General features: G+C 44.3%; 1 protein-coding gene across 1 annotated transcript; it reads left to right on the top strand.

Moving 5' to 3' along the window:
* Positions 1-39,217: 39,217 nt before the first annotated feature.
* NPW (neuropeptide W) lies at positions 39,218-57,083 on the top strand. Its single transcript, XM_077449372.1, has 2 exons — positions 39,218-40,299; positions 53,962-57,083. Exons 1-2 carry the CDS (start codon positions 39,427-39,429, stop codon positions 54,115-54,117), a joined length of 1,029 nt encoding a protein of 342 aa, XP_077305498.1. The 5' UTR covers positions 39,218-39,426; the 3' UTR covers positions 54,118-57,083.
* The last annotated feature ends 15,006 nt before the right edge of the window (positions 57,084-72,089 follow it).

The raw sequence follows: 72,089 nt of genomic DNA, 5'->3' as shown, positions 1-72,089 counted from the left end.
TAGCTACAAAAAGTGTAGCTGCTGACTTTTAATAAAAAGACACTCACCTGTCCCACGGTCCAGCAACGTGGATACCCAGAGCCTCCATTCTCTCCCTCGCCTGTCCGTGGCGCTGGCAATACTACTGTGGGCATCCGGCTGTGACAGCTTGCAGCTTCACAGCCAGGTGCGCATGTCTCACTGCGCTGTCCTGAATGGCCAGGCAATCCTCTTAACCAAAATCCTGTTAACCATCTTAACATCCTCCTTTTGATTCTTCCATCCTTCAGTCAACTGTTCCTATCCATGGATTCCTCCACCTCTATCCCCAGACTCTTCCATCCTTCTGTTCCTATCCATGGATTCCTCCACCTCTATCCCCAGACTCTTCCATCCTTCTGTTCCTATCCATGGATTCCTCCATCTCTATCCCTAGACTTTTCCATCCTTCTGTTCCTATCCATGCATTCCTCCATTTCCATTCCCAACCTCTTCCATCCTTCACTTCCTGTCCTCAGACTCCTCTTGCCTTCCATTCTCTATCCATGGATTCCTCCATCCCTAGACTCTTTCATCCTTCCTTTCTTATTCATGGACTCTTCCATCCTCCAGTTCCTACCCCTTCCTCATATCCTGGACTCTTCCATGTCCTTTTCCTGCTATATGCAAGGAGTGTCCTCTTTTGTTTAAAAGCAGATAAAATTAAAAAAATGTGGTTCTAAATCCATACATTTTTTTTTTTGATGATAACCATCGGCAGTAATCGCGATGCATCACGGAATCAAATTGAATCGTTGACCATATAATCATAATCGAATCATGAGACCAGTAAAGATGCACACCTCTAGTTTATACAGAGAGCAATATACTATATATCCTCTTCTTTTTTGAGCCCCAAATAAATATTGACCAAAGGATTGCGGATTGAGGAACATCTGGATGCGGGAGAGAAAAGCAACATTTGTGGTATAGGAGACTACACGTAAAGGGGAAAGTGCATGAGATCTAATATACACTATATTACCAAAAGTATTGGGACACCCCTCTTTACACGCATATGAACTTTAATGACATCCTAGTCTTAGTCCGTAGGGTTCAATAATAAATGGACCCACCCTTTTGCACCTATAACAACAATTTCAACTCTTCTGTGAAGGCTGTCCACAAGGTTTAGGAGTGCGTTTATGGGAATGTTTGACCATTCTTCCAGAAGCGCATTTGTAAGGGTTAGGCACTGATGTGGATGAGAAGGCCTGGTTTGCAGTCTCCACTCTAATTCATCCCAAAGGCAGGTGCAGGCAAGTCAAGTTCCTCCACCCCAAACTCACTCATCCAGGTCTTTATGGACCTTGCTTTGCGCACTGGTCCAAATCATTTGGAAGAGGGGGGAATTATGGTGTGGGGATGTTTTTCAGGGGTTGGGCTTGAAGTGAACTCTTAAAGCATCAGCATACCAAGACTATTTGGACAATTTCGTGCTCCCAACTGTGTGGGAACAGTTTTGACATGGCCCCTGTTTCAACATGACTGTGCACCAGTGCACAAACTAAGGTCCATAAAGACATGGATGAGCGAGTTTGGGGTGGAGGAACTTGAATGGCCTGTCCTGACCTCAACCCAATAGAACACCTTTGGGATGAATTAGAGCGGAGCCTGCCAACTTAATATTGAACCCTATGGACTAAGACTGACATGCCATTAAATTTCATGAGCATGTAAAGGCAGGCATTCCAATACTTTTGGTAGTATAGTGTATGTTAGGTGAAAGCATTGAAGTGTTGGTGAAGGGGTAAGCACAAGTGGTGAAAGAACATCCTAGAGCTTTAAGTTATACATTGGAAACTTTGAAAAACACTTACCATCGTTTGGAAATAATATTAATACAAATATTCACGTTTTGAGATCACGTTTAATAAGAATATATGGACACATTGGACGGTTGGTTTAATTTCTAATTTTCAAGTTTTATTGATGAAATATTGTTTCTGTCACGAAAAATCATTTTATTTTTCACAGTATTTTTAAGTACTGCGGGGCACTGGTTTGACACATATGGTTTTTACTGATACACATGGGAACACAGGAGGTGTGGGCAGCAGTACTGACACTTAGGGGGTTATTTACTAAAGAAAAATCCACTTTGCACTGAAAAGCATATACCATAACAAATTTAGTAGTAGACTAAGACCTAGCACCTATTTGGGAGAAAGAATATAGCATTAGGAGGGAGGGGGGTGTAAGGGAATGTGAAGTGAGAGAAAGGGCAGAAGAATAGAGAGGGGGAGGGGATAACTGACACTTTTGACACTTTTTTTGGGGACCAGTGACACTAATACATTGATCGGTACTGAAAAATATGCATTGTCACTGTACTGATGACACTGGCTGGGAGGGTGTTAACATCAGGGGCGATCTAAGGGTTAAATGTGTACTTAGTGAGTAGAACTATAGGGGTCTGATAATTTAGAGTTAGTCTCATATATACAGTATATATATATACTTGTGTATATATATATCACTTTAAGAATTTGTAATGCACTTTCTTGCTTCTTTTTAGACACAGGGTTTTCAGTCCATGATGACCTTCACCGCCAGATAAGAAGCAATAGATTACTCCTTTTTTGCTCCAAGAAGTGGACTGTTTTATCTCGCTGGTCTGATACAGTACCATTATGGTGGTGCCCATGTTTTCTTTCACTTTCTATCTGTCACATGATGTAACCACCTACTTAACTGTTCCCTTGCTGTTAAGAAGATATGAATGCTGATTAGACTAAACTATACGGTCACACCTATAACACGCCTAGAATTTATGCATATTCATATGTATATATTGTTAAACTTGATGTTTGTAAGCCAGAAACACTTTCACTTTTACTTGCTTATGTTGCAGAGAACTGCATTGTGTCTCTCCACTGCAGTGTATGGAATGAACAGCACCGTTTCCTTTTTATCTGATTTGGGCTCACTGTCTCATCTGAATGTCTTACTTGGAGACTCCCTAACCTGATTTAACACTAGCCTGTGTTTTTGTACAGTTTTGGAGGTGCTTTTACTTAAGGGAAGACATGGATCCATCTCCCTGCTTTGCAAGAACACAGGATTCATGTATTCCCTACTGACAGAACGGCAATCTGTCTTGTTTACATAGGCAGACTGCCATTCTGCCTCTGTACGAAATGATCTGCGGGTGCCAGCAGACTTTAAGTCCACAGTACCCGCTGATTGGCTCCCGCTGTTTGTAATCACAGCAGGAGTGAGCTGCTTGCGGCACGCTATCGCTCCCGCTACCCGGAAGTGATTTATCTATATATATATATATATATATATATATATATATATATATATATATATATATATATAATGTGATTATGTGCACAATAGCCGCCCAGTAGCAGTATATCTGCTATAGCATGGTTGGCAACTGGTTAATAGACTGGATGTGTCTCTTTTGCAATCAAAGATGTTCTTTTGCCTGACAGCTACTTTTCTCCAAAATGTACAATAAGCCACTTATGCTTTGCTCAGTGTATACAGTATTCTTGGCATGCCTTAATGGCAGGATGAATTACTTTAACTCCCACGCACATGTGCAGAAGTTACATCACCACTCAGTCAATCAAGATGGCCAAAGCTGTCAATGGAAGCACCCACAAAGAAGCTTGAAGACAGGGCATTGCTGAATGGAAGCTATATCTAGTGTTCTTTTATTCTGCATTACAGCGGTTGTATACCCCGCTTGCACATTTTTTAAATTAATATCTCCTAAACCTGTACGGTTTAGGAGCTATTCACCTTGCATGCAGCCGCTGGCGTCAGCGGCGCATTCACTCTGAAGGTCTGGTGGATGCTGCTGGACCTTGCCAGAATGGGGACTCCCGCGCGCATGCATGGGAGTGACGTCATCAAAGCTCCAGCCACTCACAGCAACATGTCAGCTTCCTTAGCGGTGACCGGGAGGCAGTACGGACGCTTCGTTCTAAGGTAAGTATTATGCCTTTGCCGTACAGTTTTTTTTGCCGTACAGTTTTTTTTTTTCTAGGGCATACAACTGCTTTAAGTGGTGTATTTTATATCTGCCTGCTGCTTAGCATTAATAACACCAGACTTACTGAGTAAAAACCAGACTTTGTTGTATAATACTGATACTCCCTTTAAATTACAAACTCCTTCGTTTCTGTCAAAAGACAAATGTCTTTAGCTCCGTAGAAAGATGGGTCAATTACACAATAATCATATAAATAGTGGAACGATGGCTGTGTCTAATCCCTTCAAGTGGGCGATGTGCCTGAATTCCGCAGATAGCAGGAGTCAAGCTGAGAGAGTGCATTTCGCTGGGTGTACAAAGTAATTTTACCTTTAGCAAGAATAGAACACTAAATAATGCCATTTAATGTGCCTTAACCCTTTCAGACTTCAGTAGCATACTGCGAAACTCTGGGCTCGATGTACGTAACCATCAACACCCTACAACAGTATCCAGGGACACTTGACAGAAGATAATTGCATTATAGCATTAAAATGCAGAATAATGTCTTGAAAGTACACACAGTCCTGTAAATTCAATGTTCAATGAACAGAAGCATTATTTTTAAACTCATTAAATGCTTCTTCTTTTAAATAAATATTACATTTTGAGTTTGGAACATCAATATGACAATATTGAATGTGAAAGCTTTTCAATCAGCTGAATGAGCAGTTGTGAGGTCTGGTACTGATGTTGGGCATGAAGACCCAGCTCGCAATCTGCATTCCAATTCAACATAAAAGTGTTCGATACGGTTGATGTGCGGTGTTCTGACGAGAAGTGTCCCCCCATCGGATAGTGTCCGCCCTATACTGCTCAGTACGGAGGACAAAGGAGACTCCAAAGGCTCCAAAGATGAACGGCGCCTGCGCACTTAATAGTACATTCTGTGACACGCTGACGATGTTGTAAAACAGCACTTTGTAACATGGCCCCTCGCCACGCTTCAGGCGCAGCCTCGCTTTCGCTCACCATATTTTTATTCTATGTCCACTTGGATGGTGGGGCTTGAACCTGGACTAAGTGGCAGAAGGTACTATTAAGTGAGCAGGCACCGTTCATCTTCGGAGACTTTTGGCGTCTTTGTCCTCCATACTGCGCAAGCTCAGTATAGGGCGGATACTATCCGATGGGGGACATTTCTCAACAGGACACCGGGCTCTGTGCCCTATGTGAGTACTTAAAATGGTAGTAAAGCATAGTTTTTTGTTTAAAAAATAAATAAAATAACAAACATGCCTATACTTTCCTGCTCTGTGCAGTGGTTTTGCACAGAGCAGCCCTGATCCTCTCACCGCTTGTGCTCCAGGTCCCTCCTCTTCATCAGGTGCCCCCAAGGAAAGTCACTTTCCATGGGGGCACTTATGCATGCTTGCTGCCGAGTCCTGCTTCTGCATCCATTGACACAGACAGCAGGACTCGGGGCCCACCCTCCGCTCCTGTGTTACTGGATTTGATTGACAACAGCAGAAGCCAATCGCTCCTGCTGCTATCAATCTGTCCAATGAGGAGAGAGACAGTGGCGGGAGCCACTGCGGTGCGCACATTACTGGATCGGATCAGGCTCAGGTAAGGAAATGGGCAGGGGTCTGGGGGGGGGGGGGCAGCTGCAGCACAGAAGATATTTCACTGTAATGCATAACATTACGGTGAAAAACCTTAAGGCTTTAGAACCACTTCAAGCTACCCCAAACTCCAACCATATCTTTATGGGGCTGGCTTTGTACACAGGGGCACAGTCATGCTGGATTAGAAAGCAGTATTCTCCAAACTGTTACCACAAGGCTAGGTGTGCAGGGTTGTCCAAAATTGTATGCTCTAGTATTATTGATACCCTTTACGGGAAACACCTGAGCACAATGATTTGGAGCAGTGTACACATGCATTTGGCCATATAGTAGGTCCATAATAGTGCATGGAGTGTTTTCTCTACTCCTACTACTAGTAGAAGATATAGACAAGTAAAAGAGTAGATGTCTTAATAAAAGTAATCTTAGGTCATTTGTAGAACTTTTCATTGTGGGTCCAAATATCTTTTTGCTCAGAAGTTGAAAATCAGCTTAAAGTGGGATGAAACTCAACACCAAAAATGTAATATATTGCAGCTTACCAGTCATTAGATGCCATGGCTGCATTTATTTTCTTTATTTAGGCTTTTATGCCTCTGTTTTCACCTGGTTATCTGACCAGTAACACTCCTCCTGTATTAGAGTGCTTCCACTCTGGATGAAGGAGCACAGGGGGCACATCAGACTGTAGCATAGTCAGTCTGGGGGAAGGGGATCTTAGATCTACTAAAAAATTTAGATACGCTAACAAATTGAAGCTAAGCTCCACCTGACACTTTATAAGCAGTTACATTAGTTTTTTTCCTTTCCTTCTGGGGTAAAGGATTTACCAAAGTAAATAAAAGCTGATCATTATATGCACCTCTGTCAGTATCGATTGGTTTGTCTCATCTCTGTAGCTGATATGTCTGGAAGAGAGCTTATTCTTTTGAAAAACAACAGACTTACTGGTAAGATCCCCAGATAAAAATAAACAAAATCTAAGAACTGGTATGCTGAAATGTAATAAATGTTTGATTTGGGGTTTAATACCCCTTTAATAGGGTGGTGTTTACCTGTAAGCAATGCAAACACTTCTCCCTAGTGTGATTTTCATTGCTTAAAAGGTTGAAATCAGAAGTGCTATAAAGGGCAAGAAGTACTCCCCCACTCCAAAAATCTACATTTTTCTTAGAATCTATCCTCACATTCTCTTAGTCATCCTGATTGTATACTATGAAGTGCATAAACAATAGTTCACCTACAGAAGCATTGTGTCAGTGAAAAGAAAACATATATCACCTACTAAAGTCTTTTTGGTGTTGTTGTTGTAGGGGGATGTGGACAGGCATCAGGCACCTTTATGTAATCACTCAGCTTTTATAGATATTTTGGAAATACCCGAAAAAACAACTATTTGTGATATTATTGGAAACATGGACATTATGTTACGCAAGGTACACAGCCTTCCCTTCAAGTAAATCTTGCATGAGAAAATACAGATTCTGACATTCCAGTAAATGATACTTGCCTATGTTACACTTACCTGCTAAGTTTGTACTTTTTCAGTCACTGACCCAGAGCAATGTAGATATGGAAAGTTAGGCCTCATTCACATTAGTAGCGATGGGCACTGATACGTGGCACTGATATATAGCATTGTTAGGCATCACTGATGGCAGTGGCAGGCATTGGGGATAGGCACTGATTGGCATTTCCCTGGTGGTCTAGGGTGGCATACCTGGTGGTCCAGTGTGGTGACCATCCCTGGTGGTCCTTCCGGCATTCTGGTGGTCCTGGGTGGGCACGCTAGGGGGGCTACGCTGATAAACATTCAGCACAGAACCCCCCCCCCCCCCCTGCCAGGAGAGCAGCCAACCAGCTCTCTGTTACTAGTGTTTGTAAGGAAAAGCCGATCAACGGCTCTTCCTGTTTACATTGTGCTCAAACGCGTTTGGACGTGGCTGATCACGTGGTAAAGAGCCTCCTTCAGATCGTGTTTGGACGTGGCTGATCACGTGGTAAAGAGCCTCCGTCAGACTGACACACCGCACCAGCGGTTGCTGCGTTGCGCGCCCCCACGGGCACATGAGAGTGGTCATTCTAAGAACCCATCATATGACATCCACCCAGAACGAGAGCCGTGTTGCCCAGCCATCATTTGACAGCCGGCGGGCGGGAAGCTGTTAAAGTGGTTCTAAAGGCAGAAAATAAAATAAAACTTCTGGGTGCAGCAAACCCCCCAATACTTACCCGAGCGATGTTGAAGAACCTTGGCTGTCTGGGACCCCCATTGGCTCCCACTGCTTTTAAAAAAAGTCAGTGAGCCAATGAGGAGATTGCTGTGGGGACACTCGGAAAGAGGGAGGGGATAGAAGCGCTGGTGAGGGATCCAAGAAGAGGAGGATCAGGCTGCTCTATACAAAACCATTGCACAGAGGAGGTAAGTATACCATGTTTGTTATTTTTAAACAAGAAAAACAAGACTTTAATACCACTTCAACAACTAGCCGACCAGCTGACGCAGTTATAACACCACAGGTCGGCTCTTCTGCGCGAATCAATGTGCCTGTACCTGTATCCTCCGTGCAAGGAGGATAGAGGGCACGCACCCTCCAGTCCCGCGGACTCAATGTCCACCGGCGACCCACAATCGCAGTGAAGAGATGCAGAACAGGGCACTGTAATTCCCTGTTTTGCCTAGTGATATGACAGAGATCTACTGTTCCCAGTGATCTCTATCATGTTCCTGGCAGCCCACCCCCCCCCTACAGTTAGAACACACACAGGAAACACACTTAACCCCTTCATCGTCTCCTAGTGTTAACCCCTTCCCTGTCAGTGTCATTTTTACATTGATCAGTGCATTTTTTTTTTAAAAAATTTTAACAAAAATATGTAGAAGAATATATCGGCCTAAAATGATGAATAAATTATTTTTTTTATATGTATTTTTATTATTTATTATTTTTTTGGATATGTATTATAGCAGAAAGTAAAAAAAATTTTTTTTTTTCATTGTCGGCCTTTTTTTGTTTATAACGCAAAAAATAAAAACCCGCAGAGGTGAATAAACACCACCAAAAGAAAGCTCTATTTGTGGGTAAAAAATTAATCTTGTTTGGATACAGCTTTGTATGACTGCGCAATTGTCTGTTAATGTGATGCAGTGCCGTATCGCAAAAAAAATGGCTTGGTCATTAAGGGGACAAATCCTTCCAGGGACGAAATGATTAAGGGCCATTTCTAAATGCATGTAAATGCATGTAATGATTTTAAATGTCATTACTTGTGGTCATGTGCATTTAATATAATTGCATTTAGAAAAAAGTAGTGCATTCTTTCCCTCTTCTTCTTCACCTCAAATAAGGACATGTGCGTTCTGGTGCAATTTTTGGTGCATTTATTTTATACAAGCAAGATGGTGCTATTTCTGTTTGCACGCGCTGAGAAAAAAACAAATGCAACCACCGCATCCAAGGACTGCTCAGCTGAAATATATTCAATTTTTGTTCTTGGGTTTAGATACGTTTTAATATCCTGAACGGGCATACGTATTGCAGCCTGGTTCTTTTAGGCCTCATGCACACTGGCATATTAAATTACTCCAATCTATGCTGGATCATTGCCAGGAAATGGCAGAACTATCAAGATTATAAAATGCTAATTTTGGTGCGTAATTATGCATGTTTATGTGCATTTTACAGGTGTATGGTGTTGAGTGTAAACTCATTCTACTGGCCAGAATATTAATTCACATTTATGTGTGTACATGCAGAAGTTATCCTCATAAACTCCCCTCTGAATGCAGCTTTTGGGGTATTTGTTTATGCCTCTGCTCTTAAAATACTGATCCGAATATGCATGGCCACATAGACTAACATAGAAGTGAGTTTAAAGGCATAAAGAAAAAAAAAATTAAATGCCTGAAAAATTAAGGTTTTTTTTTTTGTTTTGTTTTTTATGCCCGTGTGCATAAGGCCTTACTCGGTTGAGAAACTGTTATGTGTATTAACTTACCATCTGATGCAGCGTACACAAGAGCGGAATGTCAGACAGAAGAAGTCAGACGGAAGCTTTTCATCGTATATTACGATCGTGTGTGTGCCTCATCTGATTTTTTTATTTTTTTACGAAAATTCTGCCGGACCTAGAAATAGAAAATGTGTTTAAATGTTTCAGACGGAACCAGTTCCTATTGGGAAAACCGCTTGTCAGTATGCTGTTCCAATGGATCAAAAACTACGCATGCTCTGAAAAAATATGAGACAGAAGCTATTGGCTACTGGCTATTGAACTTCCTTTTTGTAGTCCCGTCGTACGTGCTGTACATCACCGCGTTCTTAACGATTGGACTTTGGTGTGATCGTGTGTACGCAAGACAGTTTTAGCAGAACTCTGTCGGAAAAACCTTCAGAGTTTATTCCAATGGGAAAACCGGTCGTGTGTACGCGGCATGACAAACACAAAATATCTGAACAAAATGTATTGTTCAGAAAATGTTTCAAAACTGACTTCATGGGAACACCAACTTTTCCTGTTATATATCCATCAGGATACATACCTGGGTTCTTGTACATCTCTGACAAGCAGCTTTTAATATAATAGTTTTTTCCCCTCTGCTGTATTATTCAAGCTGAGCTGTTTGTGATGTGGATACTAAATAAGCCTGTGTTATAATGGGTGACATTTTGCACAATTTACTTCCCATTAAGATGAGTAATTAGAGGAGCTTTATTGCCGATCTTTGGCATCTTTTATCTTGCTTCTAAAGTTTAATGCGCTCACATAATTTCTTTTATTAAAAGCAGCGCATCTCGGGCCTATTTATTTGCTGGATAATGAGATTTTATACATGTGTTCAGATGTTTAACAAGTCCACGAACTGCTCCACAATAGAGAGAATTACAATATCAACAAATCAGGCTAATTGTTGGCTGTTGTTTCCTTTTGGAGTTGGCGGAACAATCAGAAAGCTTTGTGTCCTGTATAGCTACCTTGATATGTGGGCATGTATAGAGATCTCTGCACAGAGGGAGCCGAGGCATATTGAAGCGTCAATTGATAAGAAGGTCGGATATGCTTAACTGATATGGCGGCTCACAGATCACATAGTCTGAAGTGCACTGCAGAAAGTTCTGGATATTTTCTAGAAAGAAACAAAAGTCCACCACATTGTGCTAATTATTTTGATTGTTGTCATATTTGATAAGCATGCAATGTCCAGCCCTGTTCTGAATCATACTATACAGGTGTGGGAAGCCTACAAATACTCATGGGGTTAAAAACACCAAGCAGACCTCTTATGTCCTGTTGTGTACCCCCCTGAGGCATTATGGTCACCCCCAGAGATGGAGAGGGATGACATTTCAAATCAGGGTGCTGGTTGTTAGGCATGGTGGGTGTTTGGTTGCAGAAACGATGGGCACCAGTCCCTTTTAGGCTGAACAAAAGTGAGTTCATTGCTCTCAACAACAAAATGTTGACAGAACCTCCCTCACACCTCCAGGCAGCATGCTCTCTCTGACAGAACCTCCCTCACACCTCCAGGCAACAACAGGTTCTCTCTGACAGAAACTCCCTCAAACCTCCACACAACAACAGGCTCTCTCGACAGAATCTCCCTCACACCTCCAGGCAACAACAGGCTCTCTCCCTGACAGAACCTCCCTCACACCTCCAAGTGACAACAGGCTCTCTCCAACAGGATCTCCCTCACACCCCCAGGCTCTCTCCGACAGAACCTCCCTCACACCTCCAGGCAAGAATAGGCTCTCCAACAGAACCTCCCTCACACCTCCAGGCAGCAAACAGGCTTTCTCCCTGGCAGAGCCCTATGCACATGACCAATCCTCACTCAACGCAGCTGTCCCTCACACATCCACTCCAGACTAATCACGTGGCTTCCTCCAAATATATAATCTCTCCCAGCATGCTCAGTTTCCATGAAACTCCTACTGATTGGCTGAAAGAAATATGCATATTCATAACTCAGTCTCACTGCAGCTCATCATACAAAAGCCAAAGGCAACAGCGTCACCTATTGACAGCAGGGAGGAACCACAGTTAAACCAGGCTTAGGAGAAAACCCAAATGATCACAGAGTACAAATTAGCCAGGTTAGTTACCACCTAGCACAGCTAAACTTACTAGTAGCCCCTGTTTAAGACAAGGGTGCTACAGTCCTTTCTCTAAAATCCGGCATTTGGCCTTGATTTCCACTCTCCATCTTGTTTCCATATGTAGTCCAAGCATTTTCCACATTACAACAAACCTTTAAACTACCCCCAACTGAAGAGCACCAATATTTTCAAATTGAACATTTCTTGGAGCACTATATCATATATCCTCCCATAACACACTTGCTGTAGCAATGAATTACAACGTTGTGGCACATTGGTATATGTTGCCTATATGGATCGCCAGATTTGGGCCTGGTTACCCTCCTGTATGTTTCCGTGGGTGCGGACAACTGGGAACCTTTTTCCATATATGGTGGACTTGCCCGCTGGTTCTGCAATTCTAGCCGGTCATATTTTCTATCTTGATTACATTGATAGGACAAAATTCTCCTCTCAAAGCCGAATATGCCCTTCTTTGTGTAAAGCCTCATGAACTGTTGTTAATGCTTCATGTTTTTACAGCTGCTAATCGAGCAATCAGCAAAGCACGGAGGTCCCCCACTCTCTCTACACCCAAAGTTAAATGTGGGATTACGCAAACAATGCTACATAAAAAGGTGGAGGCTAGGATAACAGATACAGTTCAAAAATATTCAAACCTCACTGCCTGACCACTACCTATGTTGAGATATCTCCTTTTGAGCAACCGCACATTCGCTTGTTTTTTTATACCTCCATGTTGCTTGTTGTAGCTTAATCTGATGTTGGACTATAGCTCCATATTTATTCATCACGCTACCTCTGTTCTGTTTATGGATGTTTCAATGTCATGTTTTGGACTATCCCAAGACCGTTTGCATTTAATGTCTTGTTACTATAAAACTTAATAAAAATGTATTGCACCATAAAAAGTATACAATGAACTTACAGAATTCCAATGCAAGCAAGATTTGTGACTTGAAAATGCACTTACCTCTAAGCCTAGGTTCACATCATTGGGAGGTGGGACTGCGGGTAAATCAAATGCGTTCCCACACCTGTAGAAAAAAAATGCGCTGCTGTTTAGCAGACGTTTGGTGATTTCATTTATTCTTAAAGTTGTTGTAAACTCTCTAAAAAAAAAAAAAAATATACAACCTGCAAGACAAAGGCATAATAAGCTAGTGTGCATCGCATACTAGCTGATTATGAAATACTTACCAGGAACGAAGCTAATGCAGAGGTCCCTGTTCACCGCTGTGACTGGCGACATGTCTCAAGAAGTTTTTTACGGGTTCGCGGGCTCTGGCGCTGTGATTGTCCAGAGCCGCGATGAGGTCACTCTCTGGCATGCACACAGGTACCACTGGTAATGGCACAGCTACTGAAGAAATGGCATGAGTAAGACGTTTTTCCAGTGCTCATGTGTCAATGACGTTGGCATATGCGGATATGGTGAATATCTCCAAAATGGTGCAAGTTTAGGAGAAATTCACGGTACCTACAGGTAAGCCTTATTATAGGCTTACCTGTAGGTAAAAGTGATAGTAAAGGGTTTACAAACATTTTAACAGAAAGGTATGTCCTGTTGTCCTGTCATTCTCAAGGTAATGCCCCCTCTGAAGCCTGCAGCACACTGGCTACCTATGGCATGTTTATTGGCATTATATAAACATGCCATAATGTCACATAAACATGAACACTTGGCTTATACAAATGCTTGTCCAACTGCAAATCTTGAGGTTCAAAAATATTTATTGGTTCTGTGAAAAAATGTCTGCATAAGTCATGACCTACAACAGCAGGGTCTTCAGGGATGGCATAGGTCATCTGCTTATGATGCTGTTCACAGGCAGTGAGATAGTTCCATGCTAAGTAAAGTGAGCTGAGCTGCTGAGTCAATGCTGGGTGCGGAAAGCAGGTGAAGCTAAAATGCTGATGTAGCACCCGTCTAGAATATGATGCTAGGTAAATTTTGTTTTTGGCTCCTTCTGCAAACAAGGGAGCAGCAATCGTTTGTCTGGTCTGTTTAGGGTTTCACAAGCTGTGAGTTTGATTACTTCCCCCTGCTTTTACAAGAAGTTTCTAGAGATTAGGGAGGGGGAATTCAAATTACCAGCCTGAATATTGATCAGGGCCTGGCCTATCCCTGGGGAGGTGTGCCCAGAGAGTGACTGGGAAGCTGATAAATTGTCTGAAGCCCTTTTTTCCAGGGAGGAGAGTTCCCACGGAGGAGAATAACCAGCCTCAAGGGGCTATTGCCACTGCGGTGTGGGTGGGTGCGGCTCGCTGGGAGGCTGAGCCAGGTTCCGATCCAGGGTTGTCGGTGGATCCTGACCATATTGTCAAGATCTTGCTTAAGCTTGGCCAGGCTCTGTAATATCAGTCGACAGCAGGCTTCAGCCTGCTGTCTGCTAAAAACTGGTCACAGGTGTGTAGACCAAACCTTGGCTGTACTTCTTTAATAAATGACAAAAGGACAACCCCTAAACTGTTTATTGGAGTCGGAGTAAATGGACTGTTGCTTGGGTGGCTGGTAGCCTCTGTGCTGTTTGGGGGAGAACCAGTTAACACTAGCAGCCCCTGCAGGCGTAGTGCTGCACTTGACCAATAACAAGCCACATCAGATCTCACACAGCACAGTGTGAGATCAGGAGAGATTTTGCACCTGTAAGGCCTGGGTGATAGCACCAGTGCCTCAGAGAAACCCGTAAAAAAAAAAATAGGATTTTTTTTACTTACCGTAAAATCCATTTCTTTTAGTTCATTTTCAGACACAGCCTTCTTTATTCATAACGATAGGGTTATATTGCCTCCGTAGGCGTAGGACTAGGCAGAACAAAAAAAAAAAACACTTAGCCACTCCCATGGACCGTCCTCAGTCAGTATATAACCCCCACCCTGTTCTAGGTATTCAGTTTAGTAGCAAGCAGTAATAGAAGTATGAAAAAAAAACAACTCCATAGAGGGGTGGGTGCTGTGTCTGTCAATGAACTCCTGGAAACAGATTTTATGGTAAATAAAATATCATATTTTCTTATTCGTTCATTGACAGACACAGCCTTCTTTATTCATAATGATAGGGATGTTCCAAAAGCAGTGCCAACATGAGGAGTGGGAAAACAATAATCCCAAGGCTAATACAAGAGCCAACCAGGTAACAGGAACTTCACCCAGGACAAGCTGGAACCCAACCTGGACGATACCCCTTCAAGAGGGAATATACCCCCTAAACAGCAGCCTGCAAAAAAGCTTGCGGCCAAAAGAGGCATTTGCAGATGCCAAACCATCCACTTCATAGAACTTGTGAAAATGCACACCAACGTCCAGTGGCTGCCTTGCCAACGTGCGCAACGGTCGCCTGATGACAGAAGGCCCAAGAAACACTAAGTGCCTGAGAAGAATGCTCCATAACCAGGAAAGGAGGAAACCGATCTCTGACAGGATAGCTCAGAGACATCATCTGTCTGATCCACCCAGACCAACAGACTCAGTGACTGGCAAATACATCCAAATCCCCCAAAATACATCCAGGCCAGATAAAGCCAATTCCTTGGGATGTGCTGCCCAGTGACACAAGAAGCCAACCCAATGTCCTTATTCAACTGGAAATCCAAGCACAGGACTCACTGGGTAAGGTGAACGACAAGATAACGCCACCATTCACTCTACCCTGTGAGTAGAGGTGATAGCCACCAAGAGGCCACCTTCCGAGACAGATTAAGCAGCGGAATCTCCCGATATTTTGAGAGAAAGATAGGCCTTTGGAGAACTGAATACACCAAGTTCAGATCCCACGGTGGTGGAAGAAAGCTTCCCGGTGGAAACAGACATCCAAACCCCTTGAACAAAAAGGCACACACCAGGGAGTGCGAGATCAGGAGACGCTGAAGACCGCCCAGACTAACCTGGTCCTCTATGGTACTCAAGGCCTATTCCTGCTCATCCCTCTGTAAATGGAGGTCAGAAACAGAGCTGCCTAAAAGGAATGAGGACAAATCTGATGAAAACACGGCCCAGAGAAAGGCCCACCCCATGGGCCCAACCCTAGTCAACTGAGGTACTGCCACTCCTGAAATGCGTTAGTCGGAAAGGGCCAGAACTAGAAGTTCTGTCCACCAGAGGAGGATACTGGCAACAGCCAGGGTCACCAACAGCCTTTTTTGCCCACCCTGGTGAGGGACATAAGCCACCGCTGTTGCCTTGTCCGACTGGATCCGTACTGAGAGCCCCCGAAGTCAAGCTGTCCATGATCCAGACCTAGTCTGATCAATTGAAGTTCCGGGATATTACCCGGTAGTGGGGTTTCCACCAATGTCCAACGACCCTGAGCACAGTCCCAGGACATCTCCCCATCTGGACAGACCTCTGTTGGTGGTCACCCTGTTCATACAAGGGGAGAAAGGATCTTCCCCACTGAAGAACCAGAGAACAAAGCCACCAGACTAGGGAATCTCTGGTTTCCTGACAGAGCTGAATCCGATTGTTCAAAGACCTTGGGTATTTCTCCTATTATGTCAGAATCTCCCCGAAGGGAGCCTATATGGAACTGTGCAAATGACCTTGCCTCAAAAAAAAAGAGTAGATACCATCAGACCCAACACCCACATGTAGATCTGCAGAGGATCAGAGAAAGTCTGTATAGCAGAGATATGCAATTAGCGGACCTCCAGCTGTTGCAAAACTACAAGTCCCATCATGCTCTGTCTGTGGGTGTCATGCTTGTAGATGTCAGAGTGGGACTTGTAGTTCTGCAACAGCTGGAGGTCCACTAATTGCATATTCCTGCTGTATAGGAACTACATTGCTCCTCGGGGGAATCGAGAATTTGGCACAGAAGATCATCCCGGCAGCCCAGGACCATCAATCCCCACTGACATAACCATGCCAGATCCGGGGGCCAACACCTCGTGAACACCAGAGGAGTGGTGGCCAGATCAAAGGACCATACCACGTGCCAATAATGCTCCGCACCCACAGCAGACGGAGGAAGTGCTGGAGTCGGGCACATAACGGAATGCTTAAGCATTCATGATGTCATAGAAGTCAGAAAGACCCCATGATGAAGTGCCACCACTGCGTGGACGGACTCCATCCTGAACTCCTGTACCCGCACAAGGCAGATCAGGGCGTTGAGGTCCAGAATTAGATGTACCATGCCCACCATCTTTTAGACTGTGCACAGGTTCGAACAAACCACCTGAGACTGTTCCCAGCACAGGAACCAGTACAATCACACTCTGCAGCAATGGGGCTTGCACAGCCCCCCGCAGAGAACAGCAAGCAGTCTGGTAACAGACGACCATTGGAAGCAACAAACTGTCGTAAAACTATCTTTTAACCAGACAAACTCAAGACGTAACATGAAGACATTCAGAGTAGCCCCCAAAATACATGTCTAAGCAGCACTGAGGCAACAGACTCAGTAAGTATGGGAACTGCGGTCAAGAGGCATGTTGGACGAATCCCCAGCAGCAAAGGCAGGGGAATTCTGCTCCTCCTCCAGGTATGCCAGCTGGGCCCTTAGAAGCTAGAGAGTCCTCTAGCTTGGTTGCCTCTAGCAGTCTAGAGACAGAGGGTTCACTACTGGTGTAACAGTGCCCTTCTGAAGGGGGGACAGCCAGCGTTTTTGGAAACGCAAAAGGCATTTTGGACACTCCCAGTCTGCATGGACAAATTTTGTCAAAATAAGAGAGAGAGAGGAGAACGCTTTTGCCACGCAAGCCGGTTTATCCAAGAGGGTACCGGCCCTCCCCCGCAGCCACTGCTGCATCCCCATCTTGAAAAGCTTCCCGCAAAGATGTAACAAGTGTGACAACCAGGCCCCTTTGAGCCCTTCCGCTGTCATCCTCACCCCCTGACAGGATAGGGAGCGTGGCCACCAGCCCACAAGGTGGCCACATCCGTGCGGCAGAGACAGATAGGATTGTTCAACAGGGGAGGGCAGAAGGTCCCTATACTTGGCTACCTGCCTAAGCACTACACCAAAAAGTCAGGGTCCCCTCCAAGGTCCCCAAAAGTCCCCTCCAAGGTCCACATAGGGGATGTCGACTAAGGCCCTGCACAGGGGGCACAGACCAAGGCCCTTCACAAGGGGGCACAGACCAGGGTCCCTCACAGGGGGACACAGACCAGGGTCCCTCACCGGGGGCACAGACCGTGGCCCTTCACAGGGGGCACAAACCATGGCCCCACACAGGGGGCACAGACCATGGCCCCTCACAGGGGCATGAACTGTGGCTCCTAGTAGGCCGCGGGCTACATTTCTGGCCGCTCACCGCAAGCCCACGGGGGGACCGGGCCAATCCTCAGGAAAGGGAGCCCCCACAAAGCCTAGCCAGCCTGGTAGGCCGCAAAAGCCACGGGCTAAATTTCTGGCCGTGAGCCTCGGGCCCTCGGGGGGACCGGCCCGATCCTGAGCCTGTAGGCCGCAAAAGCCGCGGCCTAAATTTTTGAAAGAGGAAGAGAAAGAGGGGAGGGGGGATGGAGGAGAACCCCCAAGGGACCGACCACTCCAGGGAGTACCCGTGTCCCACACCACTCCTGGGAAGGAGAAGACTACTTACCTCTCCAGCGAAATGCGCAGGTAATGCTCCCAGACAGATCCTCTTCGCCACCAAAGTGGGGAGGCTATCAGCCATGGGGAACGCTGCGACACAGGCCGAGACCCGATTGTTTGTGACCTCACGAGACGTTTAACTCGCAGGGCCAGCCCCTGTCCAGTGGGGCTAGGTCGCAGCCGACCTAGCGCATAGCTGTGGTCTGCACGCGCTCACTGGCCAGACTGGGGTTACCCCTGGACCAAGTATCCAGTCTGTCGCCAGGCTGGCAGTTGATTGGAGATCTCACCGGAAAAAATCCAGAAAAGACAAAAAGAAAATAACAAACAAAAACTTCCCAGGACTAGCGATCCCAGCAGGGAACTAATGCTACGTACACACGGACAGAATTTCAGCCAGCAAAAGCCCAATGAGAGCTTTTTGTCGGAAAATGCGACCGTGTGTATGCACCATCGGAATTTTGCTGGCCAAATTTCCGCCAGCAAAAGATTGAGAGCAGGTTCTCAATTTTTCCAACGGAAAAAGTTTCTATTGGAAATTCCGATCGTGTGTATGCAATTCCGATGTGCAAAAACTCACACATGCTCAGATTCAACTACGAGACGGAAGCTATTGGCTACTGAACTTCCTTTTTCTAGTCCTGTCATATGTGTTGTACGTCACCGCTTTCCTGACGGTTGGAATTTGGTGTGACCGTGTGTATGCAAGACAGCTTGAGCGAAATCCCATCGGAATTCTGTCGGGGAAACCATCAGAGCTTTTTCCGACCAGAATTCCGATCGTGTTTACGCAGCATTAGTCCTTACTCCTGACTAGGCAGAAAAAAACTGAGTACCTAGAGCAGGGAGGGGTTATATACTGACTGAGGACGGCCCATGGGAGTGGCCAAGTGTTTTGTTTTTTGTTCTGCCTAGTCCTACTCCAGCGGAGGCAATATAACCCTATCGTTATGAATAAAGGCTGTGTCTGTCAATGAACGAATGAGAAATGAAGTTTACCAAAATTGTTTGAATTTACTAATGATTTTTATAACTTTTTTGGATGATGATGCAGGGCTGCATGTACCATGGACTTTTATGTTTGGATTTGGGTTAACGTCCCCTTAAAAGTAAATGAGTAATGTTAGGGTATGCATTTTGTTTTATAACTGAAAGCAGCAATTGTTTCTTTGTTGGGTCAGATGGAAATGAAATATTGCATATGAATACTTGTAATTTATACTGTTATTTGGGTGGACTCCACTGATCAATCAAAATCTTCAACAGCAGTATACACACAAAGCAGGCTCCACTCCCTCTACCTGTATTTCACATTTGCACTTACAGGTAGCAGGTGGCATTTTACTTTCACCCTGTTTGGGTGCTGCCCCTGGCTATATTAAGTGCTTAGGGACTGCTGGATGACTTCAAAGAAAAGTTGGGGGCCCTCTGTTTAAACTAGCAGTTAGGGGGGTTCTTTGCAGAGGTTTATTAATATTCTCATGCATCCAAGTCGTGAAATGTCCAGTAATAGTCACATTTTGATAGAAAGGATGAACCACTGCTCCAAAGTAATCCTCGAGGACTGAAGCTCTGTCTCCTATTGATGAACCCCAGGTGCTGACCATTACACACACCATGAGCAAACAAGCAGGACAAAACTCTGGATAGCCGCACACTGGAAAAAGACTTGAAATCCCATCTTTAATTAAAACAACGTGGGTCACATCAAAACACAATAAAAAAATCCACAGCAAAAGAATAACAGGGTACAGGAAAATTCTGACACGTTTCGCACCGTAATCAGTGCTTATTCATAGCTAACCATCTTTCAATCAAATATATAGCATAAAACATAAAAAGAGGCAAGGCATATCACATAATTGAAAGATTGAAGGCAATTACATACAGCTGAATCACACTTGCAATTAGATCTTAGCATGTGCTGCCAAGCTGTGAAAATACTCAAGAAAACTCAAAAGAAAGCAAAAAGAAAAAAAGAAAAAATTTTGACCAAAAATCTAACCCAAATTTAACTCTTAGTGAAAATAGAAATTATGTAAAAGGTGCTGCAGGCATACACCACCTTATACAGGTGTGTATGTCTGTATGAAATAAGTGAGGTAAGTGAAAAAAATGAACCAATAGGCCCTAGAAAGTGAAATGAAAATATTAAATTTTATCCAAGATGAAAATTTATTAACTCATGTGCAAGAAAAAGAGCAAAAAGAAAATAAAAAATTAGAGTGGGTGGAGGATATAGACTTAATGATAAAAAATCAAACACATACACAGAGGGGCCCATGGAAACGTTAAATATATGTATAAATAACACAGGTGCCACATGTATAATCAGTATATGGTGTCCTGTGAAAAAGCACATCCATGAGAAAAAAACAAAAAAAAAAAACACATAAGTGATGCGTTTACATCAATTCAAAATAAGCATGAATATAGTGTGTCATTTATGAATCATAGTGAAAATTTATAATAAATTCATAAAAAATTATTGATAGTCAAATTTCAAATAAATTATTGATGAACATTAATAGATTCACAACAAAAATTGATAAATGTTAATTATTAAATAAATAAAACGCTGGGCAACACACACCAAGATCTCATGCTGAGTCATTAACATAAATGTTAACCCACTATTGTGTTCATCTTATCCTCTCCCCCTTACATTTTAATTATCCTTATCATTCCCTTTAATTATCAAATATGACATAAAAACAAGTTAATGAATTGGTCGAAGTTCCTCTTCTACATTCTGGCTTAAAAATTATTATTATGATCCTGAATCAGGTCCTGGAGAGGGAAGTTACGTCCCCTATCGAATTGGATAGAGTGCATAGGGTTGGGGGTGTGGGGGGAGACGGCAGGGATCGCCCTCGTGATGTCCTTTGCCGGGTACACTACTATACCCTGAAGGAAGAGATCTTGCGCAAGGCCTGGCGCCTGGGCCCACTGGACTTTCATGGATCCTCCATACACCTGTACCCAGATCTTTCCCGCAACACGCTGTATATGCGGCGGGTGGTCCACCCACTGCTGGAATTGATTCGCCAAGTAGGTGCAACGTACACGTGAGGGGTCACCCCTTCAGCATCAAAGTGACCGGATCCGGACCAGCTTACTGCCTTCTTCCTCTTCCTGGACCGAGACCCTATCACCGTCCCAAATTGGCTGGATCCTCCAGATGACCGTCAAAGACTACCGGGTCCTCCCCTGCAACGCCGGGGACACTCACGATCTAGATTTGTTCCCCCTGGTCCCAGAATACGGAGAGCCACATCACCAGAAGACTAGTCTGAACTCTCTCTCTTCACTAGGAGGTTACGGGTCTCGTCCTTGATACAGGCCAGGTTTGCCTTAACAATGTTCCCTATGCTCTGTTTTTTCCTCCCCTCTGTACATTTGTTCCCCTTCCATTGACTCCTGATAATTGTGTAATTTGAATGCTATGGGTGGTTTAGCTGTCTGGCTAGGCTCGGGGAAGCTTCCATTGCCCCCTGCTGGTACAGTTGTGGTAGCTGGGGCTCTGGAAGGGTGGCTATTACCACTGATGTTGTTTATTGGGTTGCAGTGGACACATTCATTATGTCTCCTTAAAACGTTGTACCTGTGGATTGACTTGACGTGTCTCGACTACGGTCCCCTGGTTTGTTCTGGGGACTCCAAGTCTCTCCCCGGAACCAACCCCAAATTTATCTGTGGCTCAAGATCAGTAGCCCTTGTCGAGGGCAACTAATGTACGTTTACATTGTTGTTGGAGCTAGGCTACGACAACAATCTTGGATAAAGCTGCTATGTATGTGGTAATTGGTGTGTTTAACCTCCTTGGGACCACATGGGAGTGCCTGAGCCCTTATGTTGTCCCTAGCCAGTTCATACCTTGTTTTTCAATGCTGTTGTTTTTTCTTTTTTCTTTTTGTTTATACTCCTGTAATGTAATGTAGCCCGAGGGTACCCGAGGGTACCATGGTATTAGCTATACATTCTATTTTTTAGTGCCTACGAAGTTGAGAATTAGACGCCATGGTCATTGGGTATGTTACACTTATGTTATATATGCCTGCTAAGTTGTCGGGATCACAACTCAGCTATTCTAACCTCGTTCTCTCCCCCTCAATAGGATCGGCACAAATCATGCCTACTACGTGATATTTCACGAAGTGTTACGTTCTCACGGACACTCTAAGATTCTTCTAGAGCCGCCTTACCCCAGGGGCTCTCTCTGACCTGCCTCTTTTCCATCTCACCCCCCTCCTTTCTTCCTCCCCGTCTGTCTTTGGACATCTATCCCTTTGCTCCGCTACCCTTCCTATTGTTGTCTTAATTGTTCTGTGTTTTTTGTTTTGTTTTTCTTTTGTCGTTCTATCATGGCCCACACGGCGACGTCTCAACCCAGGCTACAATTTTGTTCATACAATGCGAATGGCCTTAATATTGCCGCTAAAAGAGGGCAAATCCTTTACCAGATGCACAAACGCCTAGTTAATGTGCTTCTGCTACAGGAGACACATTTTCACTCTGCCTCCACTCCTTCCTGTTCCAGTAGATACTTTAACAGATGGTTCCATAGTACTAACCCGACTCAGAAAACCAAGGGAGTGTCTATTGCCTTTCATAAGACGCTCCCTATAGAAGTGCTTGATCATCTGTCTGACCCTGAGGGAAGGTATGTTTTCGTGAAATTCATGTTATGGGGCACCAAATTTACGGTAGCTAATGTTTACCTCCCAAATGTCAACCCAGTATCATCTGCGTTGCAGTACTTGAAGATTCTGTCAGGATTCGTGGAGGGTAAGCTTGTCTTAGGAGGGGATTTTAACACACCTCTAGAGCCTCTCTTGGATTTCTCCACCTCGCGATCATGTCTCTCGTTCCCCAAACTGAGGGAACTGAAACGAGCATTCTACGATCTGCGTCTTGTTGACGTTTGGAGGGTGCTACACCCCACATCCCGTAACTATACCCACTTCTCTCACGTGCATCACACTTACAGTCGCATAGACTACTTAATGTGTGACCACAGCTGCCTAGATTGGTCCCCTGAATGCACCATAGACCCTATGGTTTGGTCTGACCACTCTCCCATTCACATGACATTCTCAATCCCCTCCACTCCGATTAGGGAGTGGACATGGCGGTTGAACGATTCGTTGCTTACAAACTCGGAGTGTGTGGCGAAGGTTACGAATACCATATCTAACTATATTCTGACCACGCCTCTGATACGACGTCGCTACCCTTTCAATGGGAGGCATTAAAAGCGGTCCTACCTAGAACCTTCATCCAACTGGGTACACGCCTAAAGAGGGAACGCTCAGCCGCCATCACGGCTGCGATCCAAACTCTTAGGAACCTAGAAACTGAACATAAACGATCCCCGACAGTGACCACGCTGGCTGACGTTTCTAGGGCGAGATCCCAACTCAGAGAACTATATGAGACCTCCGCACGCACATATTCGGATAAGCTTGCTTTCCACCAATATAAGTTTCAGGATAAATGTGGTAGGTCATTGGCTCGATCCCTGCATCCCAAAGCATCTTCCGCTTTTGTGCCCCATATTAGGGGAGCGCGGGGGGAATCGGTCTCCTCACCCTCTAAGATGGCTGAGGAATTCAGGAACTTCTATCAATCTCTGTACAATATCCCTCCGTCTCGACAAGTAGGTTCCCCTTCTATCGAGTTGGCAGACAAACTATCCTATGTCTCGGAAACCGCGCTCCCTCAATTAGACGGTGACACCGTTGCTGACCTAGAAACCCCTATCACTGAGGACGAAGTTACCAAAGCCATAGCAGGAACGCCAAGCGGAAAGAGCCCAGGCCCCGACGGCTTCACTCCTAGGTTTTACAAACTTTTCGCCACCCTTCTCACACCCTTTCTCACTAGGATGTTCAACTCCTTGACAGAGGGATCTAAGTTCCCTCCACAAACACTTGAGGCCCACATCTGCCTCATACCGAAACCAGACAAAGATGCCACTCTCTGTGCAAACTATAGGCCGATATCCTTGATTGGTGTCGATTTGAAAGTCTTTGCCAAAATCCTAGCCAATAGATTGCAACCATTGTTGCCCAGGATAATACACTTAGACCAGGTCGGCTTTGTGAGTGGCCGGGAGGCTAGGGACAATACTCTAAAGACCCTCCTTCTGACTAATTATGCCCGGTCCCATGATATTCCACTATGCCTCTTAACAGTTGATGCGGAGAAGGCATTCGACCGGGTAGACTGGCAGTTCCTCCGATTATCCCTGCAACAAATAGGCTTGGGAACTAATATGGTAGCAAGAATAATGTCCCTATACTCCTCTCCGTATGCTAGGATTAGACTGAATGGTTCCTTATGTCCAGCCTTTTCAATCTCCAACGGGACACGTCAAGGGTGCCCATTGTCCCCCCATCTCTATGTTCTAACTATGGAGCACTTGGCCGTTGCTATACGCAACAATCCCTCTATCCAAGGCATAACAGTCGGGCCCACTCAAACTCTGACATTGTAGTACTCACTCTCGATAACGTAACAAGTTTATGAGTCCATTGATAATCCAAAGTAACGTATTGGTGTAAAAAAACATATTTAATCCATGACAAAACTAGCAAGAAAAAAATGAGCCAACTTAGGCCGCGTACACACGGGCGGACTGTCTGATGGACTTGGTCCCCTGAAACGTGTTTCAGCGGACAATCCGCTCGTGTGTGGGCTTCAGCGGACCTTTTCAGCGGACAGTCTGGCGGACTAAGTCTTTCGGAATTTCCGTAATATTGTCCGTCCAAACTTGGTTTCAGCGGACAGTCCGCTCGTGAGTAGGCTAGTTCGACGGACTAAGTATGGCGCATGCTCATAAAGGATTTACACGGCCGAAGGTTGCATTGCAGTGTATTGGACGTCGTATTTCTAGTCCCGTCGTACGTGCCGTACACGTCATCGCGCAAGCTTTCAGCGGACTGTCTGTTCGTCGTGTGTGGTCAAGTCCGTTCATTCAAAAGTAGGGCGGACTGTCTGTCAGATTGTCTGACGGACTTAGTTGGACGGATAGTCCGCCCGTGTGTACGCGGCCTTAGTCTATTGTAATATCCTCAGTCCTATCGGCTTATCCTATATAAACAATGAGAAAGTGTGTAGCATTATACATGTGGCACCTGTGTTATTTATACATATATTTAACGTTTCCACGAGTCCCTCTGTGTATGTGTTTGACTTGATTAGATTTTTTATCATTAAGTCTATATCCTCCACCCACTCTAATTTTTTCTTTTCTTTTTGCTCTTTTTCTTGCACGGGATTTAATAATTTTTCATCTTGGATAAAATTTAATATTTTCATTTCACTTTCTAGGGCCTATTGGTCCATTTTTTTTCACTTATCTCACTTATTTCATACAGACATACACACCTGTATAAGGTGGTGTATGCCTGCAGCATCTTTTACATAATTTATATTTTCACTAAGAGTTCAATTTTGGTTAGATTTTTGGTCCAAATTTTTTCTTTTTGCTTTCTCTTGAGTTTTCTTGGGTATTTTCACTGCTTGGCAGCACATGCTAAGATCTAATTGCAAGTGTGATTCAGCTGTATGTAATTGCCTTCAATCTTTCAATTATGTGATATGCCTTGCCTCTTTTTATGTTTTATGCTATATATTTGATATTTGCTTGAAAGATGGTTAGCTATGAGTAAGCACTGATTACGGTGCAAAGCGCGTCAGAATTTCCTGTACCCTGTTATTCTTTTGCTGTGGATTTTTTAATCCTGTTTTGATGTGACCCACGTTGTTTTAATTAAAGATGGGATTTCAAGTCTTTTTCCAGTGTGCGGCTATCCAGAGTTTTGTCCTGCTTGTTTGCTCATGGTGTGTGTAATGGTCAGCACCTGGGGCTCATCAATAGGAGACAGAGCTTCAGTCCTCGAGGATTACTTTGGAGCGGTGGTTCATCCTTTCTATCAATTGCAATCTCTCTCCTACATATTCCTGTCCACCAGCTCAGTGTTCTTCCTGGATTAAGGATTACAGCTATTAAAGTGGTTGTAAACCCTTACAACACACTTTGACCTACAGGTAAGCCTAGATTAAGGCTTACCTGTAGGTCCAAGAAATATCTCCTAAACCTATACGGTTTAGGAGATATTTTCCCGAAGACAGGCACCGCTGTCTATGGCGCATGCGCCGTAGACAGTGGCGCACAGACGCACTGAGCGCGGCATCGTCCATGACGAAGATGCCGCGCGTGTCGGCTCCCGTGCGCATGCACGGGAGTGACGTCACCGGGGCTTCGCCGAATGACAGTGGCGGGGCTGCAAGACCCACCGAGAAGATGGATGCGCCGGACTACAGGGGACAGCGGTGACTTCGCTGGCTCCTGTGTCAGGTAAGTGACACATAATGGACTACTATGAGATGAATTGTAGTCCATTATGCTTTGCCTTTGCAGGGAATGAAAGAGGAAGTAAACCCATCAGGGTTTACTTCCTCTTTAACTAGGATCTCCTACTACAAATACAGTTTTGACTTTGGAGCCTAAGACATCCCTTTCTACAGAATCATGGATTACATCACCCCTACCACATCCATAGCGGAAGGTGGGTACAGCAGAACCCTTATGGCATTATGCCATAATCCCTTAAGACAGTCCTCACAAAACGCATGCAATGCAATCACCGGATGATGATGGGATTGCACTTATACGTTTAGAAAACTTGAACATCTGATGACAAGAGAAATTCAAGCCTACTGGGACATTAACTTTTTATCTGAATATATATCCCTGAGCCATATACCACCGGGTTTACGCATCAAGAAATTTCCCTCTTCAGATCTTTTTGATGATCAGCTTAAGAAGGAGTGGATAGATGCTCTGGATACATGTTCATTTAAACTCATGAACATACTTGTCTCCTCCAAGAAAAAAGAAATGGAAATATTACAGACAGATATCATCACAATACAAAAGGAATTAACAGCATTGCAATCACATGCAGGTTTTACAGATCTGGATGCACGGCTGAATAATAAATTGGATAAACTTGAACCAAGAAAAAGAAAAAGCCCTCTATCATCAAAAAACCAGGAGGGGTGGTAAGAGACACCGATACCACAAAAGACACCCACTACACACTAGGAGGCAAAACTAGGAAATAGCACTTAATGTGGTTAATGCATCGAAAATAACTTTGAATGAGGAAGAGATCAGCCTTTTATCCAGAGGTCTTAATTTTTGTCCTAGCAGACATTTCGATCCTTTTGAGACAATACTGGACGTTAATAGATTTTCACGGACTTTAACTCTTAAACACTTTTTACAGTCTACTCCAAAGGACCCTTCGATTCCTTCTGACGCCTGCGATATGGGTGAGTCTGTTCCTCTTTCTTCACCTGTGAAATTTACTGATGTCTGTATGTTACAAGACTTAATTGATTTGGCAGAGGAATCCAGTCCTCCTCCCTGTGACTCCTCAGACATTCATAGTGATATTGTGTTTAAATTTAGATCTGATTTTTACCCTGTGGCGTCTAGGGGAAAGGATATGGATCTTTTACAAAACATGGTGGAAAGAGATCTGACTCACCTTGAATGTAGCAGTCAGAGGGTATCTTTTCCCCAAAATCTCACTCATGCTGAAAAATTGTCTTTAAAAACATTGTCCACTGACAAAAGTGTAGTAATTAGGAGTGCAGATAAGGGCCGGTTCACACTGCAGGCGAGGCGAGGCGACTCCGACTTGCCTCGCCGCGACCTGCCGCGACCTCAGCGGCAACTTGCAGATGACTTCTGTATAGAAGTCAATGCAAGTCGCCCCGAGGTCGCCCAAAAGTAGTACAGGAACCTTTTTTCTGAGTCGGAGCGACTCGAGTCGCTCCTCTCAGAACGGTTCCATTGTACAGAACGGGGGCGACTTGCGAGAGCGAGGCGAGGCGAGTCGTGTCGCCTCGCATCGCCCGCTGTGTGAACCGGCTCTAAGGGAGGTAGTGTGGTGGTTTTAGATTCTTTAGCATACAGGGAGGAAGCCTTGTGCTAATTATCTGATACCAATACTTATCAACGACTTAAATCCAATCCCACACAGGCTTTTAAAAAGGTACTATCCACACTATTGGATAGAGCAGTGACAGCAGGCATCTTCTCCCAAGAAGACAAAGAGCTATTCATTCCCAAATATCCCATCATGCCAGTGTTTCACCATCTACTGAAGGTACACAAAGGATTAACACCACTTAAAGGGCGCCCTATTGTGGCCGGTATAGGTTCTTTAAAGAGGGATTCCACCAAAAAAAAAAAATATTAAAAGCCAGCAGCTATAAATACTACAGCTGCTGACTTTTAATAAATGGACACTCACCTGTCCCAGGTTCCAGCGATGCCGGCAGCCGAGGCCGATCGATCGCTCGGCTCTCGACTGCTGCAGTCACCATTCTAGGTGAGGGAATCAGGAAGTGAAGCGAATCGGCTTCACTTCCCGGTTCCCTACTGCGCATGCGCGAGCCGCGCAATAGGAAATCTCCGCGCTGTCACTGGGACCCGTGTGTGTCCCAGCAGACAGCGCGGCAGGGCAGGAAATGGCGTAGACTCCCACGGGAGTCTATGCCCGGAAGTGGGTGAAAATACCTGTCTTTGACAGGTATCTCCACCCCCCTCCCCCCTGAAAGGTGTCAATTGTGACACCGGAGGGGGGGAGGGATCCGATCAGCGGAGGTTCCACTTTAGGGTGGAATCCCGCTTTAAATGAGCGTCATGGGGGATCACTGATTGTTATACAATTGTGAGTCTTCTAAATGTGTATTGGCATTATTATGAGGTTATACTATGTTATGTTCGATGAGGCTGTCCTACACATACACTTACATTAGATGTGCATTGGATATTAATGACCCGATAGGAATCATTGAAGTCACATTTATGTCAATGCTTTCTCCAACTTATATATGCATATTTAGTTTACATGTATATACCAATGCCAGTTGTATAATTTTAACTGGCTGATCGGTTGTTAGTGTATATATATATGATCTTTACATATGCATTGAGGACGCATTGAGGCGGGCTGTGTAGTCTATATCGGTTGAATAGCCGTGGGTGCATATTTAGCTTAAACCCATAGACTGATGTCGGTGGTATGTTCAATTATCGTTTAGTTTTAGCAGGCAGACTGTTCATCCATACATAAGCAATCTACTTACATACAGTATATCGATATCAATTGCTCAGGTGAAGCTATTGTCCACTTAGGATAGGTTGACAGGGTTGAGGACATCATAACTGACGCTTTTTCCATCTCACAGATATACATGTAGTCTACACACACATACCGACACTGGTTGTACAATTTGAGTTGGTAGATCGGTTGTTAACATATATCTAGTTTAAACACATATATTGAGGTTGTCTGTGTAGTGTGGATCGGTTAAACAGTTATGGGTGCATATCCTGCTTACATACACAGACCGATATTGGTAGCATGGCTCATTTATCGGCTAGCCTTATTAGGCAATCGATGTACATGTAGACTATATATACACATTGATATCGATTGCTCGGGTGTAGGTTTTGACAGTGGGTTTTTGTGCTATACACTTTCTCATTGTTTATATAGGATAAGCTGATAGGACCGGGGATATTACAATAGACTAAGTTCGAAAAAAAAAATTCTTGCTAGTTTTGCCATGGATTAAATATGTTTTTTTACACCAATACGTTACATTGGATTATCAATGGACTCATAAACTTTTCATGTTATCGAGAGTGAGTACTACAATGTCAGAGTCACATATTTACACTTGTAATGGGATTTTCTATATATTTTTTTGTTTATATTATAGGGTTTCTGCTTATAATACTAAGACCCTCCTCTGCTATGCGATCCTTGGTTGACACTTTGGAATGTGGCTAATGGACAATCTACATCGTGTAGATATTAGTCTACATCGTGTGGAATTTTCTGGTTATATAATACAACGATTTCCACTTTTTACTGTCCATAATAATAATTTTTAAGCCAGAATGTAGAGGAGGAACTACGACCAATTCATTAACTTGTTTTTATGTCATATTTGTTAATTAAAGCGGGAGTCCACCGGGACTCCGCGTTTTTTTTTTTTTTTTAAAAGCCAGCAGCTACAAATACTGCAGCTGCTGACTTTTAAATAGTGACACTTACCTGTCCAGCGCGCCCGCGATGTCGGCACCCGAAGCCGATCGCTCGCTCGTCTGGCGGGTCCTGCCGCCGCCATCTTGGGTATGGGAATCAGGAAATGGAGCCTTTCGGCTTCATTTCCCGGTTCCCTACTGCGCATGCGCGAGCCGCGCGGCGCAATCCGGACGGTCCCCGCTGCCTCTGGGAGCTGTGTGTTTCCCAGCAGGCAGCGGGGCACTTGCTGAAGAGGGCGGGTGCTTGCGGAAAGGGGCGTAACGTACGCCCCTTTCCGCAGAGAGCTAGCCCGGAAGTCGGTGCAGTTACCTGGATTATCCAGGTAACTGCACCCCCCTCCCCCCTGAAAGGTGCCGATTGTGGCGCCGGAGGGGGGGGGGATTCCGATGAGCGGAGGTCCATTTTAGGGTGGACCTCCGCTTTAAAGAGAATGATAAGGATAATGAAAATGTAAGGGGGAGAGGATAAGATGAACACAATAGTGTGTTAACATTTATGTTAATGGCTCAGCATGATGAGATCTTGGTGTGTGTTGCCCAGCATTTCATTTATTTAATAATTAACATTTATTAATTTTTGTTGTGAATCTATTAATGTTCATCAATAAGTTATTTGACATTTGACTATCAAAATTTTTTTATGAATTTTCACTATGATTCATAAATTACACACTATATTCATGCTTATTTTGAATTGATGTAAACGCATCACTTATGTGTTTTGTTTTTGTTTTTTTTCACGTGACACGCTCACGGTTGTGTTTTTTCACAGGACACCATATACTGATTATACATGTGGCACCTGTGTTATTTATACATACATTTAATGTTTCCACGGGTCCCTCTGTGTATGTGTTTGATTTTTTTATCATTAAGTCTATATCCTCCACCAACTCTAATTTTTTATTTTATTTTTGCTCTTTTTCTTGCACAGGATTTAATAATTTTTCATCTTGGATAAAATTGAATATTTTCATTTCACTTTCTAGGGCCTATTGGTCCATTTTTTTCACTTATCTCACTTATTTCATACAGACATACACACCTGTATAAGGTGGTGTATGCCTGCAGCATCTTTTACATAATTTCTATTTTCACTAAGAGTTAAATTTTGGTTAGATTTTTGGTCAAAATTTTTTCTTTTTTTTCTTTTTGCTTTCTTTTGAGTTTTCTTGAGTATTTTCACTGCTTGGAAGCACATGCTAAGATCTAATTGCAAGTGTGATTCAGCTGTATGTAATTGCCTTCAATCTTTCAATTATGTGATATGCCTTGCCTCTTTTTATGTTTTATGCTATATATTTGATATTTGCTTGAAAGATGGTTAGCTATGAGTAAGCACTGATTACGGTGCAAAATGCGTCAGCATTTTCCTGTACCCTGTTATTCTTTTGCTGTGGATTTTTTTATTTTGTTTTGATGTGACCCACATTGTTTTAATTAAAGATGGGATTTCAAGTCTTTTTCCAGTGTGCGGCTATCCAGAGTTTTGTCCTGCTTGTTTGCCAATAGTCACATTTTACTGGATACATTTAATAAACCAATTTTTCATAAAAGTGCCTGAGGCAAGGGGAGTTGATCATTAATCAAATACCTGTAGCAGTTTCCTAGGTAGGTTGGTAGGATGATAGGTATATTTAGTTTTGTTTGGCGCCTCTGTAATCCTTTGAGCAGCTGTTGATTTATTTGGGCTGCTCTAGATCTCACAGATTGCAGGTTTGAATGCCTCCCCCTGCATTCTGGAGGTTTCCAGAACATAGGGGGCTAAATTAATTAAATGGGCAGCTTGAATATTTATAATGATGCAGCAATTCCATGGGGAGGTATGCTCACAGTAGGTGGCTGGGATGTGCATAAATCAATAAGAGAATGTGTGGTTGTGCTGCCTCCATAACAAGGTCAGATATTTACTGAAATGTGACAATAAATTTAAAAAAATAGACATTTCATATATTTATATATATATATATATATATATATATATATATATATATATATATATATATATATATATATATATATATATACAGTGCCAGTACAAAATATATCCGTGAACATTCAAATAAGTAGTGCAAAAAAGTCCACTTAAATTGAATATAAATATTAAATCTTCTTATGCATTGTGCAATTGAGAAAGTCAATAAAGTGCTTCACAGAAAAAACACCAGTGTTTCGACAAATTTCCATCTTGTGCTCCTTTTACCAGGTTAAGTACAAGCTCACTTTCATTATAGACCCCAAAAGAGTCAACTAAGTGTAGCCCCCCCCCCCCCCGGTCTACTGGGAGCAAGGAGGTACCTCCAGAGACTAGGGGCAAGCTTACATTCACCCCAGGGCTATAATGAGAAGTTAGAATAGAATTTGGGCGCCAGTCACTTTATATATTTGCAATGCTTTAATAAGGAATTTGAAAGAAGTAGTAGGAGAGAGGGTTAAGGGTGCTACATATTTTTTTTTCCTTTATTTTTTTTTAGTTGTTGTGAACAGCAGGCTTCTTTCAGCAGAACTGAAAAATAGGGGAAAGGGAGCCTAGAGCTCCATCTGCTGTCTGAATACAAAATGTTATTTTTATCTGACTAAAAAATAAAAATTAAAAAAAATACATAATAAAAAGGTATTTTTCTTAAATTTTTTTTTTTTAGTCAGATAAAAATTACATTATGGGGGAGATTTATTAACACGGATGCAGCTGTGCATAGTAACCAATTAGCCTCCAGGTTTTATTGTCAAAGCTTAACCACTAGGCATCCGCGCTATAGCTGAAAGACTGCTACAGCGCACGAGGACCCTGGACGTCCTCCTGTTTACTTCCCCAATGCGCGCGGGCACGCAGCGGGGAAGTTCTGTGTTGGCCGTGCCCCTTGGACACCGCTAATCAGAGATCGTGCTAAATGGTCAATCACAGCGGCCATTTAGCACTTGATCGCAGTGTCCAATGAGAGATAATCTAATTTGTAAACATATGAGATCATCTCTCATCGCGGCTCTGTGAGACAGCGTGTGAGGAGGGAGAGCGAACGGCTGCAGTTTGTGAGTAATAAAAATAAATAAAGAAATAAAGAAAATAAAGTGCCATCTGTCCCCAGTGCCACCTATTAGTGTCATCGGTCAGTGACACATTAGTGCCATCTGTCATCAGTGCCACATCAGTGTCATGTGTCATCAGTGCCACCTATTAGTGTCATCAGTGCCATCTGTCATCAGTGTCATGTGTCACCAGTGCCACGTATCAGTGCAATCTGTCATCAGTGTCACGTGTCATCAGTGTCAAGTATTAGTGTCACCTGTCATCAGTGACACATATTAGCGCCATCTGTCATCAGTGTCACGTGTCATCAGTGCCACGTATTTGTGTCATCAGTGCCACATCAGTGTCACATGTCATCAGTGCCATCTGTCACCAGTGCCACATCAGTGTCACGTGTCATTGTCCTGGTGCTCCAGGGCCTTCAAAAGTGTAATAGGTAGTCAAGAAGTTAGATGTGTAATTTATGCTCCTAGAACACCTGAATGTGCTCCCTGCATGTTGGGCCTCTCTATGTGGCCAGACTGTGAAAAAATCTCACACATGTGGTATCGTAATACTCAGGAAGTGTAGAAGTGTTTTGGGGTGTCATTTGTGGTATACACATGCCATGTGAGAGAAATAACCTATTACAATGACAATTTTGTGGGAAAAAAAAATAAATCTTCATTTTGCAAAGAATTGTGGGAAAAAATGACAACATCAAAAACCTCACCATACATCTTACTAAATACGTTGGAATGTCTAGTTTCAAAAAAGGGGTCATTTGGGGGGTATTTGTACTTTCCTGGCTTGTTCGGGTCACAAGAAATGAGATAGGCCACCAGTACATCAGGTGTGATCAATTTTTTATGATTTGCACCACAGCTTGTAGACTCTCTAACTTTCACAAAGACCAAATAATATCCACTAATTTGGGTTATTTTTACCAAAGATATGTAGCAGTATAAATTTTGGCCAAAATTTATGAAGAAAAATGAATGCGTTTTTTTTAAATTTTTGGTCTTTTTTACATTTATAGCGCAAAAAATAAAAAACCCAGAGGTGATCAAATACAACCAAAAGAAAACTCTATTTGTATGAGAAAATGGACAAAAAAATCATTTGGGTACAGTGTTACATGAGTAATTGTCCTTCAAAGTGTGAGAGCTCTGAAAGATGAAAATTGGCCTGGTCACAAGGGGGGTTTAAGTGCCCTGTTGTCAAGTGGTTAATTAAACAAGCTGATAATAAAAGCTGATTGTTTACTATGCACAGCTGCACCAGATCCTGTGTGCAACAGTTTTAATAAATCTTCCCCTGTGTGTTTTAATAATATACAGTCTTCTAATTAAACAGCAGGCGGCGCTCTAGGCTCCCTTTCCCCTTTTTTCCAGCTGTGCTGAAAGCCCCCTTCTGTTTAGTGCAGGGGTAGGCAACCTTTTGAGCACAGTGTGCTGAAATTTAATTTTTTTCAAAGAAATTGAACGTGCCGATTTTATAACAAAAAAATGGCAATTTCACACTCCCAATTACAAAAAGGATTTTTTATAAAGTAAATGCTGTAAACTACTACTACTATAGTGAGAAATTAACATCCTGCACTCTCACGCCTCAGATCAGCCACAATTCAAGCAACTCCACACCTCAGATCAGCCCCAATTCATGCACCTTCACACCTCAGATCACCGCTCCTCTACCCCACTTTTGTAACTCTCTGCTCATCTCGTCCCACCAATGTACCTCCTTTCTCCTCTGCCCCACACTGGACCCCCCTGCTCATCATTCCCACCACTGTAACCTCCTTCTCATCTGGTCCAACAATGAACCCCCCTGCTCATCTGTCCCACCACTGAACCCCCTTCTCATCCCTCCCACCACTGTAACCCCCTGCTCATCTGCCCCATCATTGTACCCCCCCCCTTTCTGTCCCACTGCCGAACTCCCTTCTCATCCCTCCCACCACTGTACCTCCTGAACATCTGCCCCAGCACTGTACCCCCTTGCTCTTCTGTCCAACCACTGTATCCCCCCTGCTCATCTGCTCCATCAATGTACCTCCTTTTCTCATCTGCCCCACTACTGTACCCCCCTGCACATCTGCACCACCACCTTATCCCCATGCTCTTCTTTCTCACTACTGAACCACCTTCTTATCTATACTAACACTGAACCCATCTGCTCATCTGCCCCACCACTGTAACCCGCTTTCTCATCTGCCTCACCAATGTACCTGGTGCACATCTGTGTCACTTTTATACCCCCTGCTCTTGTGCCCCACCACTGTAACCCCCTGCTCATCTGTCCCACCTCCTTTTACATCTGCCCCACTGCTCTAACCCCCTGATTTTCTGTCCCACCACTGAACCCCCCTGTTCATCTGGCCCAACACTGTACCCCCTGCTCTTATGTCCCACTGCTGAACCCCTTTCTCATCTCTTCCACCACTGTACCTCCCTGCACATCTGCCCTACCGCTGTATCCTCCTCTCTTCCACCACTCCTCTCTTCCACCACTGTACCTCCCTGCACATCTGCTCTACCGCTGTATCCTCCTGCTCATCTGCCCCACCTCTGAACCCCTCCTTCTCATTTTCCCCACTGCTGTAGCCTCCTGCTCATCTATGATATGCGTGATATGCAGAGCGGTGAAAGAAAGCAGAGATGAGACACATCTACCTGTCCTGGCACACTCATCCTGCTGATCCACCTCTCGCATCCAGCCCACATGCTTTTATGTGATGTCACATACAAGCATCTGCAATGGATATGCAATGATGAGCTCAGGTCAGGGGCATTTTCTGAAAGCAGCGGGCCTGTGTGCAGGATCATAAGCTGGGCCCCCGCAGCTGAGAAAAAGTGCGCCACTCTGCGCCACAGGAAAGGTTGGGTGTGATTTTCATTGTGCTGAATACTGGTTCTGGCTTAAAGGGACAGAATGCAGGGGTTCAGTAGTAAGTGACATAAAGGTTCAGGAATAATTTCAACAAAGTTCCCAGAAGCTCAACAGTAATTCCACAAACTGTCACCTGATTGTGATATTCTCAACCACAGTGAAAATCCCTTCTTTCTGAGATTGGTAGTGGCGACCAAGCGAGTCATCTGTCTCCAGATAGTGGGCGGGGCTAGCAGAAGTGTGATTGGCTTTAGCAGTGGCCATTGACAGTCCTCCTCCTCCTGGAAAGAGGGACCAATCCCCCCCCCCCCCCAGTAGAACTGCACCCAATCTCTTCCCCATCACAGAAGCTGACGATTACAGCTACAGCAATGTTAGAGAACCAAACAATGTTTCCCATCTTTTACAATGTGGGGGGGCGCAGTGCCTCCCCCACCAGTGCAGGTACGGTGTGGGGAATTCTGAGATTGGAATGTATTAGTGTCTCACCGACACTTCCCTGCGCTGCTCTACTGATGGGGAGGGAGTCGAGTGCCGACAAAAGAGGCTTTGTGTGCCAGGGAAATTGAATGATTGTATATAGATACAACAAACAACACCCCTGTTGGGGAAATTATAAGTGCGGTGTGAATATCCATTAGATATGCATTCTGAACTTCTAAATAATCCAAAAAATTCACGCTAAAGGAAATGAGCTGCAGCCTCCCTGAAATAACCCCAACAAACTGGAGCCAGTAAAAAGCAAAGATCTACAAAGGGATGATGGCGCTGCTCTCTACACTGTATACAAGTGCATACAGTAAATGCAAACAAATTACATACAAAAAATTAAAAATAAATGTCTACGTGCATATGAGCAACCAAATGTAAACAACTCTACAAAAAAAGTGCACTGTGCAGAAGAATGATAAAGTGCAAGAAATCAGAAATGTAAAAGTGAATAGTGCAATGCAAATTAATAAATATATCTACATATACAATTATCCCAAAAACAGCATCAATAAGAAAAATTTGTGTATCATACGGTGTAAATAATTCAACAAATAATGCAATAAATCATCACGTATCAACCAAAAAAATAATATAAGAAAATTGGAGTGAAAAATATATATAAAGAAACGTCCAAAAAATTATCAAAGTGAATGTCCAAAATACGAAGCAAAAAAAAAAATGTATATAAATTTCAAATAGAGGTGCATATAAAAATGAGAATAAAAACTAAAAATTTAAATTTAAAAATTAAAAGTACATTAGTGTCCATAAAGTGCAAGAAATCACTTCCGTGCAAAACAACACCACTAAAAATAAGGTGACTCTTGTCTAAAAATACTGGTCTAAAAAAGTGACTGGTCAGTGCTCCCCTCCTTCATCCAGTGACCCCTTTTGACCCCTTTTGTGGATGCACTCACCAGAGCGCTTCACCCCTGCTGGGGTAACAGGTGTATAACCTCCTTATCCAGGTGTTGGTGGTATTCCTCCTCTTATCCTCTTAGGGTACCCTGGACTCCCGGTAGTTACTGACTGTCAATAGTACTTCTTCCTCCTTGAGATGACAGTGGGGTTGATTTACTAAAATTGAAGAGTGCAAACTCTGGTGCATGGATTCTGAACTTACCGTACATAAAACAAAAATGTGTTATTTTTGTAATAGTTCTTTAACCACTTGCTGCCTGCCCCACTCTCGTTCTGGGTGGACATCCTATGACAGCGCACCAGAACGGCTGCTCTCGCATGCCCACTGGGCCGTGCCATGTCCTAGCAACTCTTGATCTCTGCAAAAAGCTGCTGAGGCGGCACTTTAACCATGTGATCGGCTGTGTCCAATCACAGCCAGTCACATATAAATGTGGAAGTGCCGTAAATCATCTCTCCTCACCTCGCACTGACAGAGTGTGTGTCGAAGAGAGCCGATCAAGAAGATCAGGGAAGGTAATGAGGGCACTGATCATCAGTGCCCTGATTACAGGAAAGCTGCAGCAGTGCCACCATTCAATGCCCCTGAGTGCCACCAATCAGTGCCCATGAGTACCCATCAGTGACACAAATCAGAGCCCATCAGTGGCACAAATTAATGCCCATTACAGATGCCAGTCAGTGCTGCCTTTAAGTGCCCATCAGTGCCTGCTCATCAGTGCTGCCCATCAATTCCCATCAGTGCTGCCTATTAGTGCCCATCAGTGCCCACCAGTTCTGCCTATCAGTGCCCACCAGTGCAGCATAATAGTGTCACCTATCAGTGCCGCATAATAGTGCCTCCTCATCAGCCTGGGTAGGAAGGGGGTGAAAGTGAGCTGTATTGAAGCGGTTAAAGAAAAATGTCAGCCATGTATTTAAAAACATATTTTCCTTTATTACATGCCCACTTCGTTTTTTTATTTTTTTTGTTCCACCCAGTGTTATTACCAAAAATCTGTCTTTATACTAAGCTGACACACACGGTTATTGTTATTGTTGGAATTTGTTCACACATGTGTGAAAAGCATGAGCGTGTTTTTCTAATGTCAGTCAAGGCTGATAAAAATGCATAGTACACTCCAACAATCACTTTGCATTTTCCTTAACATTGCACAAGGATGTTTGAACAAGGCCCTTTAAGAAACCTGTTTTCTCACCGAAGTCCAGCTAAATGGCCAAATTCTGGCAGCAGTGAGTATACAGACCGTAAGGGTTTTACACTTTTTCCATCACTGCTCTATTTCATGAGTTCTATTCCATGGGTGAATAGTAAGAGTCATGCAAAACCACAACCGACAACTACAGGGACACATCAGCACAATACTAACAAAATTGTATCATGAAGGTACAGAGTGTTAGACTCAATACACACATACAGACTCCCTCCCTTTGAGTATGAGTCTCAGAATTAAGCTGTTAACAGTGACGATCTCATCTCTCCTACCCCCTCCTCCAGATTGTCTTTATAAAGAGAGGAGCAGGGTGCTCAGAGATAGAACTCTATACTCAGGCTCTGTGCAGGAAAGGGACTCCTGTGCTGCCCTAATCCTCTTGCGTTCTGCATTGCTTCTTCTGGACCTTTGTGATCCACCTCTTCTCTGCACTTTTCAAAGAGTCCTCAGCATTCTCCAAAAAACTCTTTAGTTGCTGACAGAGAGTCCATCTTTGAATGCTCCACTGAGACTGCTACAATATTTTTAAGCTGCTGCACAGGTATAGTATGGGCAGGCTAATGAGCACAGCTGGCTTTTGGTTTTTAGGCTCCCTACTTGTGGTGGCCCCCCAACCGGGAGACCTTTGGTACAAGCACTCTGCCAGTCCCAGGTACCACACTGTAGGCAGAGCATCTGGACTTCTTATTGGCGTTCGGCGCTCCCCTTACTTATGGCGCAGAGATGTTGCAACTGGCCAGCAGTGGGCAGGAGAGGGAGCAGGAGTAACATATGGACTGTGGAGGGGAGTAGGACCTGACCACCAGCTGTACACTGACCCTAGAAAAAGGAGAATTTTGATGGAGAAGCTCTACAGAAACCTAGAGGAGAGAAGTCTGGCTGATAGCAAGGAGGCAATTCAGGATAGAGAGAACCTAGAAGAAGCTGGATGGAACTTTAACAAAATTAAGAAAGAAAAGAGAGATTTTGAAGAGCAGAGCTGGCACACCAGAGACCGAGATATAGCGGAGAGAAGTTTAGGAGAAAACAACATGATTATGGAACCAGAAAAGGAAGAATTGACAGGTCTGGAAGAACAAGGGTTGGCAGTAAAAGACCCAGCACTTTTACAGAAAAATGTAAAAAGAAACAACTTACTTTTTATGGAACCAAGAGAAGAAAAGAGGATGCCAGAAGAGACATGGCTGAATGATCAACCAGGAGAACAAGCTCAAAGCTTGGAAGGGGAACAGTGGGCGTTCACAGAGCCCATGAATGAAGCTAGGAGCTTTGATAGAGAGTCAAGGGAGCAACTGGAGTCTGGAGAAGACAAGACACCCAACAATGAAGGCATGTTGCCAATGTACCTGAAAAAGTACCTACATGAAGCCAACCAAGCATACCCCAAGTCATGGAGAAGACACCTTCCAAGAAACATGCAGGTAAGACATCAGTTCGATGTAAATTCTGATTTAATTGTGCATAATGCTAATAACCCACAGCAACCAATTATCAGTTATTGTTTAATGGATTGTAAACTAAAAAGAGACAGAATTTGGTTTCTCTGGGTTATTTCACTTGGTATATTATATTTCTTAAAACACTTTATGTGTTATGGAATGCAAATCAATATCACATACACATTTTATATCATATAACAAACACAGGGGTGAGTTTCAGTATTTTTTTTTTCTAGATTTGATTAGGTTGCGTATTTTGTATATCAGTGGTACAGTTTAGCTTGTTACTTACAAACCTTCACACTCAAACATTGAAGGAAAGCTGTAGTGTTTATATATTTTGCAGATATATCCATGTAGTGATCTATTTAACACCCATCTCCAGCTTTAAGTAGACCCCCCCCTTCTCCTGCACTTATTTTTTATTGATATAAAATTATGTATACTAGTGGCGGTGCGTCCATAAGGGCGCACGGGCACCTCCCCCTATCTCCTGCCACCCCCATCTAGCACCAATAGATAGATTCATGCATTGCATGAATCTATCTATGGCCACCACTGCCACCCCCTATTCAGGCACCTGGCCCCTTTTTGGGCACAGGGCGCCTGAATTAAAGCGGTGGGGATGTTTTTGAAGCACCTGATTAGAGCCGTAGACTCTAATAAGCGTCAAAAAAGGTTACCTGGGAGCGCCTTGCTTGGCGCTCGCAGGTCACTTAGCTGTGTTAGAAAAGAAAATGAATATTTGCTTTCTTAACACTAAACTGCCTCTCCGCCAATCAGGTGCTGGGATCTGTGACCCGTCACCTGATTGGCTGAAACGACAGGCGCTGTGATTGGATGCCATTTAACCAATCATAGCAGAGGATGGGAAGAAAGGACGGGAGAAGACATGGAGGAGCTGTCCCACCGAGACAGGTAAGTGCAAACGGCGGGCCAGTGGGTGGCACACTGGCAGCATTTGATATGGCACAGTGGCTGCGTTTGATGGGCCACAGTGGGAGAAATTGATGGGCACAGTGGCGGCAATTGATGGGCACAGTGGCCACAATTTATGTGCACAGTGGGAGCAATTAATGGCCACAAGTGGCTGCATATGATGGGCACAGTGGCGGCAATTGATGGCCACAAGAAGCTGCATATGATGGGCACAATTGGCTGCATTTGATGGGCACAGTGGCTGCATTTGATGGGCACAGTGGCTGCAACTGATGAGTTCACTGGCTGCATATGATGGGCACAGGTGGCTGCATTTGATGGGCACAGTGTCTGCATATGATGGGCACAGAGGCTGCAATTGATGGGCACACTGACTGCAATTGATGGGCACAGTGAGGCTGAAATTGATGGCCAATGACAGCTGATCACGTGATGTAAACAGAAGATCGGTAATTTTTTTTCTGACGGCTTGAGGGGAAAAAAAGCTGATCACCAGCTTCTGTCAGAGGGACATTAGTCCCTCACACATAGAGCTGTGGCTGCCTTATCTGTGCCCACCAGTACCACCTATTAGTACCCACCAGTGCCACCTACCTTTGCCCAACAGTGCCACCTATCAGTGATCATCAGTGCTACCTATCAGTACTGGCCATTAGTGCCAACCATCAGTGCCACCTTATCAGTGCAGCCTATCAGTGTCCATTGGTGCAATCTCATTAGGGCACATCAATGAAGGAGAAAAATTACCTGTTTTCAAAATTTTATAAACTGTTTTTTTTTGTTTGTTTTTTCAAAAATTTCTGTCTTTTTTTAGTTTTTTTTTGCAAAAAATAAAAAACCAACAGTGATTAAATACCACCAAAAGAAAGCTTGATTTGTGTGGAAATTTTTTTTTTTTTTAATTTTGGTACAGCGTTGCATGTCCACACAATTGTCATTCAAAGTGTGAGAAAGCTGAAAACTGAAAATTGGTCTGGGCAGGAAGGGGTATTAAGTGCCCAGTAAGCAAGTAATTAAAGCTGTTCCCTGTGTGCCTTCATCCATAGTTGGTGTACGCTAATACAGGAGATGTGTTGCTAGTCAGATGGAAAAAGGCCTTGAAAAAGAAAACTAATGCAGCCACCACATCTAATGATTGATGAGCTTTTTTTGTTGTTGCTGTTTTTTTTTTTTTAACCACTTTCCGCCCAGCCTATAGCAAAATGATGGCTGGGCGGTGGTTCAGTTATCCTGACTGGGCGTCATATGATGTCCTTCAGGATAACAGCTTCCGCGCACCCGTGGGGGCCGCATAGCGGCTATCAGTGGTGCGGTTTGTCAGTCTGACACACTGCTACACCGATCTTGGTAAAGAGCCTCCGACGGAGGCTCTTTACAACATGATCAGCCATGTCCAATCACAGCTGATCACGATGTAAACAGGAAAAGCTGTTGATCGGCTTTTCCTCACTCGTGTTTGACAGACACGAGTAGAGGAGAGCCAATCGGCGTCTCTCCTGACAAGGGGGGTCTGCGCTGGTTGTTTATCAGTGCAGCCCCCCTCGGATGCTCGGAGCTTTGTGGTGTCATTGGTTAGGAAGGGGCATATTTTGGAGATGTTGCGGAGGTTGAGGTGGTAAGGCTGATATATCTGTTAGTAAATTAGTGATACATGAAGAGACTGAAGGAGTGAGCTGAGGGGTAGAGAGATAGATTTAGGTGTCGTCAGCATAAAGATAGTATTGGAAGCCATGGGAGGCTATTACCTGACCCAGGGAGGAGGTGTGAATGGAGAATAAGAGAAGTCCAAGAACAGAACCTTTGGGGACCCTGATAGAGAAAGGGAGCGGAGAGGAGAAAGTATAGTTTTAAGTGACACTGAAGGTGTGGTTGGATAAATAGGATGAGAACCAGTAAAGCCTGGGAGTTTTTTTTAGGAGGAGGGGGTGGTCCACTGTGTCAAAGGCAGAAAAGAGGTCTAAGAGTAGGAGTACAGAATCGTGTCAATTGGATTTAGCTGCTAGCAGATCCTTTGTGAGTTTAAGGAGAGCAGTTTCCATGGAGTGTTGCGGGTGAAATTAAGACTGAAGGGGATCAAGAAGGTTATTCTTGGCGTGGGGGTCGCTCAGTTGGTTGTAGACCAGACGTTCAAGGAGTTTGGATAAAGAGAGAAGCAAGGAGATGGGGCGTAGGTTGTTAAGATTGATGAGGTCTAGTTAGGGCTTTTAAAGAATGGAGGTGACTAATGCATGTTTAGAGAGTTTGGGAAGATTTCAGAAGAGAGGGAGAGATTGAAGATGTGAGTTAGGGAGTGTAAAAAAGAGCCAGAGTGTGAACATAGCATTTGTGAGGGAACAGGGTCCAGGGGGCAGGTGGTGAGGTGGACGTTAGAGAAAAGTTTAGCAACCTCGCCTATAGTTGCAGGGTTGAATGGAAGAAGTAATGATTGTACCTGTGGACATGGGTTGTTAGGTGGAGAAGGTAACTGTACAGTGGAGTTCTCCTCATGAATTGTATCAATCTTATGTTTGAAGTGATTGGTGCTCTCCTGGGCAGTAAGTGAGTTAGTGGATGGAGGCAGTGGAGGACGCAGCAGAAAGTTTAAGGTAGAGAGGAGTTGAGGGGGATGGGATGATAAGTTAATGAGCATAATAAAATAAGTTTACTTTGCAGTGAGGAGGCAGAAATCGTATTTTTGGAGGGCAGATTTATATTGGGTGAAATTTTTCTGAGACTTAGTCTTATGCCGCAGGTGCTCAAGAGCGCGATTATGTTTTCTCAGACTTCTAGTGACATCCATTTGCCAAGGTTCTAGGGGTCGTGGACTGATTCTGTGTATAGTGAGGGGGGCGAGCTTGTCTAGGGAAGATGACAGTGAAGTGTTGTAGACAGAATTGACTAAATTGGAGCAGGCCAGGGATGAGATTTTGTCATAGAAGTAGTCAGTAGCAGAGTAGAGAAGAGAAGGGTTGAGGTGGCAAAGGTTTCTACGGGTAACTGTTAGGTGGATGGAGGGAGAGGAGGTGGAAGAGAGGGAGAGAGTGAAACTGATAAGGTAGTGGTCAGAGAGAGGGGAAGGATAATTGCAGAGGATGCACGGAGTGCATAGGTGGGAGAAAACAAGGTCAAGGGTGTTCCCGTCAGAGTGAGACGAAGCATGTATCAATTGGTTCAGGTCAAAGGAGGAGGTTAGACTGACAAGTTTGGAAATAGCAGGAGTGTTAGTATTAACTGGGATGTTGAAGTCACCGAGAATGACTGTGGGGATTTCAGAAGAGAGAAAGTAGGGAAACTAGGCAAAGAAGTCATCAAGAAAGGCTGATACTGGTCCAGGGGGGCAGTAGATCACAGCTATCCTTAGAGAAACTGGAGAGAAAAGATGAATCCAGTGTGCCTCAAATGAGGAGAGTGACAGAGAGGGAGGTGGGTGAAGTACCCGCAAGGTGCTATGTGGGGCTAGAAGGATTCCCACTCCCCCCCCTTCCGTCCAATGGATCTGGGGGAGTGATTCCAGAGATGGCCACCATGGGATAGGGCAGCAGGACAAGTAGTGTTTATGCATTCCTAACATGGAGCCACAGCTTGGCCCCACCCACCACTCTCTTCTCATTGTCTCACTGGCTGTGATTGTGTCTCAGCCAATGAGGAGAGAGAGACCTGGGACAACCAAGACTCCTGTGCACTTTGCTGGATCAAGAGGGGGCTCAGATGAGTGTAAAAGAGGGGCTGTGGGGGGAGCTGCACACAGAAGGTGTTTACCTTTATGCGTAGAATGCAGTCTTCAGGCTTTACAACCACATGTATCTAACACAAAAAAAAATCCTCTTTTGTTTTAAAGCATGGAAGAGTTAAAACGTCTGTCCTGCTTACTATCTGTGTGAGATCTCGCCAAAGTAAAGGCATCTTCTCAGACATTGGAAGATTTCCCTTCTATTCCAGTTTTAGTGATCACTCACATGTTTGGATTTTCCTCACTTTCAGTCCTAGTGACAATGGACAACACACATGGAGGGTGTTTCACCCAAATGAGGGAAACTGACAGCAATAAAAACCTAACAGATGTTCTAAAGCTTCCCTACGCTGTCCAGAGGTAAAAGAAAAAATGGCTTTAGATACACTATACAAGGCACAATACAATCTAAATCCAATAAAAAAATATATAAAATGTAATAAATATAACGTGGCTTATCAATCCTTAAAGTGGAATTCTGGTCTAAATCCATCTAATCTTAAACCTACTCCCACCCCCATTCTAATTCCAATGCTTAACAGCCTGTAGTGGAAAGATGTGTATACTTACCTTATCTAAGAATGCTCTAGTCCGGTCACGTGATTGGCTCCCAGTGACAGTGACATGGGCGATGTCACCAATAGGCTTACTGTGGATGATCTGTTGCTGGCTGTCCCTTCTCCCCACTGAAGCCTGCACTGAAGCCTACACTGTATGCACAGTCTGCAGTCCTTATACCTACAACACTGCTGTGTCCTGGAAAGATATGGAGGCCATCAGTAGAACCATCGAGAGCTGTGGGGGACACAGCAGACTCGCCTGGAAGAGTTGGCTTCCCAGTGGACAGGGGGGGATGATTCCTCAGGATGGAAGCAGCGTTTGGGGACACGGGTGATGACTGGTGGGGTAATCATTAAATAGCAGGAGATGTGGAAGAAGATACACAGAATAAATAAAGCAGAAGCAGGACAATCCTTGCAATACAGATCTTCAGGTACAGCTTCCTCCCCACATCAGGGGCAGATCCAGGGGGGGCAACGGGGCAATTGCCCCCTCCTAAAATACTGCCAGCTGATGACAGTGTGGCCGTTTCCGCGGGTGCAATCGCGGGCCGGTTCCGCGGGTGCCAGTGCGGCCGGTTCCGCGGGTGATTGTGCTGAGTGGACGGGTGAGGGGGGCAGCTGGGCGGCTTAGGAGGGCTACTGGCCAATCAGGAAGCCAGCGGACAGGGGAGCAGGGAGATGACATCATGTCTCTGCTGCCTATCTTCACTCTGGGACTCAACAAAAGAACACCTTAGCAGAAAAGTGACACAGTAGGTGACAATCCGCAATGTTTGGCAGGCTACGTGGCAAGTGGCAATCCGCAATGTGTGGCAGACTACGTGGCAAGTGGCAATCCGCAATGTGTGGCAGACTATGTGGCAAGTGGCAATCCGCAATGTGTGGCAGACTACGTGGCAAGTGGCAATCCGCAATGTGTGGCAGGCGACGTGGCAAGTGACAATCTGTAATATGTGGCAGGCTACGTGGCAAGTGACAATCCACAATGTGTGGCAGGTGACGTGGCAAGTGGCAATCCGCAATGTGTGGAAGGCGACGTGGCAAGTGACAATCCGCAATGTGTGGCAGGCTACGTGGCAAGTGGCAATCCGCAATGTGTGGCAGGCGACGTGGCAAGTGACAATCTGCAATGTGTGGCAGGCGACATGGCAAGTGACAATCTGCAATGTGTGGCAGGTGACGTGGCAAGTGGCAATCCGCAATGTGTGGAAGGCGACGTGGCAAGTGACAATCCGCAATGTGTGGAAGGCGACGTGGCAAGTGACAATCCGCAATGTGTGGCAGGCTACGTGGCAAGTGACAATCAGCAATGTGTGGCAGGTGACCTGGCAAGTGACAATCCGCAAAGTGTGGAAGGCGACGTGGCAAGAGACAATCAGCAATGTGTGGCAGGTGACGTGGCAAGTGACAATCCGCAATGTGTGGCAGGCTACGTAGCAATCCGCATCTGGTGGCAGGCGACGTGGCAAGTTACAATCCGCAATGTGTGGCAGGTGATGTGGCAAGTGGCAATCCGCAATGTGTGGCAGGCAACGTTGCAAGTGATAATCCGCAATGTGTGGCAGGCGACGTGGCAAGTGACAATCCGCAATGTGTGGCAGGCTACGTGGCAAGTGGCAATTCGCAATGTGTGGCAGGTGATGTGGCAAGTGACAATCCGCAATGTGTGGCAGGCTACGTGGCAAGTGGCAATTCGCAATGTGTGGCAGGTGATGTGGCAAGTGACAATCCGCAATGTGTGGCAGGTGATGTGGCAAGTGACAATCCGCAATGTGTGGCAGGTGATGTGGCAAGTGACAATCCGCAATGTGTGTCAGGTGACGTGGCAAGTGACAATCCGCAATGTGTGGCAGACTACGTGGCAAGTGGCAATCCGCAATGTGTGGCAGACTATGTGGCAAGTGGCAATCCGCAATGTGTGGCAGACTACGTGGCAAGTGGCAATCCGCAATGTGTGGCAGGCGACGTGGCAAGTGACAATCTGTAATATGTGGCAGGCTACGTGGCAAGTGACAATCCACAATGTGTGGCAGGTGACGTGGCAAGTGGCAATCCGCAATGTGTGGAAGGCGACGTGGCAAGTGACAATCCGCAATGTGTGGCAGGCTACGTGGCAAGTGGCAATCCGCAATGTGTGGCAGGCGACGTGGCAAGTGGCAATCCGCAATGTGTGGAAGGCGACATGGCAAGTGACAATCCGCAATGTGTGGAAGGCGACGTGGCAAGTGACAATCCGCAATGTGTGGCAGGCTACGTGGCAAGTGACAATCAGCAATGTGTGGCAGGTGACCTGGCAAGTGACAATCCGCAAAGTGTGGAAGGCGACGTGGCAAGTGACAATCAGCAATGTGTGGCAGGTGACGTGGCAAGTGACAATCCGCAATGTGTGGCAGGCTACGTAGCAATCCGCATCTGGTGGCAGGCGACGTGGCAAGTGACAATCCGCAATGTGTGGCAGGTGATGTGGCAAGTGGCAATCCGCAATGTGTGGCAGGCAACGTTGCAAGTGATAATCCGCAATGTGTGGCAGGCGACGTGGCAAGTGACAATCCGCAATGTGTGGCAGGCTACGTGGCAAGTGGCAATTCGCAATGTGTGGCAGGTGATGTGGCAAGTGACAATCCGCAATGTGTGGCAGGCTACGTGGCAAGTGGCAATTCGCAATGTGTGGCAGGTGATGTGGCAAGTGACAATCCGCAATGTGTGGCAGGTGATGTGGCAAGTGACAATCCGCAATGTGTGGCAGGTGATGTGGCAAGTGACAATCCGCAATGTGTGTCAGGTGACGTGGCAAGTGACAATCCGCAATGTGTGGCAGGTGACGTGGCAAGTTACAATCCGCAATGTGTGGCAGGTGACGTGGCAAGTAACAATCCGCATTTGGTGACAAGTGACGTGGCAAGTGACAATCCGCATTTGGTGGCAGGCGACATGGCAAATGACACACTCAGGGCTCCCATTGATTCTGCATTATGGTGAGTTGAACCATTTAATTTTATATTACAATGTAATAATAGAAATAATGTGCTTCAATCATCCTGACACCATAACAACCATGGAGCCGTAATGATTGAAGCGCCAATACCAGCCATTTCCCCTATAAATTGCCCCCAAAAAAACATATTTTATAGCAGTGCCCCTCCTGAGACTGGAGTCTGGATCCGCCCCTGCCCCACATCAGTGAGCAGCACAGTAGTAATGCCACAAAACCTCACACCAAATCTTCTCAAATCAGGAGGCAGCAGTGCCTTAGATGTCACACGACAGATATGTAGTCCATAGGCACATAGTACATTATTTTGTTTTGGAAGAAATCAAGATAAAAAAGGTAGATATTTCTGGATTCTGCTTAGGCACAAATAACATTTCTAGATGTTCCCTAGAGAATAGCAAATTTGTACTTTTTTGGTTCACTTCAAAGCTGATCTCCAGGTTCACTGTCCTTTAATTAGTTTGTCTGGCACAATTCTGACTCAAATTAACTATTTTCTAGAGAATAGTTCACTTGGGCCAGCTTGGCCTAAATAAACTAAAACTTGGAGCTCAGCTTTCGTGAGATCTCAGTGCCATTTAGGACCTCATCCACACTGTTAATACAGAGGTTTTACAGCTCCACAGACAGACACATGGGAATAGTTCATACTGCTTCTCTGAGAATTTTTCTGTGCATTGGTTGCATGATTATGGGACTCTAGATACAGTTTGAACTGCTTTTCAATTTATTGTAATTTCCAACAATCACCATTACGAATATTATATGTGCATTTTTGATGGTAGGTGCCCAGCTTACAGGGGAGAGTGGTGACAGATAATTTAGTCATTAACCCTTTTTTCTATACCTGAACATTTTAGTATAATTTGGGTTATGTATATATCATACACAGGGTGCTGAAGTGTTTGGTTTACTGCAGATTCAACATGCTAATGACTTTAAATTCAACCGGTTTCCATTGCATGCATTATTTTAGACCTATTGTCGGAATGACAGGGTCTCTGTGCTTCTCTATGCATTGCAGGCTGAGTGAGAAGGGCCTTTAGGGTGCCGTACAGTTTCTTGAAAACATCACAGTACCCTGCTCCAGCACTCCTGTCAAGAGCCTTCAGCCCTGATCCAATCAGTGGGTTGGCTCTTGGACAGAATTGTGCAAATATCAAAATGCCTTAAAGCAGAGTTCCATCCAAAAGTGGAACCTCCACTTATTTGCATGCAGACCACCCTAGGCAACACCCACTTGTGATGCTCAGATTTCAAGTATGAAATGATTGAATCCAATAAATGAAAGGAGTGGGAGAGGGACAGTAAAGCTGGGGAGGAAAGTTCGTTTTTTTTTTTTTCTGCCAATTTTTTCACATTGAGGAAATGTCCTATAGCCACAACAGAAAGTGAGAGGAATCGACTACATTTCGATCAGTCTTCCCTATTCAGCAAAGGTTGTAGTCAAAAAGAACACATTGCTACGTAGAGCTAGGAGAGTGCTGCTCACCCCAGACGAATCAGAATAGAACAAGTTCCCCCACAAAACGGGGTTTTTAGGCAGCAAAAAAAAAAAAAAAAGGTTGACCTAACAATTGACTTCTGTCCAACACACAATTTGGGAAACTTTTGTCAATCAGCAGCTGCAGCCACTGATCAGTATATTCTGTCAGCCCACTGTCTGACCTGAAAAAAATAAAAAAATACTCATCTATGGACAGCTTTAGGCTGTAGGACATAGTACATACAAGGCATTTTTTAATTCTAACTTGAGTAAGCAGCATCACACTGAGCAAGACTTTACAAATACCTGCATTCACACAGGTGATTTTGAAGCAGTGTTTAGGACAAATTACAGGTGTAGCACAGGCATTTTTGCATCAAGTGTAGTGCTTACCCCTATGGGGCTGCTGAGAATATACCCAGGTCCTCTAAGCAGTACAGAGGCTGCCTGTCACTAACACAGTTCCAGGGGTACAGGCTCACAGGGTAAATTGCAGTCACACAAATGTAGCGGTACCCCAGTAGGAGCTGCTGAGAATTGTGGTCTGTCTGTCACCCTGCCCCAGCTTGGCACACTCTTGTCACTCATCCAGAAATATAAAGCAGTCCTTGCACCAGTGGCGGTGCGACCATAAGGGCGCACGGGCGCTGCCCCATCTCTCCTGCCACCCCTGCTAGCACCAATAGATAAATTCATGCATTGTATTAATCTATGGCCGCCGCTGCCACCTCCTATTCAGGCGCTCATCCCCTTTTTGGGTGCAGGGCACCTGAATTGCAGCGGCAGGGGTTGGTTTGGAAGCACCTGATTAGAGCCATAGGCTCTAGTAGGCTTCAAAAAGGTGACCTGCGAGCACCATGCTGGGTGGGCGCAGGTCACTCATTCACTTTTCTAACACTAAACCACCTCTCAGCCAATCAGCTGCTCGGATCTGTTACCCATCACCTGATTGGCTGAAACGACAGGCTTATGATTGGATGCCAGGTGTCCAATCACAGCAGAGGATAGGAAAAGACATTGACGAGCTGTCCCACGAGACAGATAAGTACAGACGGAGGGCACATTGGCTGTGTTTGATGGGGCACAGTGGGAGCAATTGATGGGCACAGTGGGAGCAATTGATGGGCACAGTGGCGGCAATTGATGGGCACAGTGGCGGCAATTGATGGGCACAGTGGTGGCAACTGATAGGCACAGTGGCGGCAAGTAATGGGCACAGTGGCTGCATTTGATGGGCACGGTGGCTGCGTTTGATGGCACAGTGGCTGTGATTGATGGTACAGTGAGGCTGCAATTGATGGGTTTTTTTCAGAATTTTTCTGTTTGTTTGCGCCCCCCCAAAAAAATTTGAGCACCAGCCGTCACTGCCTTGCACTTTGTTTATGTATATTTTAGTGAGGGATATTAACCACTTCAGCCCCAGAAGGATTTACCCCCTTCCTGACCAGAGCATTTTTTCCTATTCAGCACTGCGTTGCTTTAGATAACAATTGCGCGGTCGTGCAACATTGTACCCAAACAAAATAGACGTCCTTTTTTTCCCACAAATAGAGCTTTCTTTTGGTGGTATTTGATCACCTCTGCAGTTTTTTATTTTTTGCACTATAAACAAAAAAAGCCTGACAATTTTGAAAAAAAAAGCTATATTTTTTACTTTTTGTTATAATAATTATCCTCAAAAAATATATAAAAAAAATAATTTATTCCACAGTTTAGGCCGATATGTATTATTCTACATATTTTTGGAAAAAAATATCAAAATAGGTGTATATTGATTGGTTTGCGCCAAAGTTATAGCGTCCACAAAATAGGGGATAGATTTATGGAATTTTTATTATAATTTTTTTTTTTTTTTTACTAGTAATGGTGGAGATCTGCAATTTTTATCAGGACTGCGACATGGCAGACAGATCGGACATTTTTGACACTATTTTGGAACCATTGACATTTATACAGCGATCAGAGCTACAAATAGCCACTGATTACTATATAAAAGACACTGGCGGGGAAGTGGTTAAACAATAGAGGGCGATGAAGTGGTTAAGTGTGTTCCCTGGATGTATTGTAGGAGGGGGGGTGGGCTCACTACAACATGACAGATGACAGGGAGCAGTAGATCCCTGTTATGTCACTAGGCAGAACAGGGAAATGCCTTTTTTACATCTCCCTATTCTGCCTCTTCTCGCCTCAATCGCGCGCAGCTGGCGAACATCAGCAGGCACGCTCCCGCGGTACTCAGCAAAAGGGACGTACAGGTATGCCCTTTTGCCTGCCCGTGCCATTCTGCCAACGTAAATCAGTGCGTGGCAGTCGGCAAGTGGTTAAACTTGGATAGGGATGGGGACCTATGAGATGCCCAAACGAGGGTGGAGAAGCAGGGAGGGGGGTTATTGTTTCTCTTTAGGTTTGAGAGGAGCTTTTTTGGAATATGGAAGTTTAAAGTGTAGAAATTTTTAGATGTCCACAGATAAATTGAAAACTAGACTAGACATGTGCATTTAGTTTCAAATCTAAATTTCGGGCAAAATTGCCGTTATTCTGATGTTTCCAAATTTCTGAATTACAATGGAAACAAATTTAAACATATCTAAAATAAATAACAAAATTAATTTGAATATTAATTAGATTATTATTATTATTATTATAATTATTATACAGGATTTATATAGCGTCAACAGTTTATGCAGCGCTTAAATGGAAATGGAAAATGGAAATGGAATATTGCAATAAATATCATAAGGTTTAAAAGTGAAATAATATCATGAATCCCTGGTCTGCTTTATAGAATAAAAAAAATATTGAATAGAAAATAGAATAGAAAAGTATAGAATTGAATAGAAAATAAAGGAATATAATAAAATAGAATAGAATAAAACAGAATAGAAGAGAAAATAAAAGAATATAATAGAAAGAGCAATATAATAGAACAAAATAGAAGAGAAAATAAAAAGACTAGAATAGAGTAGCATGGAATCGAAAAAAAAAATACAAAACGATTAGAATAGATAGAACAAATATAGCCGTCTTCTGAAATTTGAAGTTTGAGAGACGGCTACATTTACATTTATTTATTCCTTTTTTATTCTATTTTGTTCTGTTTTTCTATTCCTTTATTTTCCAATTTTCCATTCCATTAAATCTTTTTTATTTTCTATTCCGTTTTATTCTATTCTATAAACCAGCCTACGTAGGAATCATTTCATTTTTATAGCTTACTGTATTTATTGCAATATGTTTCCATTTTGAATTCAAATTCATTTTCAAATTGGAATTCACTTTGAATCGATTTGAAAATAATGAATATACAACACTAATCCTAATATACAAAACGAATTCTGAAAAAAAATCATTCTAACAATAAAAATGAAAAAATAAATTAACACATCTGAAATTAAACAAAATTTTCCTGTCAGGCACATCTCTAGTGGAGACAATAATATAAACCAAGCAGTGATGCCATATCTATTTGTCATTGTGACCATTGTACCTTAGTAAACCAAATGGGGTAAAGAAAATAGTGCCTTTGGATATGCTTTAAAGGGGTCTCCTAAGGTGGACACCCATGCGGGCGCGCTCCCGATTCCTGCTTCTGTGTTCATTCACACAGAATGCAGGACTCAGCCCCGTCCCCTGGCCCCCATGTAATTGGATTTGACTGACAGCAGCGCAAGCCAATGGCTGTGCTGCTATCATTCTATCCAATCAAGAGCCGAGACAACGGGCAAAGAGGTAGAGCACGTCTCCGCTGTGGGAATGAATGGGCTCAGGTGAGTAAGATGGGGGGGGGGGCATGTCAGTGTCAGAAGTTTTTTCACCTTAATGCATAGGATGCATTAAGGTGAAAAAACACAAGGGTGTACAACCCCTTTAAGTTGTTTTACTATTGCTGAGATCTGATAACAATTTTGTGCTTGCTAAGTTTACGTCATCTGTAACACATCTGTTTTCCCTTCAGCTGTTTTATCCCAGGTCGAAGGCTTCAGAATGGATTAATTGTGAAGACCTAGCATGGACATCACAGAAGATCCTATGCAGAGCCAGCCTTCACCCACACCCATCCCATCCAAGAAGGCAAAGTTCCAAGCCTGAGGACCCCACCACTCCTCTCTGAACCCCTAAAGAGGCTCTACTCAAACTGCTAGTGACTGATGGGCATATGGATTGACCATATCCAATTGATGGCATCACTGTGGGTGGAACACTGGAGATGCTCGGGGCATGGGTAGCTCCACTCAAAACTGATAACTATGATGAATGGGCACCAGTGTGCTTAAAGTATATTTAAATCCCAAAGTTTTTTTTTTCTCCAAATTTGGATAGAGTAGGTGAGGGATAAAACCAGTCAGGTTTTTCTGCCACCTGTGTCCTGTAGGCTTTACAGGAAGTGAGGAGATATCTTTCCGATTTGAAGAAGGTCCTATTTAAGACAGTTTCCATGGTAACAAGTCTCCCGATTTGAAAAATTACCCTCTATTCCTGTTTTGTTGGCAATGCAACATTTTGGACTTACTCTCAGCTTTATTCCCAATGGCATTTGTGATCAGGGCAATTAGAAAGAAAGAATCTTCCTTGTGGGGACACAGACAGCAATAAAAACCTGATAGTGGCACTAGCCCCTCGCCACTCTATTCAGATAAAGAAAAAAAGTTTTTTAGTCTATGATTTAGGACTAATCTTCCTAAATACTCAGCTCACCTTATAATGATGTAAATCACCCAAATAAGTGATTCATGCCGTGCTTATGTATATAAATTAGTAAAATGTTTAACAATAAATACTTATTATGCATTATAATCTTCCTAACAAAAATAACTTTTTATATCATACACTTCTGTGAATCACATTTTAAATGTGGCAAAAATATTTAAAAAAAGAAAAAGAAAATCCACAATAAATCCTGCAGTCGTGAAAAGAAAAAATCAAATAAATGTGAATTTGAGAATCAATGCAACAAACAAGATCTTCAACTCTTCGTGTGCAGCAAATACAAATCCCAGTGTGACGTTCACTTTCCCCTGTGGACACACTCTAACCTTAGGGGGTGGACCTTTAACCTCTTAGCGCCGAGCGTAAACAAATGTACTTCCTCTTGGTGGGTGGGCCTTGGCGCCAAGCAGCTGCATATTTGCATGCAATAGTGCAAATAGAGCTGTGCTACCGACACAGTTACTGGTGGCTAACATAAAGCTTTCTGATCATGTGACCACGGTGATTAGCTGTGATTGACCATAAGCCCTGCCTCCTGGTATTCTAAACCCCTTAAAGGGCTGGCAGGTGATGGCTCCAAGGGGTTAAGTTATAAAGTCTAGTAGCAAAATTTTCCCTTCAAGATGGGAATAGCTATTTGCAGATGTCACTCCCTTAGGCCCAATTCACACCTGCATGACTTTTTCTTGCTCGTTTGTTGAGTGACAGCATAGGGCAACCAATTCATCTGAATGGGATGCCCTTTCTGCGACAAACATGCCAAAAGTAGCTTCTGCACGTTTTTGCAGTGAGCCTCGTGTTACTGATGCTCACTTTTTTTGGGGGGTACCATTAAGAATTATTAACACCACAAGCATGATACAAATTTTTCATACGTTTTCAGGAATGCAACCAAAAACTCACTTTTCTGGGCACATTCCTGGGACAGGAAGGTGTGAATGGAGCCATTTGGATCTTTTCTTTTCCAGAACAAGAACTCAAAATGAAACAAAGAAATTACATAGTGTTCAACAAAACCATTTTATTAGAAATAAACTTTGCACTCACATATTGTAGTAATAAATATGACTCTGCCTATACTTTAAGCACACCCCTGTTCCAAACAACCCTGCAGGACTTCAGAATTTAGGTATGTTAGCTGAAGTGCACCACAATCTGTACTCAAGCTTCCATAGGTTCAAGGAGTGGAGTTTAATTACAATTTCAGTTGGCATTGGAACTCTGGTTGGCAAGTCAGAATGTTATGTACAGTCGGCATTGTGCATCACAACATCTTATGGCCTCTGGTCATCCAGTGATCAGTTTGGCTTTATGTATTCTTAAATTCATGGGTAAGTACATTACAAATCAAGATGTATAACTGAAGGGCCAGTAATCCTAAAATACAAACTACTATAAATAAAAAAAAGGTATTACAGATAGTACCCGAGTTACAAACATTCGACATACAAATGGAGGGAGACAACACAAAACAAGACAAAATCTAACCCTAGGAAGGGGAATTCACTCCTGTAATGCCACGTACACACGACCAGACTTTTCGACGGACTAGGTCAGACGGTCTTCCCGACGGACTTTCGGCGGAGGTCCGACGGACTTTCTGAACGAGCGGACTTGGCCAAACACGACCAGACAAAGTCCGTTCGAATGTCCGTTCATTTTGAACGTGATGACGTAAACGGGACTAAACAAGGAAGCTCAATAGCCAGTAGCCAATAGCTGCCCTTGCGTCGTATTTGGTCTGTCGGACTCACAGACGAACGGTTTTCACGATTTTTAGTCCACGGACTTGAGTCAGTCGGATAGATTTGAAACATGTTCTATTTCTAGGTCCTTCGGATTTTTATCATGAAAAATGATTACATTAGCCCACACATGATCGGATTGTCCGACGGACTGATCCCGTCGGACCTAGTCTACCGGAAAGTCCGGTCGTGTGTACGTGGCATAAGAGTTATCATGGGAAAAAGGTGTCTCCAAATTTTCAAAATCCAATTGTCACAGGGACAGAAATGTAGGTGAAATATTCTGACCAAGGCACAGACAGTAAAACAAACATTACAGGGGTGTTCACCCTCCCTATGCTATCCAACAAAAACTTAAAAAATTTTTTTTTGTCTGGAGTTACATTTTTTAAGTGTAACTGTTCCAATTTACATACAAATTCAACTTAAGAACAAACCTACAGGCCCTATCATGTTTGTAACCCGGGGACTGCCTGTACTAGCATTTACAAATATACAGTGCCATAAAAAAGTATTCATACCCATTGAAATTTTACACATTTTGTCATGTTACAACCAAAAACATAAATGTATTCTATTGGGATTTTATGTGATAGACCAACACAAAGTGGCACATAATTGTGAAGTGGAAGGAAAATTATAAATGTTTTTTTTTAATTTCTTTACAAATAAATATGTGAAAAGTGTGGTGTGCATTTGTATTGAGCTCCCTTTACTTAGATACCCCTAACTAAAATCTAGTGGAACCAATTGCCTTCAGAAGTCATCTAATTAGTAAATAGAGTACCCCTTTGTGTAATTGAATCTTAGTATAAATACAGCTGTCATGTGAAGCCCTCAGAGGTTTGTTAGAGAGCCTTAGTGAACAAACAGCATCATTAAGGCCAAGGAACACATCAGACAGGTCAGGCATAAAGTTGTGGAGAAGTTTAAAAGAGAGTTAGGCTATACAAAAATATCCCAAGCTTTGAACATGTCACAGAGCACTGTTCAATCCATCATCTGAAAATGGAAAGCGTATTACACAACCGCTAACCTACCAAAACATGGCCATACACCTAAACTGACAGTCTGGGTAAGGAGAGCATTAATCAGAGAAACAGCCAAGAGGCCCATAGTAACTCTGGAGGAGCTGCAGAGATCCACAGCTCAGGTCAAAGAATCTGTCTAAAGAACAACTATTAGTGGTGCACTCCATAAATCTGGCCTTTATGGAACAGTGGCAAGAAGAAAGCCATTGTTGAAAGAAAGCCATAAGAATTCCCGTTTGCAAGAAGCCATGTGGGAGACACAGAAAACATGTGGAAGAAGGTGTTCTGGTCAGAGGAGACCAAAATTGAACTTTTTGGCCTAAAAGTAAGACGCTAATTGTGGCGGAAAAATAACAACGTACATCACCCTGAACATATCATCCCCACCGTGAAACATGGTGGTGGAAGCATCATGTTGTGAGATGCTTTTCTTCAGCAGGGACAGGGAAGCTGGTCAGAGTTAATGGGAAGATTAATGGAGCCAAATACATTGCAATCTTAGAAGAAAACCTGTTAGAGTCTTCAAAAGACGAGACTGGGGCTGAGGTTCACCTTCCAGCAGGTCAAAGACCCGAAACATACAGCCAGAGCTGTATGTTTTGGCCTAAAAGTAAGACGCTATGTGTGGCAGAAAAATAACAACATACATCACCCTGAACACATACATCACCCTGAACATATCATCCCCACCGTGAAACATGGTGGTGGAAGCATCATGTTGTGGGATGCTTTTCTTCAGCAGGGACAGGGAAGCTGGTAAGAGTTAATGGGAAGTTGGATGGAGCCAAATACATTGCAATCTTAGAAGAAAACCTGTTAGCCCTTGTACACACCGTCTGAGATTCCGACGGAATGTGTCCGATCGGACCGTATTGTCAGATAATCTGACTGTGTGTGGTCTCCATCGGACTGTTTCCGTCGGAATATTCGACGGACCAAGTTTTCCAGCTTGTCTATAAAATTTTCAGACGGACAAAGTGCAACGCATGCTCAGATCAAACTCCTAGACCAAAGCTATTGGCTACTAGCCTGAATTTAGTCCCTTTGTAACGAAATAACGTCATCACGTTATGTACAATCGGATTTGTCCGACCGTGTGTATGCAACAGTTTTGGACAAAATCCGTCGGACAAGATCCAACGGATTTGGTTGTCAGAATGTCCGACCATGTGTACAAGGGCTAAGAGTCTACAAAAGACGAGACTGGGACGGAGGTTCACCTTCCAGCAGGTCAAAGACCCTAAACATACAGCCAGAGCTACAATGGAATGGTTTAGATCAAAGCATATTTATGTGTTAGAATGGCCCAGTCAAAGTCCAGACCTCAATCCAATTGAGAATCTGTGTCAAGTCTGTGACTTGAACTCTGCTGTTCAGACGCACTCCATCTAATCTGACTAAGCTTGAGCTATTTTGCAAATAATAGTTGGAAAACATGTCACTCTCTAGATGTGCAAAGCTGGTAGCGAAAGTTGTTTCTACAAAGTAAAGGCCTGAATACAAATGCACGGCACAATTTTCACATATTTGTAAATTTTGAAAACCAGTTTATCATTTTCCTTCCACTTCACAATTATGTGCCATTGGTCTATCACATAAAATCACAATAAATTAAATTTACATTTTTAGTTGTAACATCACAAAATGTGGAAAATTTCAAGGGATATGAATAGTTTTTCAAGGTACTGCACATGTATTTAATTACCATCTGGAGGTAAAAGATATCTCTGTCTCAAAAAAATAAAATATAATGGTTTGGGTACAGTAATGCATGATGGAGTAATTGTCAGTCAAACTATCACAGAACTGAAACATGTCCTGGTAATGAAGGGGTATATACAGGCTAGTAAATAAAAATCTATTTATATACTGTGTATATACATATATGTATATATGTGCTCTGGTCTAATGAGACCAAGATAAAACGCATTTGGTTCAGATGGTGTCAAGCGTGCATGGCAGCAACCAGGGGAGGAGTACAAAGACAAGTGTGTCTTGCCTACAGTCAAGCATGGTGGTGGGAATCTCATGGTCTGGGGCTGCATGAGTGCTGCTGACATTGGGGAACTACAGTTCATTGAGGGAAACCATGAATGCTAACATGTACTGTGACATACTGAAGCAGAGCATGGTCCCTTCCCTTCAGAGACTGGGCTGCAGGGCAGCATTCCAACATGATAACGACCCCAAACACACCACCAAGATGACCACTACATTGCTAAAGAAGCTGAAGGTAGAGGTGATGGACTATGTATTTCAAGGGCTCCCGAGCTATATGACCAAATTAATTAGAAGGCACAGTTCTATTCTGACGGGAGCAGCAAACACTATATGAGTTGGCTCTCAATACTGTGAAAAATGAAAAAGGTGGGGTGTGTTGCGCTTCCTAAATACCAAATAAACTAACAGTAATACAAAATAATAAATAATAATATCAAAACAAAGAAGTGCAATAGTGCTTGAAAAAAATTGCATCTGTGCATAGCATAAAATCAACTGATTCAAAGTGCATCTGTGCATAACTCCAGTGTCAACAACAGTGATACTGTGATAGGTAAATTCAGGTGCATATAATGAAAAACATGTATCAACTAAAATATGTGGTATAAAAAATAAAATGTGATATAAAAAATAAAAAATGAGATATGGAAAATAGCAGCAAAAATCGATAGCAGCAAACAAGTGAATCTAATTAGAGTGTCCCATACATAGTCCAATCGTGGAAGTTAAATGCAATATCACAATCCAAATAAAGTGCAATGTGCCAAGCCAACTCTCTTCCAGTGATTTTTCGTGCCAGTGCTGGTTACACTAAATAATTACCTCACTGCTGCGAGGTATGCAGCGGAAAAAAGATCTTTTTGCAAGGAGTGCTTGAAACAGGGGGATGACTGCAGAGAGGAACTTCTAACGGTGCCGAAAATCATCCGATTTCCTCGTGGATGTTACCAACGTATGTACTCAAAGGGACAGATAAATAACATCCACCATAGTGTAGTATATAAAACCATCGACTTTATTAAAACATATAATAATCTACTCACAAGAGGAAACGAATTGAGCACACAGCTAACAGTGGACCGATGAGCGTCTCGCTCGGGTGTAAACGTCACTTCCGGTTTCCTACGCGTTACGTCACACAATGACTTCGACTGTGTGACGTAACGCGTAGGAAACCGGAAGTGAAGTTTACACCCGAGCAAGACGCTCATCGGTCCACTGTTAGCTGTGCGCTCAATTCGTTTCCTCTTGTGAGTAGATTATTATATGTTTTAATAAAGTCGATGGTTTTATATACTACACTGTGGTGGATGTTATTTATCTGTCCCTTTGAGTACATACGTTGGTAACATCCACGAGGAAATCAGATGATTTTCGGCACCGTTAGAAGTTCCTCTCTGCAGTCATCCCCCTGTTTCAAGCACTCCTTGCAAAAAGATCTTTTTTCCGCTGCATACCTCGCAGCAGTGAGGTAATTATTTAGTGTAACCAGCACTGGCACGAAAAATCACTGGAAGAGAGTTGGCTTGGCACATTGCACTTTATTTGGATTGTGATATTGCATTTAACTTCCATGATTGGACTATGTATGGGACACTCTAATTAGATTCACTTGTTTGCTGCTATCGATTTTTGCTGCTATTTTTCATATCTCATTTTTTATTTTTATATATCGCATTTTATTTTTTATACCGCATATTTTAGTTGATACATGTTTTTCATTATATGCACCTGAATTTACCTATCACAGTATCACTGTTGTTGACACTGGAGTTATGCACAGATGCACTTTGAATCAGTTGATTTTATGCTATGCACAGATGCACTTCTAATGCAATTTTTTTCAAGCACTATTGTACTTCTTTGTTTTGATATTATTATTTATTATTTTGTATTACTGTTAGTTTATTTGGTATTTAGGAAGCGCAACACACCCCACCTTTTTCATTTTTCACAGAGGTGATGGACTGGCCAAGCATGTCTCCTTTTATGCTGTCCCTTTCAAAGTGGAGCCAACATGCCCATGTGGGGGTTATCCTTTTCGACACTGATCAGCTCATCCATTTCAGCCGTGTGATTAATATAACAATACCAGTCCATTAACATTGGGGTTGTGGTAGTGCCCCATATTGCTGGGATGCAGTGCCTGGCAGCATTTACTAAATGAAGAGCCAGAGATTTGTGATATTTGAATTTTGGAAGGGAAGTATGAAGTAGCAAACATTGTGCTGGAGTAAAGTCAAGGGTAAAGGTGGTGATTTTAGTTATGTCATCATGTAGCCCTTTCCAGAATTCCTGTAATTTCAGAAAGGACCACCAGATATGTAGCAAGGATCCAAGTGAGGATCTGCATCTCCAACACAAAGGGGGGGTTAAGGGCAAAATTTGTGGAGGATTACATGGGTTCTGTACCGTCCAGAGAAAAGTTGATATCCCATTTCCTGAGCCGTAACATTTACCGACCCTTTGTGCATAAGAGTAAGGATTCTATCCCAGTCTGCGTCTGTAAGGTTGAGGTCAAGTTGTGTCTCCCAAGTCTGACAAACTTTATTGGTTCTTGGGTGTATGTGGAGAACAAAAGGGAGTATAAGATAGAGATCATGTGTCGTTGTACCATGTGTCCTGTGCAAATAACTTCCAATGGAGTATGGGAGCGGAACCAGTATGGTGCAGTTCTCAGGTGAAAAAATGCTGTTACTGAACGCAAGTCCAGAATGGGAAGATGGCGTTTTGCATCTTTGCCTGTGGTGCTTCAAAGGATAGAAAGGCCCCCTTTTGGAAAGAGTGTTAAGCGTACACCTGTTCGTAGGGCCATACTTCTTTTAGGAATTGACTTGAAATGCCAGGAGAGAAGTCCGAGGTGAGTAAGTGGACCTGGCTGAGACGAAAGAGCATAAGGATTACATCCTGTGTGGAAACAATGCATTTGACACAGTTCCCCATAAACGATTACTGTACAAAATAAGGTCCGTTGTCATGGACCATAGGGTGAGTAGATGGATTGAAAACTGGCTACAAGGGCGATCTCAGAGGGTGGTGATAAATGGGGAATACTCTGAGTGGTCAGGGGTGGGTAGAGGGGTCCCCCAGTGTTTTGTGCTGGGACCAATCCTATTTAATTTGTTCATAAGCATCCTGGATGATAGGGTAAACAGTTCAATTTCTTTATTTGCGGACGATACTAAGCTAATCAGGATAATAACTTCTTCACAAGATGTGGAAACCTTGCAAGAAGACCCGAATAAATTAATGGGGTGGGCAACTGCATGGTTCAATGTAGAAAAATGTAAAATAATGCATTTGGGTGGCAAAAATATGAATGCAATCTATACACTAGGGGGAGAACTTCTGAGGGAATGGAGCAAGTACAAAGAAAGGCAACAAAGCTAATAAAGGGTCTGGAGGATATTATTTATGAAGAAAGGTTGCGAGCACTGAACTTATTCTCTCTGGAGAAGAGACACGTGACAGGGTATATCATTTCAATATACAAATACCGCACTGGTGACCCAACAATAGGGATAAAACTTTTTCATGGAAGGGAGTTTAATAAGACATGTGGCCACTCATTAAAATTAGAAGAAAAGAGGTTTACCCTTAAACTACATATAGGGTTCTTTACTGTAAGAGCTGCAAGGATGTTGAAACCTTAGGTAGAAAGGCTGGATCTGTTTGAAGGATTGCCCGGTCTGAAAAAACTTTTAGAAAGGGTTCTGTGACCGTCAGGGCCTGAAGCTTGCTGACTCTTTTTGCCGACGTGAGCTACTTTTTTTAAGAATGCTTCCTGTAAGGGTTCAAACGGAGCTCCCGTGAGACCCTGTAAAACAATAGACAAATCCCAACTGGGAAAAACTTTAAGGCCTACCAGCCTATTCCGTGAAAGTGCCCTAAAATAATCTTGAAATTAGGACCTCTCTGGATAGAGTCTTCTCGAAAAAACTGATAGAGCCGCCACCTGGGTCTTCAGGGTACTGGCTGCCAGCCCCTTCTCCATTCCGGAGAAATTCTAAGACTGACACAAAATTTTTGACCTGAAGTGCACCAGGAATTTACCCTTTTCCAAACCTTCAGTTATATGGCCGAGTTACCTCTTTTCTACTGGAGAGTAGGGTCTTTACTAATTTATCAGACAGTCCCTTGGCTTTTAGGAGGTGTTCTTCAGAAACCAAGCTGTTAGATGTAACCAGTCTGTTTCCGGATGGTTCACTGCCTCCTGTGTTAGCAGGTCCTTTCTGGGCGGCAGCTTCGATGGAGGTTCTGCGGCCAGGTTTAATACTGTCACCAGTGTCTCTTTGAGCAGACGGGATTGACCAGAATCAGTTTGTTATTTTCCTCCCTGAATTTCCATAGGACCAGCGGTATCGGGGGGGGGGGGGGGCATAGCACAGCTGGTAATGCCATGGGTGGGCGAAAGCATCTATGCCTATGGCTCGGTCTTCTCGATGATGTGAGAAAACCTTCTGTACTTTCAAATTATGTTTTCTCGCGAACAGATCTATTTGAGGTTACCCCCATGCTTCGGAGATCATCAAGAAAACTTCTTGGTTCAGACTCCACTCCGCTAACACCACTCTCTTTCCACTCAGTAGGTCTGCTAGCAGATTCTGTGATCTCTTTAGATGGAATGCTGACAATGAGGACATATTTTGTTCTGCTCTGGTAAGTAGCTGACTGACCAGCTCCAGGAGTCCTGGCTCCTGGTCCCCCCTTGTTTCAATACATAAGCTACTGCAGTCGTATTGCCCGAGAGAATGTATACGTGTTGTCCCCTTACTATTTGTTGAAAGGCTAGGAGAACGAGAAAAATGGCCTTCCGTTTCCATCAATTTGAGGATTTTCAGCTTCTGCTTTGGACCAGGCCCCCTGAGCGGTTTGGCCGTCCAGGTGGGCCCCCCAACCCCAAGAACTCAGGAGAGGCACCTTACCAGGTTGGTTGAACTCCACCACCAGAGCGCCTGCTTTACATTTGAGGTGAGCCTGATCTGTTTTTCTAATGACTCCTGGGGCGACCATTTTTGTAAGATATTCATCTGTTGAGGTATGAAATGTAATCTGGCCCACTGTATGGCTGGGATCGATGCCGCGAGAAGTCCTAAAACTGCCATGGCTGATCGGACTGAAATTGAGAGATTGGTATGAGTCTGTCTCATCGCAGATTGGATCTTATCCATCTTCTCTTGTGGCAGAAAAACTTTTTGACGCACCGAGTTTATCGTACAGCCCAGGAACTTTGTCTCCTGCATTTGTTCTGGATTTGATTTTTCTAGATTCAAAAGCCACACTAAGTTCTTGAGGTGAGCCTGAAACGCCTGAAGATTTGTGAAGACCTGTTTTTTGGAGTCTGCGTATAACAGGTCGTCCAGGTACGGAATGACCGCGATCCCTCTTAGCTTCAGAGGCTTCCGCCATTATCTTTGTAAAGATTCTGGGGGAGGACATAAGTCCAAACGGCAGAGCTCTGAATTGGAGATGCCAAACTGAGGCCCCCAGGTTTAGGGCCAGATGGAAAAAGCATTGGGAAGCCTGGGCTATCGGGACATGTAAATAGGCATACCTTAGATCTAGGGATGTCATGAAACAGTCTCGAGTCAGTAATTTCATTATTGAATAGATCATATCCATTCAAAAATGTTTGGAACGGATTGATCTGTTCAGGATTTTTAAGTTCAGAATCAACTGAGGTTTTTTCACCAAAAAGATGTGGGAATAGAAACCCTGGCCCTCCTGATGCTTTGGAACCCTGATAATCACTTTCTGTTGAATCATATCCTACAGCAGGTTCATCATTGCGGAAGATTTTTCTTGGTCCTTTGGAAGAGCTGTGATATAAAATCTGCTTGGGGGGTCTCTGAAAACTCCACACTGTATCCCTGAAAGATAATGTTTTTCACCTATGGGCTTGTAGTTGTTTTGTCCCACTGTAGGTGAAAGGCAGACAATCTTCCCCCCACTGGGGTAAGATTGTCATTTGTTCTTAAGGGGCTAGTCTGGGGGGGATCTGAAGAGAACTTCTCCTCTTCCCTTACCCCTTTGAGAGACCCAGCGGTTCTTCTGGTCTTGATCCCTATTTTTGTGGGCTGTTGAACAGCACAAAAATTCTTCTTGATCGGTTGTTTCTTTTTGGAAGGGAAAGCCTTTTTCTTGTTAGCTGTCCTGTCCAAGACCGTTTCAAGGTCCGGACCAAAAAGACGATCACCTGAAAAAGGTAGGCCACATCATTTTATCTTGGAAGCTTACCAAGTTTTTAGCCAGACAGCCTACCTGGCTGAGTTCACCAGCCTTGACGACCTTGCTGACATCTTTACTGATTCGGCTGATGCATCAGCCATGTATTTTACTGCCTTCAGTACCAATGAAAAGGACTCACCTAAGGGTCCCTGAACACTTTCCTATCCTTTGTGCAAAAATAGACCACCATCAGACAGAAGGGAAAGGTGCCCTGAGCAGTGCAAGCCCCAGTTAGCAGCAACCACCATGTCCAAACTGCAGGGCCCAAGTTAAGTTACCTCTGAGCGTGCAGCCACAGGCTCTCTGCAGGGAGGATCACACAAATATCAAAGCATAAGCCCATATGGAGAAGAATTATGGTACCACTGTACCCCTCTTACCTGGGCCTGACCGGTGCTAGGGGCGCCTGCTTCCGCCGTAGCAGTCGGTCTCTCGTCCATCTTTAACAGAGAGCGCAGTGGGGACTGAGAAAAACCCATCTGGTTTTAAATCATCTGGTCCCAGCGTCATCAACGAGCGCCAGAAGCATCAGTCTACCCCATTGGCCTCTGTACTCCAGGCAACAGGAACCACTTGCCGCCATGCCTACACAGGAAGCCGCGTCACCGGACATGACGTCACCCGCCAGGCAGGACCCGGAACCACCATGTGAGAAACGTCGCTGACCAGCAGCAGCATACTGCCGGGCCGCCTGGGCGCAGCGCCCTGATTCCAGCATGTGCTTCCACCATGGCGGAGGAAACTGAATAACTGAAGCCATGGTAGCAAAGGAGGGATTTAAAGGCTGCATGTGTTTCCTGGAAAATGGGAGGAGCTGCACTCTTCAAGGTTGTCCTGAAAGGCGATTTGAGAAGAAAAAAACATTGGATGAGAGGCAGCATGATGGTATGCCCTAGGAGAAACCAGGGACGGTGGCTAGACTTTTGAAGATTCAGAAGGGCTCCGTCCAGAGACAGATGGCTCAATTTGATGTATGCGATATATGGTTTTAGCCAAAATTCACTGAACTCACGTACAAGTACCATTGTTGTTCAGCTGATATCAACGCAGTCGTAACGGCCATTTAGTTTAAGCATAAAGCCACTATCCCTTGTTTCTACCTGTGGGATCTATATATTATGTCAGGTCTAAAAACGGATTATGACATCCTCTATAAGTGACCTAATGGAACAGTTGTACATATCACATATCTCAGCCATTGTTCGGAGGCCATCAAAGACATATTATGGTAAAAAACCAATGCGAGGAAACCTCTCGACTCGAACATTGGCTGTTCGTCCGTTCGGCGAAGTCCGAACATTTTGGTCCGTTCGCGCCAAATTCGTGTGGCGCTCACGGCCCACAATGCACTGCGATGGCGCAGTGCATTGCTGGCTCATGATTGGCCAAGCATGCACTGTGACCCCGCAAGCTTGGCCAATCGCAGCGCCAGCAGTGAGGAGAGCCATGATTGGCCACAGGCAGGATGCACCGCTATATTCACCTCACCTATATAGCTAGTGATCTATCTTTTATAATAGAGCTTGCAGTCAGTAGTGTTAGGAGATAGTGCGTGCTGTCTGCGTGCTCTGTACCCAGTACATACCGCTATATCCACCTACGTAGCTCTTCTCTATTTGAGACCACTTGCCATCTGCAGGAGTTATTGGAAGTTGTGTGTGCCTCCAGCACAGCACAGTATACATCTGTATATACCCCTTTATCTCTGGTGTTCTATAATAAAGGCATCTGCAGGAGTTAGTGGGTGTTGTGTGCCTCTAGCACAATATACACTACCCAACTGCTTTTTTACCCAACTCCCTTCAGGCCATTACCATGTCTGGAAGGCCAGCAAGGAGAGGCAGACAGGCGCGAGCCGATAAAAGAGGGCAAGCAGGCTCTGTGTCTAGAGACAACAGTGCTGGTCGTGGACGCGGTGCATTGTCATCAGCACGTGGCCATGGGACACGCTTGTCCTTCTTTTCGGCAGCTGGACATGTTGAACCGCAACATGCCAACGACTTGGTAGAGTGGATGACCAAGCCCTCTTCATCCTCCTCATCCTCTCTCACCCAGTCTCAGGGTACTAGCAAAGCAGCTGCCAACGCATCGTCTTCCCTCCTCTCAATGTCATCATCAGTGACTCCTTCCCTAGACCCACCACGTCCTCCTGAGGAGTCTCCTGAACTCTTTGAGCACAGTGTTGGGTACATGCTCCAGGAGGATGCCCAGTGTTTTGTGGGCTCTGATGATGACATTCAGCTAGAGGAAGGCAGTAGCGTGAGCGCAGAGAGAGGGGATGCTCAAGAAGGACAGCAATCTGGCAGTCATGTTCCACAAGCTGCAGCATACTGCCAGGTTTGCTACAGCGATGAAGAGGGAGGGGATGATGAGGGCACTGACTCCACGTGGGTGCCTGGAAGGAGAGAGGAGGAGGAGGAGGAGGAGGAGGAGGAGGAGGAGGCACATGTCCAACGAGGCAGGATGCCCTCCGGGGGCCAGCTTAGGGGCAGCACACCGACTGAATCACACCGCAGAGCTCCGCCTGTGCAGAGCGCTGCCTCTGCGCGTTATTCTAAAAGTTCTTTGGTGTGGGCCTTTTTTGAGACGAGTGCATCAGATCGCACCGCTGCTATTTGCAACATATGTCTCAAGCGTATCGCACGTGGCCAAAACATCAGCCGCTTGGGCACCACATGCTTGACCAGACATATGTTGACCTGCCATGCAGCTCGTTGGCAAGCGTACCTCAAAGACCCACACCAAAGAACAAAGCGGACCTCTCCTTGCTCCTCATCAGCTGGCATCTCCAACCCCACTAGACCTTCAGTCCTCTCTGAAACCTGCTCTGAGAGGAATGAAGGTGTAGAATTAGGTGTGTCACAGCCAAGTGCTTCCGGGAACTCTGCTAGCGGTACACCCACGTCCGATTATAGCAGGCAAATGTACCTGCCCCAGCTGCTGGACCGGCGAAAGAAGTTCACTCCCAGCCATCCACATGCACAGCGGTTGAATGCTAGCTTGGCTAAATTGCTAGCACTTCAACTGCTGCCTTTTCAGTTGGTAGACTCTGCCCCCTTCCGTGAGTTTGTACAATGTGCGGTTCCTCAGTGGCAGGTCCCCAAACGCCACTTTTTCTCACCGAAGGCGATTCCGGCTCTCTACCGGCATGTGGAAGGCAATGTCCTTGCCTCGCTGGACAGGGCGGTCAGCGGTAAGGTGCATATTACCGTTGACTCATGGTCCAGCAGGCATGGACAGGGACGTTACCTGTCTTTCACGGCCCATTGGGTCACTCTTCTGGCAGCTGGGAAGGATGCAGGACAAGGTGCAGTAGTGTTGGAGGTTGTTCCGCCACCACGCCTCCAAAATGCTACTATTGGTTGTGACACACCTCTCTCCTCCACCCCCTCCTCTTCTTCTTCCTCCATGGCCTCTTCCATTGCTCTGTCCTCAGAACCAGCGGTGCTCCGTAGGCGTTCCAGGGGCTACGCAAGTACGCAGGCAAAACGATGCCATGCCGTGCTTGCGCTGGTTTGTTTGGGGGACTAGTGATGGACGAACTTCCGACGGGACGTTTCGCGAAAGCGAAATGCGAACGGACCCAAACGTTCGCGAAACCGAACGTTCGCCGCGGGCCCCATTGACTTCAATGGGAGGCGAACTTTGCAAACCTTCATGTCGAATTTGCGGCCACGTGGTAATTATTAGGGGGTAAAACGTAGTCCCACCATCTGGACAATGACATAATACATGTATGAGGTGAATTTGGGATCGATAACTACAAGCATTTTTATTTTATTTGGGAAATTGTTCTAACAATTCAGGACTATGGAGCTAATGAAGGCAATGGAGGAGAGGGAAGGTCAGGGACCAGGGTAGGCAAAGAAGAGGGTGCAGGAGATGATCACCAGCAGCGTGACATACCGGAATGACACATGCACCGTGATAGAGGCATCTGACAGCAGCACCGTAATACAGAGCACTGACAGCAGCACCGTGACATACAGCGCTGACAGCAGCACCGTGACATACAGCGCTGACAGCAGCACCGTGACATACAGCGCTGACAGCAGCACCGTGACATACAGCGCTGACAGCAGCACCGTGACATACAGCGCTGACAGCAGCACCGTGACATACAGCGCTGACAGCAGCACCGTGACATACAGCACTGACAGCAGCACCGTAAGCAGCCCCAGGAGGAAGTCAGCACAGCACAGGGATGGTGTGATCCCCTCATAATAAGAACCCCCAGGAGGAAGTCAGCACAGCACAGGGATAGTGTGATCCCTTCATAATAAGAACCCCCAGGAGGAAGTCAGCACAGCACAGGGATATCATAAGCAGCCCCAGTAGAAATATGACACCGCTCAACCTCTTCAAAGAGGAGGGTAGGGGCATATAGTACGGTGTGCTTTTTTGGGTCAAGGAAGTGAGCAGACTGTACGTCAGTCCCTATACCGCTGAAGGACTGCTGCAGTATAGGGCAGCGGTCAGCAGTGGTGCACGTCAACCCTATCTATTGTGGACCTATAGCGGTCCTTACAGAACAGCAGACTGTACCGCACTCAAGCCTATGTACCGTAGCACCCTATACCAAGTTACCAGTCCTTATAAGAACTTTTGTGGACCAAGCAGGTTGTGTATTAGTGTTTAGCAGACTGTACGTCAGTCCCTATACCGCTGAAGGACTGCTGCAGTATAGGGCAGCGGTCAGCAGTGGTGCACGTCAACCCTATCTATTGTGGACCGATAGCGGTCCTTACAGAACAGCAGACTGTACCGCACTCAAGCCTATGTACCGTAGCACCCTATACCAAGTTACCAGTCCTTATAAGAACTTTTGTGGACCAAGCAGGTTGTGTATTAGTGTTTAGCAGACTGTACGTCAGTCCCTATACCGCTGAAGGACTGCTGCAGTATAGGGCAGCGGTCAGCAGTGGTGCACGTCAACCCTATCTATTGTGGACCGATAGCGGTCCTTACAGAACAGCAGACTGTACCGCACTCAAGCCTATGTACCGTAGCACCCTATACCAAGTTACCAGTCCTTATAAGAACTTTTGTGGACCAAGCAGGTTGTGTATTAGTGTTTAGCAGACTGTACGTCAGTCCCTATACCGCTGAAGGACTGCTGCAGTATAGGGCAGCGGTCAGCAGTGGTGCACGTCAACCCTATCTATTGTGGACCGATAGCGGTCCTTACAGAACAGCAGACTGTACCGCACTCAAGCCTATGTACCGTAGCACCCTATACCAAGTTACCAGTCCTTATAAGAACTTTTGTGGAACAAGCAGGTTGTGTGTTAGTGATTAGCAGACTGTACGTCAGTCCCTATACCGCTGAAGGACTGCTGCAGTATAGGGCAGCGGTCAGCAGTGGTGCACGTCAACCCTATCTATTGTGGACCGATAGCGGTCCTTACAGAACAGCAGACTGTACCGCACTCAAGCCTATGTACCGTAGCACCCTATACCAAGTTACCAGTCCTTATAAGAACTTTTGTGGAACAAGTGAGTTGTGAATGTTTAGCAGACTGCAGCAGAAGGGCAGCAGTCAAGTATAATATCCTTTCTATATTTGGAAGAAAGAATATTATACATGTACAAGCCTATTACTGTACCACTGATACCAGTCCTGAAAAGAACCTTTGTGGAACTAATAATAACAGCAAGTCTTTAAAATTACCCTCACTGCCTGACAACACTGCTTCCTTCCTGTCCCTATACAAATTGGCAAAAAAAGAGAACGATTAGTGGTTACTGGAACAGCTCTTTTGTGGACCTTGATAGTAACAGCTAATGATGATGATGATGATGATGATGATGAAAGACTAATCTGGCTGTCCCTGTAGCATACACCGTCCTTTCCCTTTCTCTAAACTAACAAAAGACACTCAGGCTGCTGCAAGAATCAGCAGCACAGCAAACCTATCAACACCTAACACCTATACCAGTCCTGAAAAGAACTTTTGTGTACCAAATAGCTAGTGGTTTATCTCTCCCTACTCCACACAGGAACCTGTCCCTATCGTAACAGAAGAAAGAATGTAAAATGGCCACCGGATCGGGTGTATTTATAGGTTAGGGGGAATGTCCAAGTGTCCATGTGCTGTCATGTCTCAATTGGCTGTCCTGTATCACATGATAAACGTGTCACCAAAGGTTAAAGTTCTTGTATACATTAAACACGTAAGTCCGCCGCGGCGAACGACGGAAAAAGGCGTTCGAACGTGCGGACCGCGAATGTCGGAAATTCGCCGCGAAACGACCGCCGGGCGAAACGTTCGTCCATCACTATGGGGGACAGGAGCCACACTGGGGCGGATGTTTTGTCAGCTCTGCAGGGGCAGGCCGAGAGGTGGTTGACGCCACGCCAGCTTAAGCCA

The sequence above is a fragment of the Lithobates pipiens genome, unplaced genomic scaffold, assembly GCF_037356315.1.
Source record: "Lithobates pipiens isolate NorthernLeopardFrog02 unplaced genomic scaffold, aLitPip1_a1.2 Scaffold_22, whole genome shotgun sequence".
In the NCBI taxonomy this organism is placed as follows: Eukaryota; Metazoa; Chordata; class Amphibia; order Anura; family Ranidae; genus Lithobates; species Lithobates pipiens.
The sequence above is the reverse complement of the archived record's forward strand: the minus strand, read 5'-3'. Positions and strand labels throughout refer to the sequence as shown.

Excerpts from the sequence above, each read along its gene's own strand:
- NPW (XM_077449372.1), top strand. The coding sequence starts at position 39,427 with ATGGGCAGGCTAATGAGCACAGCTGGCTTTTGGTTTTTAGGCTCCCTA. Across the intron at positions 40,300-53,961 it reads ACCTTCCAAGAAACATGCAG|CTGTTTTATCCCAGGTCGAA; the intron begins GTAAGACATCAG and ends TTTTCCCTTCAG.